We start from the raw sequence: 72,089 nt of genomic DNA on the forward strand, positions 1-72,089 counted from the left end.
AGTTTCAAAGTTCATTAGGCTTGAATCTATATGTGATTCGTGTTTTTAGTATTGTTGGAAGTGATTTGAAGGCTCGACTAAGTCCGTATTATATTTTAGGACTTGTTGGTATATTTGGTTGAGGTCCTGAGGGGCTCAGGTGAGTTTCGGATGCCTTACGAATCAATTTTAGACTTAGCTTGATAGGTGAAGTTCTGGTTTCTGCAGGTTCTGGTATCCTTCTACACGATCACGTGAGAAGGTATGCTATCGCGTAGGGTTAATTGAGGGATGCTGAGTTTTGTGCTTCGCGATCGCATGAAGCGAGATGCGATCGCGTAGCTTTGATATTTTGTGACTCGCGAAAGCATAAAGAAGGTCGCGTTCGCGTAGAGTAATGAAGCAGAAGTGGAGGTCATGCATTTGCTCTATGCGATCGCGTGTAGAGGGCTGCGATCGCGTAGAGCTGGGAACTCTGTGCTTTGCGATCATGTGGGGATATCCGCGATCGTGTAGAGTTAATTCTCGGCAACCTTATTTTGTTCTTCGCGATCGCGTGCCTTTGGCCGCGATCGCATAGAAGAAAAGCCTGGGTAGAATGTTTAAGTTCTGAAAATGAGACTTCGTCCCATTTTCCATTTTTAATGATTTGGAGCTCAGATTGAGGCGATATTTGGGAGATTTTCAGAGAAAACATCGGGGTAAGTGTTCTTAACTTAATCTTGTTTAGATTACTCGAATCAATCACTGTTTTTATCAGTTAATTGGTGATTTATGTTGGAAAATTTTGAAAACCCTCCTGGATAGATTTGAGGGTCGAATTGTTATTGGAATTTAGTCATTTTGGTATGGTTACACTCGTGGTTGAACGTGCGTTCATATTTCGTAACTTTCGTCGGATTCCGAGATGTGGGCCCCATGGGCAAATTTTGAGTTAATTTCGGATTTTATTTAAAAATGTAGTATTTTCTTATGGAATTGATTCTACAATTTTTGTTGACTGTATCGAATTAATTATTACTAGATACGAGTCGATCGGAGTCGAAAAATCGAGGAAAGGGCATACTACTTGGTTAAATTGGAGCAAGTCGAGGTAAGTGACTTGTCTAACCTTGTGTGGTGGAAATTTTCTCTAGGATTGGTATTGAGGTGATAAATTGAAATATGTTGAAAGTCGTGTACACGAGGTGACGAGTGTGTACACGGGCTAAATGTGAAAGATTATGTCTTTAAATTGTGTAGATCGCTGTTGTATATTAATTAAATAATTTTACCTTGTTATATTCTTCATCATTGATTTAAATGTTTATACTTTAAATTTGCTTGACCTTTTCCTGCTAATTGTTTTACCTGTTTAGTTGAAACTTGGTTTCTTTTATTCTGTGCATTATTTGAATGGTGATTTTCTTAAAGTTGAAAAGAATTCTGTTTTTCTTCCACGAGGTATTAATTGCCATTATTTGGTGTAATTAAATGGTGACATACTACTTGATTCATTTCCATTGTCATTTTATCTTATTATATTGTTAAATATTTTACCATGTTATTATTTATTTTCCCGTAGGGCCTGACCTGACCTCGTCACTACTCTACCGAGGTTAGGCTTGACACTTACTGGGTACCGCTGCACATCTTTTTGTGCAGATCCAGGTACATCTTATCAGATCAGGCATCAGTAAACTAGCTGTACGAGGAGACTTCGAGGTATATCTATCAGCATCCGCAGACTCCGGAGTCCCCTTCTATCTTACTATGTTGTCTTCCTTATTTGCTTTAGACTCTGATGTATAGAGACATAGAGAATAAATTCTTAGAAGCTTGTGACTTATTTCTCCCGGGTTTTGGGAGTTGGAATTGTTTGAATTGTAGTTTATTTATTTCAGATATCTATTATTATTCCGCATTGATAGGCTTACCTAGTCTTAGAGACTAGGTGCCATCACGACCTCCTACAGAGGAAATTTGGGGTCGTGACAGTATATTACACAACTCGCCCGCTCGTAGCACCATTCCTGATCACAGTAACTACTCCAAACCAACCAAGTACTAGTATAAAACCTCGCAGTCAACAGAACCTCGTTCCACAACCTTCGTACACTGCCAATGATAAAAGAAACAATCAAAAACTCATAACCACTCATCAGATCAACTAGCCATGGAGCTCCCTCACCCCAACCAAAACCATAACCCTCTTGAATATACCATACTCAAGCCTGATAGTACCCATTCTAGGTCCAATGACCTTATATTATTCAACACAACTATCCCCCATACACGCCACATCAATATAACTCCAGCCACCACTGCGAAATCTGTGTGCCCAAATATGGGAGATGTCTCGAGGGAGAGAACCATATTGCAAGTTCAACAAGCACCACCACAACCTCAATGTTACAACCAACTCCTCAATTTCGTGAAGAGAATAACCGTAGGCGTATGTACACAATTCCCTAAATACGCTGCTCATGTAATTTTTATCATAGAGGAAGGAAAGCAATGAAATCCGATAAATTATCAAAGAAATAAAATTCCCACACACGGCACAGACAACTCACGTGCCCATAGTATGAATCGCTTGGCATGGTCACAGGCCTCCAGTCCCATCATATCATACATGAGCAATTAAAAAAGTACACTTGTATATGATAATGAAATAAGATTCTCATGCTCCTGGACTGGTATAAATAGCACGCCATAGTGTAAGCATGTGCAAAGTCTGATATCACACTTCAAATCGACAATTTTACGCAGAATTAGTAACTACCCCGTTTATTTAGGAAATCATCTTCTTTGTAACCTCAAGTATAGCCCAGATAGTTCTCAATAAAGGTACGAATACGGAAAACATTATAACTTCACACTTAACAGTCAACTCTAGGTATATTATAGCCTAAGCATTCTTTCGAGTATGAATACTTGCTCTGATGCCTGCACAATGGCTCAAACCTCACATATATGCACACTCATAGCGCATAGCTATCACAAATAATTCACGCAAATAGTGCCTCCACCGTGTTTTAAATAAAATAGTCACCTCAAATAGGTCGCAACCCCGAAACAATATACTTCTGAGAACTCCCAGTCTCCAAATTCATCGAACACATAAATCACCGTGACTGATCCCAACTCCAGTACTAGAATGGCTAACACATCTTCCATTCACGATCTTCCCATACGGAATACTTTCATAATTCTTCCGTTCCATATAAAAATAAATTAAATATCAGGAGTCTATCAACCAGGTAAGTACTGCAATACCAATGAACATCTGTCAAAACACAATGCGCCTTTTGAAATGCGCACCCTTCTCAAGGATTACCGAGCAGTTATAACATTCATCTAATTATCTGAAATTGACCATTCTGTCCAAAATTCGTGATCTTCCTTTCAAGAATGAACTGCCACCTTGTACATGTAAATCTTAATCCCGCGCAACACACCACATCTATCTTGTGAAAGGCACAAGAATCTCATTATAAACTCTAAGTCACCAGCAAATTACAAACCTTATTAGTTGGAAACCTCTCTCTTGCTTTTTTCCATGAGGGAATCACAATACACAACACGTTCCATACACCGGTAGAAAATATCCAGTTCAAACCATGGTAGAAACCATCATGAACACTTTGAAATTCATTTGCACATAACCAAGCTATCAGAACTGAATTCTTCTAACTCCACCAAGTCACACAGGTTGCCAAATTCGAGAGTATTGCCACAAAACACCCGTAAAGTCCCACCTCATCGTAAGAACCAAAAGAACCGAGCATACTATTACCATACTGATCCATCATGTTACCCATTTGTCCTATTTTCTCTGAGTTTCTTCTGAATTACCCTCAAGTTGACATTTCTCCTTGTCAGAACACTTCTATCCTTACCCAAAGCTCACTACAAGATATCCTAACATAAAATCACATTGCCCTAAGACCCATAAGCCAATGTATTCTTCTTAAGCACCTCCATAAATACCCCAACCATAACACTCACTCTGAAAATACCTTATGCGAATTTAAAATTGTTCATCTTTCCTTTCTTATACTAAAATGTAGAATCCATAGTCAAACAGAATTAGCGCACGTCCTGATACCATCCAATGTAAGTAACTGATTCTAGTGGTATACAAATTCAAAAAAAATTCAATTTCCACATATACATTTTGAATCCATTAGAACCCTCTCGAGAGTCATCCACTCTGCTCAAATCTAATTTACTCCGCCCCAAGCGGGCCGAAAGACATGTGCTCCTTTAGCACAATCAACGCTCAAATAAGTAACCCTGCCTTATCACGACCAATCAAATTTATACTTCGTGTGCACTACATCCTTAAAAATAACAACTTAATCATTCCATAATTTTCATGTTTTCATAAAGTGCAATGTAATCCGTATCTAGAAATTTACTTACCCGAGTCATCCTCGATCTCCTCCTCTATAAGTCATAACTAAACCACAAGTATGCCTCAGACCAAAACTAAACTTTAACACATAACCATGAAATCAAATAGTTAATAGCAGGCTCCCCCACTTAGCCTTAAGAAGCAATTATATAAAAATAAGAACCCGCAAGGATTTCTCCTTCTCAATTACCAAGATCTAGCACCGTTAACCCGCCAAATTTCTCGAAGTCTTTTGTTAAGATTTTCATGAACATTCTGAATCACCAGCCACAGTCACACACTTGACCTCTTACTAGGTAGCAAGTAATATTCCTCAGAGAAGCTTTATCAACATCACGCCACTGCTAACTTCTCACAAGAGATAACCCACCTGTGGAATTCCTTACCAATATCTTCCAACGACGCTGCACTGGGTGCAACGACCACGTAATTAGTAAATTCTCCTGAGCTCATGCTCTCCCACCATTTGTATAAGTTTGCACTTTCCCCATTGACATTAACTTAAAGTTCAACAATACTTTCCGAACTCACGTCATGTTGCGCTTGAAACGATAATCAGATCTTTACATCCCTCTTCATTTCAAACAAACTCCTTTCTTCCAGATGCAATCTTTCTTCGTACAGTAACCATCACTCCAAATAAAGTCCATAGGCCAAATCACATTCTATCATGATTCCAAACTGTTCTACACTTTCTCAAGGCGCGCGACTACCCTACCACAGAATCCATATGCTAATCTGCCACTGTTACTTCGGTTAAACCATCTCCTTTAAGCAACTTCTTAACCTCTACTTCTCCTACTTGACCTGCTAGTACTTCAACCACCGCGAAACACTTCCCGTCATGTCTTCCCTCACACTTTGCTTCCCAACTGTTGCATCAAATCAAAATGCATCTCTTAGGCACCTGAACCAATAAAATGTTACCGACTCTAAGCCTCTTCAAAGATTATCTTTATTGAGCTATCAACATTAGAAATACCCATTCGCAACCACAATTACTAGACAATCATTTACTCTCCTTGAGTCCAAACTCATTGCCAATACATGAGAATTTAATTTGTCCCACAATTTAACAACGTGAAAGATCCTTCAATACACTCACAACTCGAGACTATGCGTCGAATCAAGACAGAAATCAAGTACCCAATAGCAAACTCTTGAGTCATAAGCAAACTTTATTCGTCACATTCCACCCCTATGAACACATCTTATAGTCACATCATACTTATTATCATAATTTAATCACTCATCGAGACACAAATTTCACTCGTAGGGACCTTACCGGACATATGAGTCCAAATGTACAGGTTACAACTGAAGCTACCGAGCCTAAGCTGCGGTCTAAACCTGGCCTCAAGTCCTCCAGACTATCCCATCACCAAAACACAGAATACACATCTTGAACCTCGTTCATAGAATCACAAGCCGGCGATGCACAATTGATACCGAGCGCTCATATGCGCATACGAAATGCGTGGAAGGAATTCAAAGAGTTATGTTTCAAGTTGAATCAATTCCGCACGATAGAATACAAAAAAGTGAAATTTTCCTAAGGGTTCTGTAGCCTCTCGAAGATAAGTACAGACGTCTCCGTACCGATCCGCAAGACTCTACTAAACCTGCTCATAAATCGTGAGACCTATGTAACCTAGGGCTCTGATACCAACTTGTCACGACCCAAAATCCCAACCTGTCATGATGGCACCTATCTCAATACTAGGAAAGCCGATAATATCAATAAACCATATTTTCTTTTAAGTTTGAAAATATAATATATTTGAGTTTAATAAAAGGCCTCCCAATTTCCGATACAAACACTCCCAAAACCTAGTGTCACTGAATACATGAGCATCTAATATGAATACAAGTCTGGAAAAGAAATACTGTCTATAATAGTCTAAGACCAAAATACGGTAAACAAGGAGATAGGGGAGGAGAGACAAGGTCTGCGAAATACGACAGCTACCTCTAAATCTCCGAAAGATCAACTGTACGAGAGAATCAACACCCACTATTGTTTAACCAAAGAATTGGATTCTCAGTTAAAGCCTATTTTTAGTAGTACTCGGGTTACTGATAATCAAGAAATTCAATATTCTCTCAGAAATAAGAAAGGAAATTAGTATAAGAAATGACAAAATAATCAATTGAAAGCACAAGAAAATAATTATATTCCAATAATAATCAAAATGTGTCCTTACAAGTGAAATTCCCCTCCCTTATATAGGAATTTACAAATATAACGTTTCTTCCCTTTTATGACCGAATCATTATGAGCATTAATGACATTAATGAAACGTTATAATTGGCAACCGTAACTGTTCATGAAGATTCTGTAACGGTTCCGATTCTTCTTCCACATTAATTAGAGGTTCATGAATCTTACCTCTTTACTGTCTTGATTCATTTTGCCTATGTCTCTTCACTAAGTAATTTAGGCTCGAGTGACCGTACCCTTTCGTCTCGTGAGTGATTTGCTCGTACCTGTTGTATATCGTGAATATTTTAATGCGACACTCCAATTGTCATCTTCTTAGTAATCCACGTATCTTTCCCTATCATCCTCATATAATTTCACGTGTAATATTTATTTTTTACTAATACAGATAGTCCCCCCACTTGCCAAATATTCAGCAGTTGAATATTTGGGAAGTGGTACACATTTATGGCGGGAATGTTTTGCCGTCGTTTCCTATGTATCATTATGTCTTTTTTTAGAACAAACGCGTCGTATGTCACTTCTATTTAATGCATGTGCCACATGGCATTTATCGATTGGGTCTGCGACTCTTTAGCAATTTTTAGGGCTTTTCTGCGGCCGCGTCAGTCATGAAGTAACTGTTTCATTATGACGTTTCAATCATGACTCCCTTTACATGACGACTGCTTATTCTTATAAATACCTCTTGTGCCTTTGATTTCATGAAAACCTTCAATCTACAGTATTCTTCTTCCATAATCGTTCTTATACATCATCACGTATTATTTTACAGTACAACCATGTCTTCATCGAACCCTGATCCTCGCAGAGTAGTAATTGTAGATGAACTTCCCCCTTTAACTGCTCCTGTTAGGAGTAGAAGAGGCGGTAGGTTGTGTAGCGTAGGATCTTTATCTGTTCGTGGTTCTTCTTCTCAACCCAATGTTACTACCCCTTATTCTTCTAGAACTAGGGCTTCTTCAACTCATAGTTCTTCTGCCAGAAATAGGGATTCGAGTACCTATTCGAGAACCAACTGTTGATGAAATTATTCCTGCAAAATTTTCTTTCTCCGCTGATCGTGAATCAATTAGAAATCAAGTACTTCTATGACTTCCCATGATCGTGCCGATGTTTATCATTCCCAGATTACTGAGGGTTTGATTTCTCTTGTGCGGAGAGAATGCCATTGGAAATTTAACTTTCCAATTTTAGTTCTTGGTCCAAACCAAAGGATTACTTCATTCCAAGATGGTTACTCTTTCGTTTACACATATCCTTTTACGTTGGGTTTTAGACCACCTATTGACCCAGCCATCATAGAATTTTGCCGTTTCTTTAACGTTTGCTTAGGACAGATTGGTCCTATTGTATGGAGAGTTGTTGCATGTTTAAGATACCTGGATAATTCGGCCTCTTTACCCTTCACCTTTCAACACTTGCTTCATCTTTATTCCCCTAAGTTGTTTCCTTCAAGGGTGTTTACTCTCGTGGCTAGGATTAAAAGGGTTTTGGTTAGCCCTTAAGATGATAAAGATCGTGGCTGGTATGCCCATTTTGTTGCTGCTCCCACAAGTGATTTAGTGGGTGAAGAGAGCATGCCTTTTCCAGAAAAATGGAACTTTGCTCGTAAGCTTTTTTTTAGATATCTTTCTTCTCTTTTATGAAGGAAGAAGAAACTTACAATCCCGTGGCTGTTTTGTTTTCTTTTTAGCAACCATGGAAGTTGTTGAAGAAATACCAGACTTTCATGCTTGGGTAGAAAAAATGTTATCGGTTGCTCCTATGGAAGGAATGTCTTGGAAATACCTTTCTCATAGGTTTGGTTGGAAAGTTAAAACTCATGGTATGCTTCCCTTTAACTGTCTACCTTTCTTTCATATTTATTTGGAGATTTACTAACTTCTTCTTCTGCTAGTGTTTCCCATTCAGGGTGTTAGTGCCGCGTTCATTGCTTCATCAAGACTTTCTTTGTCCATGGCTCAAGAGATGATTTTGAATTCTTCATCAAAGAGAAAAGCAGAGAGAGCTCATGGTTCTGAGGGTGAAGAGGAATGAGAGGAGGGCTCTTTAGTGCATAAGCCTCGGGCTAGGAGACGTGTTGTTTCGGATGATGAAGCCTCTCCTCCTCCGAATTCAGTTCCTGTGAATGAGCCTGAAAGTGCCACTTTGGTGAGCTCTAATGAAGAGATGATTGCTGCACCTCGTGACTCTACAGAACAGTTGTTTTCTCGTGGGTTTGATAGAGAAGACTTTGGCTTAGTTTCTGATGAAGCACCCCTTGTGTCCTTTCCAGTATCTGCTCCTATTGGTTCTGAGTTTCCCGCGCCTGTTGTTGCTGCCACTGCTCCTCCCGTGGCTATTTTTACTTCCTCAACTGTCCCTATTGCTACCACTTCTCATGTTGAAGTTGGTTCTTCCTTTAGCAGTAAGATGATGAAAAATATTACCATTGAAGTCCCCGAGGATGGTAATCTTTTAAAAACGTCTGGCCAAGCTGATGTATGGCTGAAACTGCTGATTGGCCCAGTTGAGAAGTCTAAATTGGAAAACCACAGCTCTTTGACATGGATAAATGACATTGTCCATTCATCTATGAAGGTATAAGCCTTAGTTTTTTTTTTTACTTTCCTTGTGATTTCTTTATCTTTGTTTGATAATCACTTTTTCCCTTTCTTTTGTAGATCAACCTGATAGGCACAGAGCTGATGAAGAGAATTGTCCATACTGAGCAGTTAGTCAACAACTATCAATACGGAAGCGGACAACTAGAAAGAACAATTTAAAGGCCTTCAGTTAGAAAAAGAAGCTTTAGATGAGGAAAAATGTGCTTTGGAACAACAAGTGAAAGTGATGGCAGCAGAATTGGCGATTGAAAAAGTCTCTTCCAGTCAAGTGGGAAAAGATAAAGACCTCCTTGAGTCTTCATTTGTCGAGCAGCTTTCTAAAGCTACTGAGGAAATTAGGGGTCTAAAAGAACTGCTTAATCAGAAGGAAATCTTTGCCGGGGAGCTTGTTCAAACGCTCACTCAAGCTCAAGAAGACCTCTGTGCATCTTCTAGCAAGGTCCAGTTCTTAGAGAGACCACTCGCTCCTTTACAAACTTCTTATGATGCTGCTTTGATTGAAAAAGAAGAGTTGGAGGCTGAAATTGAGCAATGGGAGAGGGATTACGAGGCCCTTGAGGATATATCAACTCTTGATGTAAGCTGGGCTTTCTTGAACACGCGCCTCGAGACTTTGATGGAGGCTAACCAGGAAGGTTTGGACTTGACTGCTGAGATTGCAAAAACTAAGGAAACCATTGAAAAAACTCAGCAGAGTCAAAACTTTTCTTTACCTGAGGTTGGCATTCTCGAGGGTGATGAACTTACTCCTGGTGAAGTTAGTGTTCAAATCTCTTCTGCTCAAGTCAAACCTTCTACTGCTGTTAATGATGCCATCTTGACTTCTCCCGCTGCTGATAGTACTACTTTAGAATCTGCCCCATAGTGAACTTGTGTTTGGAAAGTTTATTGTGTTTTTTTTTATTTGTGGAATGGTTGGCAAGTTTTACCCCTAATCCGTTTTGGGGTTCAATATCAAATACTTTGGTTTGAACTAAGTTTACACTTAGTTTTAACCGGGTTTATATAATATTTCATTTTGAGTTTCTGTTCTACTCTTATAATAAATGCTTCAATACTTCGTGAAGACTCCGTGACTTTTTGAACATGCACGAATTATAAAAGAGGGCCCTTTTATAAACGACACTTAATGAAGAAGACGTCTCAACTTCATTATGGTGTAAACATACGAAAGAAGAAATAGGAACACACACGTTTCTTTGAATAACTTTGAGGAAGTTTTGTATCATTTGAACTTTCAAATTGTATAACACTTTACATGTATTCAAGTATCATCTATAACTTTTTCGTAATTATTTTCTTTACAACAGATTTTACAAAATTCAAGGGTATATCTTGCAACCCATGACTAAATATTGCCTTCAACCTAAACATTCGTAAGATTTTGAAATTTACATCCACGAGTGTATTCTTCATAGGTTTTTGAATCAGGCTTGCGTTTTTGGCTCTTGACTTTGCTCTTAACTTTCGATTTGTTGGGTAGACCATAGGCTTGACTTGAATTCTGACTTTTCCAGTCTTCTTTGTACGGTGTTCCTTGTAAAATTTACACCGATTATCAGAGTTTGCAGCATCTGTTTAAGCAGAAAGATCTTAACTTACGTCAGCGGAGGTGGTTGGAGCTACTTAAGGATTATGATATCACTATTTTGTACCACCCTGGGAAGGCCAATATGGTGGCCGATGCTTTGAGTCGCCGGGCAGAGAGTTTGGGAAGTTTAGCACATCTATCAGCAGGAGAGAGGCCATTGGCATTGGATGTTCAGGCCTTAGCTAGCTAGTTTGTGAGATTGGATATTTCTGAGAGGAATCGAGTAGTGACTTATGTGGTCTCTCGGTCTTCTCTTTATGATCGGATCAGGGAGCGTCAGTATGATGACCCCAATCTGCTTGTCCTTAAGGACACGGTCCAGCACGGTGATGCTAAGGAGGTCACTATTGGAGATAATGGGGCATTGAGGATGTAGGGCAGGCTATGTGTGCCCAATGTGGATGGTTTGCGTGAGTTGATTCGCCAGGAGGCTCACAGTTCGCGGTACTCTATTCATCCGAGTGTTGCAAAGATGTATCAGGACTTGAAATGGCATTACTGGTGGAGAAGAATGAAGAATAACATAGTAGAGTATGTGGCTCGATGTCTGAATTTCCAGCAGGTAAAATATGAGCATCAACGACAAGGTAGATTGCTTCAGAAGTTAGAGATTCCGGAATAGAAATGGGAGCGGATCACTGTGGATTTCGTTGTTGGACTCCCACAGCCTCAGCGGAGGTTTGATGCAGTTTGGGTGATTGTGGATAGGTTGACCAAGTTGGCTCATTTCATTCTTGTGATGACTACCTATTCTTTCGAGCAGCTAGCTCGAATCTACATCCGTGAGATCGTCAGGCTTCATGGAGTACCGGTATCTATTATCTCTGACCGGGGTACGTAGTTTACATCACGGTTCTGGAGAGTTGTACATCATGAGTTGGGTACTAGGGTTGAGTTGAGCATAACATTTCACCCTCAGACGGACGGGCAGTCCGAGCGCACTATTCAGATATTAGAGGATATGCTCTGTGCGTTGTGATAGATTTTGGGGATGCTTGGGACTAGTTCTTGCCACTTGCAGAGTTTGCTTACAATAACAGTTATCAGTCCAGCATTCAGATGGCACCGTATGAGGCTCTGTACGGTAGACGATGTCGGTCCCCAGTGGGTTGGTTCGAACCCGGTGAGGCTAGATTATTGGGTACAGACTTGGTTCAGGACGCCTTAGAAAAAGTGAAGGCGATTCAGGATAGACTTCGCACAGCCCATTCCAGACAGAAGAGTTATGCGGACCGGAAGCTTCGTGATGTGGCATTCATGGTTGGAGAGCGAGTCTTGCTCCGAGTTTTGCCTATGAAGGGTGTTATGATGTTTGGAAATAAGGGCAAGCTGAGCCCAAGGTTCATTGGTCCATTTGAGGTGCTGCGTCGAGTTGGGGAGGTTGCTCATGAGCTTTCCTTGCCTCCCAGTCTAGCAGGAGTTCATCCGGTATTCCATGTTTCTATGCTCCAAAAGTATCACGGCGATCCGTCCCATGTGTTGGATTTTAGCTCAGTTCAATTGGACAAGGATCTATCCTATGTTGAGGAGCCAGTGGCTATTTTAGACAGACAGGTCAGAAGGCTAAGGTCAAAGAACATTTCTTCCGTGAAGGTTCAATGGAGGGGACAACTGGTCGAGGAGGCAACTTTGGAGGCCGAGCAGGATATGCGCCACCAGTACCCTCATGTTTTCACAGTTTTAGGTATGTCTTTATACTCGTTCGAGGACGAACGATTGTTTTAAGAGGGGGAGGATGTAACGACCCGGCCGGTCGTTTTGAGAATTTGAGCCCCGATCCCCTAATATCTGCTTTCCCCACATTTGTTTCTACTTTTGAGAATTTTTGGAGTGATTGGTTATGGAATTCGGGGTGTTTTTGGGACACTTAGTCCCTAGTTGTGAGTTTAAGCCTTAAAAATTGGACCGTAGTCGGAACTGTGTGAAGACAGATTCGGAATGGAATTCCGTCGACTCTGTTAGCTCCGTTGAGTGATTTTGAGCTAAGGAGCGCATCCGGAATGTGTTTTGGAGGTCTGTAGTAAATTTAGGCTTGAATTGGTAAAAGTTAGATTTTTTGACGATTTCGGCCGATAGTGGAAATTTTGATATCGAGCTCGAAATGGATTTCCGAAAGTGGCTGTAGGTTCGTAGTGTCGTTTGTGACATATGTGTAAAATTTGATGTAATTCGGACTAGATTTGACGTGGTGCGGCGTCATTTGTAGAATTTGGAAAATTCTAAGTTCTTAGGCTTGAATCCGTGCTTAATTCATGATTTTTGGTGTTGTTCGATGTGGTTTGAACGCTCGACTAAGTTCGTATGGTGTTATAGTATTGGTTGGTAGGAAAATCTGGTGCTTTTGCTGGTTCTGCTGTAATCGCACATGCGCAAGGCTGCCCGCAGGTGCGAGCAAATTGGCGCAGAAGCGGGAAAATGGAGAAGTGCCAGGGGTCGCAGGTGCGAGGTATTTTCCGCATCTGCGATGCTCGCAGATGCGTTAGGGGTCTTCGCAGGTGCGCAAGGTCCGCAGAAGCGGAAGGGAATTCAACAGGCGCGCACGCGCAGATGCGGCCCTTTCATCGCAGGTGCGAAGGCAGAGAGGGTAAGTGATTTTCATAGATGCGTACATTTTGCCGCACAAGCACACACGCAGGTGCGAGCCCAGGCTCCGCAGGTGCGGAAATACCTGGGCAGTGGTTAAAACTGAAGGGCTTCGCGATTTTTGTCATTTTTGACTTTGCAAACTCGGTTTGGGGCGATATTTGAGAGCATTTTCGAGGCATTTCTTGAGGTAAGTCCCTTGTGCTTTTTTTTGATCAATAATCTTGCTTTGCCATGTATTTTCCCACCTAGTTAGTGTGTACTTAAGGTGGAAATTGGAAGTTGGAGGCTAGGGATTTGGAAGTTTGATTTGTGGATTTGGAGGACCATTTGATATCGGAATTTAGTAATTTTGGTATGGTTAGTCTCGTGGTGGAATGGGTGTTCCTATTTTGTAACCTTTACCCGATTCCGAGACATGGGCCCCACAGGCAATATTTGAGTTAATTTCAGGATTTTTGTTAAAGTGTTGATTTCATTAATTAGATGAGCCTATTATTGTTGTATTTATGATATGTAATTGCTTTTGGCTAGATTTGGGCCATTCGGAGCCGGATATTCGTGGGAAAGGCATTGTGACCGATTGATTGAGCTTGGTTCGAGGTAAGTGGCTTGCCTAAATTTGTGTGGGGGAAATCCCCTTAAGATTTGGAACTATTGTGATATGTGAGCGCCGTGTACGTGAGGTGACGAGTACGTACACATGCTAGTTGGGGTTAAACACGATTTTCTTACTGAGCAGCAACATGTTTTCCTATTATTTTGAGTTATACCATTTTAATGAGTACTAATCTATTCTCATTCTTAATTGAGTTATTCCAATATGTGTAGCTATCATGTTTAGTCTAATACAATATGTCTACGTGTCTTAATTGTTTATGTGAATTATGTGCAACATGCTTAGTGAATTTCCTGCTTCTTCCCTGACTGGTACTTAGTCTAAATTGTAAGAACTCGTGATGTAGTTTTATTTCTATCATTTGCGATGCATATTTACTTTGGGACTACGGAACGGCATTCCGGGAGATCCCCCTGTACTGCATATTTACTTTGGGACTACGGAACGGTATTCCGGGAGATCCCCCTGCCACATTTACTTTGGAACTACGGAACGGTATTCCGGGAGATCCCCCTGCACATTTACGTTTGGGATTACGAGACGGTATCTCTGGAGATCCCCTGTTGTGTTTTTGTGTACTAAGCTGTTACCTTTTATGATTTCATTGTTGTTAAATTTCAGCCTTTATTTTATTGCGGTACTACACTCTATATTATTTTATTATATATTTACCAGTAGGGCCTTGACCTGACCTCGTCACTACTCGACCGAGGTTAGGCTGGCACTTACTGGGTACCGATTGTGGTGTACTCATGCTACTCTCTGCACATGTTTTTCGTGTGCAGATCCAGGTGTACCTTATCAGCCGCACTATCAGTGAGCCGGGACAGCTTTGGAGAATTCAAGGTATATCTGCCGCGTCCGCATACCTCAGAGTCCCCTTCTATGCTTTCTCATGTCTATTATCTTCTTTATTTTTCTTTTGTTAGACTCTGATGTATATAGACACTAGACTTTCCTTTTGTAGTTTTTGATTCACGATGTTCCGGGTTTTGGGATTTGTTGTGTATTTTTGAATAGTTGGTTAAATTTATATTTTTATTTCATTATTCCGCAAAAAAAATGTTAGGCTTACCTAGTTGTAGAGACTAAGTGCCGTCACGACGTCACACGGAGGGGAAATTGGGTCGTGACAGCTGAGTACGTGAATGATGCTCTCCAAGCTTTCGTGAGGGGACTACCAGCTGTGTTACCCACACCTCCACCAAACAATACTGCAACTGTGGAAATTCCACGGTCAGGGTTGGTTAATTCTTGAAGCGGAGGAACTCCCAACGAGTCACGTGATGGGAGACCAGGTACGCCTAATAATTCTGATTTACAAACTTCAATACTAACCTTGCAGAAACAGGTGAAAGAACAAAATGACCATATTGAGAAAATACCCGGCGTACCACCTGTGATCAAAGGAGTTGATTTTGACAAATATTCACAACAACCATGGAAACTAAGCGCAGCTCCATTACCAATTCCCAAAAAATTCAAAATGCCAGACATCCCAAAATACGATGGAACGACCGATCCACGTGACCACGTTACTGCATTCACCACGGGAGTAAAAGGCAATGATTTAACCAAGCAGGAGATTGAATTTGTGCTGGTCAAAAAGTTTGGGGAAATAATTACTAAAGGAGCGTTAACATGGTACTCTCTTTTACCTGAAAATTCTATTGACTCTTTTGCTGAGCTTGCAGATCTATTTATAAAATCACACTCAGGTGCACAAAAAGTTGAAAAGAGAATGAAGGATATATTCAAAGTAAAGCAAGGAGATATAGAATTGCTTCTAGAATTCGTAGACAGATTCCAACTTGAAAGAATGTTCTACCAAGAGTACCTGATAATTGGGCAGCCATGGCATTTGCAAGCGATTTAAACGAGAAAAGTTCAGAAGCTACGAGGAGGCTTAAAGAGAGCCTACGAGAATTCCCTGCCACGACATGAAATGATGTCTATAATAGTTACAGTACCAAATTACGGATAAAAGAAGATATCGTAGCTCAGTCAAGGGTTGAAGAAAAAACAGGTTCGAGGCGGTCAGAATCTGAGAAGAGGTCCGGTAAGAATAGGTACGAACCTTATATGGGACCTTCGAGGTGAGAAGCTCATTCCAAATTCAAAAACGTGCGGGCTGATCACAGGTTCGCAAATAGGGATTCAGGTTCGTCATTGTCGAGATTCAGAAAAGATCGAGGTGAACGCAACATAGATGCTAATACAAACGCAAGGATTGGGGACTACAATTTTAACGTGAGTACCTCCGAGTTGGTCGCTGTTTTAAGAAGCATGGAGGATAAGGTACGATAGCCTAAAGAGATTAGATCAAATCCAAATAGAAGAAACCCAGACTTTTGGTGCGAGTTCCATAATGACCACGGCCATAGAACATTAGACTGCAAATTATTACAAGGTGAGGTGGAACATTTATTGAAGCAGGGCTATCTGACGGAATTGTTCAGCGAGAAAGGCAAACAAGCTTACATGAAAAATAGGCAAGAGCCCCTAAAACCTCTGTCTCCAAAGAGAACAGTAAATGTGATAAACGGCGGAGAAGAAGTCAACGACATAACCTATACAGTTGCGAGGAAAACAACAAAGTTCACAATAACTCACGGGAAGCGAACTCACCAAACTCTGGAAGACGGAAACATAACCTTTGATGATGCAGATGCCGATTGATTAATGATTCCTTACAATGATGCACTGGTAATATCTTTACTTATATATGATACTAATGTAAAACAAGTTTTGATTGACCCAGGTAGCTCCGTGAACATCATTCTATTACGAGTGGTGAACGAAATGCTGATGGGTGATCATGTAGTTCCAAAAGCACGTTCCTTATTTGGGTTTGATAACTAAACCGTTGTTACAAAGGGCGAGATTTAACTAAGCACATACGCAGAAGGGGTCATCAAAGAAACAAAATTTCAAGTGATAAACACGGATATGGCCTATAATGTGATTCTTGGGAGGTCGTGCATTCATAATATGGATGTTGTGCCATCCACATTACATCAGGTTACCAAATTCCCTTCAAAATGGGGAATTCAACAAATTTGAGGAGATCAACAAACTTCAAGGACCATCAATTCGGTGATACAACCAAGTCAAAAAGATACGAACGCAAGTCAAAAAGATACGAGTGCAAGTCAAAAAGATGCGGGTGCAAGTGAGAAAGATACGGTAAATCAAATTTCAACAGAAATTGTATCAAAACAAACAGACGTGGACTCCAGACCAGATGTAATTCATGATCCAGAGGAGAACAAAAACATTAAAACAACGATTGAGGAGCTTGAAGCTGTTCCACTATTCGAACAATGGCCAGATCGAAGAATTCATATCGGAGCAAGGATAAATCCAGATAGGAGAGGTAAGTTAATTAAATATTTAAAAGCTAACGCAGATTGTTTCACATGGTCCCATTTAGATATGACAGGTATACCTCCGAAGGTGATGACTCATAAATTAAATGAAGATCCATCATTCATACCTGTCAAATAAATGAAGAGGAAGCAAGGATCATTCTAAAATCAAGTGATCGATGAAGAGGTACAGAAACTCTTAAAGATCGATTCAATACGCGAGGTAAAATATCCTAACTGGTTAGCTAATACTGTGATAGTTCCAAAAAAGAACGGTAAATGGAGAGTTTGTGTGGATTATACTAACTTAAATAAAGCATGCACGAAGGATTCATTCCCTTTACCGCATATAGATCAATTGATTGATGCTACCGTAGGCCACAAATTATTTAGTTTTCTAGATGCGTATTCTGGTTACAATCAAATAAAAATGGACCCCTAAGACGAAGAAAAAACTTTATTTATTACAAACAGAGGAACTTATTATTACAAAGTCATGCCTTTTGGCTTGAAAAATGCTGGAGCCACGTATCAGAGGTTGGTGACCAATATGTTCCAAGAACACCTGGGGAAGACGATGAAAGTTTACATTGATGATATGTTGGTCAAATCTACACAAGCGGAAGATCATTTTCAACATCTTTCAACTACCTTCGAGATCCTTCGCAGATATAATATGAAACTGAACCCAGAAAAGTGCGATTTTGGCATAGCTTCAGGTAAGTTTCTAGGCTTTCTCATATCTAATAGAGGAATTGAAGTAGATCATGCACAAATTAAAGCTATTGAAGAAATACCTGATATACTCACAAGCAAAAAAGAGGTATAAAGATTGACAGGTAGGATTGCAGCTCTGGGAAGATTCATTTCAAGATCTTCATAGAAAAGCTTTAAATTCTTTTCAACATTGAAGAAGCAAAATCAATTTGAATGGACTGAGGAATGCCGACAAGACCTCAAAGATTTGAAGGCATACTTAACAAATCCTCCCCTACTGTCTAAACCAAGGAATGGAGAAAGACTATTTGTATATCTTGCAGTTGCAGAAGTAGCTATAAGTGTAGTTTTAGTAAGGGAGGACAAAGGTAAACAATCTCCTATTTATTATGTTAGTAAATCTTTATTAGATTCTAAAACTAGATATCCTCATCTAGAGAAACTAGCTTTAGCATTAATCATGGCAGCTAGGAAATTGAGACCATATTTTTAATGCCATCCTATCTCCGTAGTAACTGCATATCCATTAAGGAATATTTTGCATAAACAAGAATTGTCAGGCAGACTAGCCAAGTGGGAAATAGAACTAAGTGAATATGACATTATTTATCAACCTAGAACTGCAATAAAATCTCAAGTTTTAGCAGATTTCGTCACAGATTTTAATACAAAAATAATTCCTGAAGTAGAAAAGGAATTACAATTTTTTACTGGAGCTAATCCAGGTACGTGGACTTTATTTACTGATGGCTCTTCAAATGTCAAAGGAGCCGGTTTAGGTATTGTCTTAATCCCACCCTCAGGTGAAAGTATAAGACAAGCAATTAAATGTTACCCTATTACTAACAATGAAGCAGAGTATGAAGCTATAATTGTAGGTTTGGAACTAGCACGAGAACTCTCCATAGAGCAAATCATGATTAAAAGTGACTCTCAACTGGTAGTCAATCAGATACAGGGGACTTACATTGCTAAAGAGGCATGAATGCAACAATACTTGGAAAAGGCACGAGAACTGGTCAAGCAATTTCAATCATGGAAGGTCGTGAAAATACCCAAGGAAGAAAATGCAGAAGCAGACGCGTTGGCTAACCTTGCTTCAGTTGCAGAAGTAACAAGTGAACAAAATGCTATTGTAATACATTTATTTCATTCAACACTTGACCAGGATAAACATGAGGTAAGCTTTAATAATTAAACCTAGGATTGGGGAAACGAGATTGTTAATTTTTTGCAGTACCGGATCGTACCTGAAGGCAAGAAAGAATCTCAAGTGCTTCGACGAAAAGCTGCTCGTTACTGCCTAATTTGAGATAATTTATATCGAAAAATGTTTGGCGGTCCTTTAGCAAGGTGCCTTGGACCCAATCAAATGGAGTACATGATGAGGGAAGTACGTGAAGGACACTGCGGAAAACACGCAGGTGGAAAATCTTTAGTTAAAACACTAATCAAGGCAGGATACTACTAGCCTAAAATGGAAGAAGATGCGGAAAATGTTGTAGCCAGATGTGATAAATGTCAACGATATGCCAACAATATGCATCGACCTGCTGAGTTATTACATACAGTTATTTCCCCAAGGCCATTTATGAAGTGGGAAATGGATATAGTAGGGCCTTTACCACAAGATAAAGAAAAGGTACAGTTCTTATTAGTGTTAAGAGATTACTTTTCAAAATGGGTAGAGGCAGGAGCTTTAAAACAGGTACGAGAGAAGGAGGTGAAAGACTTCATTTGGCAAAACATTATATGCCGGTTTGGAGTCCCAAAATAAATCTTATGTGATAATGGCCCACAATTTATAGGATCAAAAATCACGGAGTTCTTTCAAAGTTGGTAAATCAAATGAATAACCTCTTCACCTTACCATCCCGTGGCAAATGGACAAACTGAGTTAACGAATAATATTATCATCAATAATTTGAAGAAGAGACTAGGAAAATCGAAAGGTAATTGGCCTGAAGAATTACCAGGAGTGTTATGGGCTTATAGAACCACAGCAAAAACAGCCACGGGAGAAACTCCATTTTCGCTTGTGTACGGTTCAGAAGCTTTAATCCCGGTTGAAATAGGAGAACCAAGCACGAGATTCACATTGGCAACGGAAGAGTCGAACGATGAGGAATTAAGAACAAACTTGGACTTACTCGAACAAAGAAGAGAAGCATCTTTAATACGGATGGAAGCACAAAAGCAAATCATAGAACGATACTACAATAGAAAGGCTCACCTCAGGTACTTCAAAATTGGGGACTTCATTCGTAAAAAGGTTTTCCAATCAACGAAAACAACCGGAGCAGGAAAGTTAAATCCAAATTGGGAAGGACCCTATAAAGTTCGAGGTATCATTGGAAAAGGTGCCTACGAGTTAGAAACCATGGATGACAAGGTTTTACCCTCGAGTTGGAATGTTGTTCATTTAAAGAAATACCCACGGTTAGGTATCGTTCAATTATGATTTTTGTTTTATATAGTTAAAATTATACTAACAATTTTAGATGATAGACAAAAAGCTAGCCCACACCAAATGATGATATTAGACCTGAAGGACACGCGGAAGCAACATTATTCCCGGTCTAGGGTTGCAACCTTTCTGATGAAAATATAAAGGGTTAAGCAGTCATCATCTAATTATATATACCTCCGAGTCCTGTATGTTTTTCCTTTTCAGGAAATGGACCATATGGAAGGAATAATCAAGTGCTCGAGATTTCATACTTCAAAGCTCAAACACTTGGGGGACTATATATATATATATATATATAAGGAAGGCAAAAAAGACTGGAAAAGTCAGAATTAAACAGATGCTGCAAACTCCGATGATCTATGTAAATCTCACAAGGAACACCATACAAATATTGCCACTATATCTTGAAGGCATGAACAATAGCTGCTAACTCAAGTCGTGGAAAGGATAGTTCTTTTCGTGCACCTTCAGCTATCTGGACGCGTAGGCAATCACCCTACCGTCCTGCATCAACACCGCGTCGAGACCAATCCGCGATGCATCACAATATACAGTAAAAGACCCTGAACCTGTAGGTAATACCAATACTGGGGCTGTAGTCAAAGCTGTCTTGAGCTTCTGAAAGATCTCCTCACATTCCTCTGTCCACCTGAACGGAGCATCCTTCTGGGTCAGCCTGGTCATAGGTGCTGCAATAGATGAGAATCCCTCTACAAAGCGACGGTAATACCCCGCCAAACTAAGAAAACTCCAAAACTCTGTAGCTGAGGACAGTCTGGGCCAACTCTGCACTGCTTCAATCTTCTTTGGATCCACCTGGATCCCCTCACTCGATATTATATGACCCAAGAATGCCATTGAGTCTATCCAAAACTCACACTTTGAAAATTTTGCATATAACTTCTTTTCTCTCAAGGTCCGAAGTGCAGTCTTTAGGTGTTGCTCATGATCCTCCAGACTCCGGGAGTATACCAGAATGTCGTCAATAAACACAATGGCGAATGAGTCAAGATAGGGCCGGAACACACTTTGCATCAAGTGCATAAAATCTGTTGGGGCATTGGTCAGCCCAAAAGACATCACAAGAAACTCATAGTGACCATATCTGGTCCTGAAAGCAGTCTTCAGGATATCCGACTCCCGAATCTTAAACCGATGATAACCTGAACGTAAGTCAATCTTGGAAAACACTCTGGCACCCTGTTACTGATCAAATAAGTCATCAATACGAGGCAATGGATACATGTTCTTCACTGTGACTTTGTTCAACTGACGGTAATCAATACACATTCGCATAGAACCATCCTTCTTCATCACAAATAAGACAGGAGCACCCCAAGGTGACACACTGGGCCGAATGAAGCCTTTATCAAGCAATTCGTGTAACTGCTCTTTCAACTCCTTCAATTCATGAGAAGCCATACGATATGGAGGAATAGAGATGGGCTGAGTGCCCGATAACAAATCAATGCCAAAATCAATATCTCTGTCGGGGCGGCATGCCCGGAAGATCATCTAGAAACACATCTGGAAAGTCCCTCACTGCTGGAACTGACTCAACTATAGGGGTATCAATACTAACATCTCTCACATAAGCTAGATACGCGTCACACCCCTTCTCAACCATTCGTTGAGCTTTAAGAAAAGAAATAACTCTGCTGGGAGTATACTCTAAGGTACCTCTCCACTCTAATCGCGGTAAACCTGGCATAGCCAGCATCACGGGTTTAGCATGACAATCAAGAATAGCATAATGGGGCGACAATCAGTCCATGCCCAAAATAATATCAAAGTCCACCAGGGCGTGGCTGTTGTGATTGGCTCGGGCCAGGTCTGCTGGACTGGCTGCTAGAAACACCCCGTGTAGGAGGCACACTAGATACTGGCGGTGCATAATAAGGATCCTGGGGTCTAGAAGGAGGTGGAACACCGCTGGAGGCTGGAAGAGTTGAATGAACGGGGCGGCTCACATAACTCCTACCATGGCGAGTTGTTGAGGCACGAGCTCCAGAATAATAACCAGCCTCTTGAGACCTCTTGGCCTCCCTCTCCTCTCTATCCTGGGCAAACATGCCCTCGAATCTCCTGGCAATACCTATAATTTGCTGATAAGAAATATCCATCTCCAATTCCCTGGACATACTACTCTGGATGCTAGGATGGAGACCCTCAATAAACCGTCGAACCCTTTCTCGAACTGTGGCAACTAAGGGCGGTGCATGTCGGGCCAAATCACTGAAGCAAACTACATACTTTGACACAATCATAGCACCCTGGCGCAGCTGCTCAAACTCTATGCGCCATGAATCTCTGAGGCTCTGAGTGACATACTCTCTCAAAAACATGTCTGAGAACTGAGTCCATGTAAGTGAAGCTGCCTCAGCAGCCGGACTACTCAACTCATAAGCACGCCACCACTGATAGGCTGCTCCTCTAAGCTAGAATGTGGTAAAAGAAACCCCGCTCGTCTATGCTAAGCCTATAGTACGGAGAATATGATGACACTCCTCCAGAAAACCCTGAGCATCATATGTAGCCAATCTACTGAAAGTAGGTGGGTGGTACTTCTTGTACCTCTCAAGTCTGAGCTGCTCCGCCTTAGAAGCTGATGCCCTAACCTCGGGCTGAGCTGGAGCTACCAGCTGCATTGGTACAATCTCTGGAACCTGGTCGACCTGAACCCGCTGCTCTGGAGTACCGGCGATGGGAGTCTATGCTCTTCCCCCGGCCTGAGATGTGGCAAGAGCAAGTGGAATCAATCCAGCCTGAGCTAAGGTGCTGAACATGCTCAGAAATAAGGCTAGAGTCTCCTAGAGGGCTGGTGCAGCAACAGGTATCTCAGGTGTCTGCCCTCCAGCTTGAGCTACTAAGGGTTCCTCTGTAGCGGCTCGTGCGGGTGCTCTGACTCCACCACGTGGACGTCCTAGGCCTCTCGCGGCTCTAGCAGGGGGCGCGGATGCCTGTTCATCAGATCTGCTTGTATGTGTCCTCACCATCTGTGAGAGAATAGAATACAAAAATTTAGAATCTCTGAAGTCAACAATTTTTGCACGACAAGGAATCAAAGTAGTGAAATTTTCCTAACAGTTTCAGAGCCTCCCAAAGATAAGTACAGACATCTCCATACCAATCCGCGAGACTCTAATAAATCGGTTTGTGACTCACGACACCTATGAACCTAGAGCTCTGATACCAACTTGTGACGGCACCTAGTATCTACAACTAGGTAAGCCTAACATTATTTTGCGGAATAATGAAATAAAAATATAAATTTAACCAACTATTCAAAAATACACAACAAATCCCAAAACCCGGAACATCATGAATCACAAACTACAGAAGGAAAGTCTAGTGTCTCTATACATCAGAGTCTAACAAAAGAAAAATACAGAAGATAATGGACATGGGAAATTGCAGAAGGGGACTCCGAGGTCTGCGAACGCGGAAGATATACCTTGAAGTCTCCAAAGCTGTCCCGGCTCACTGATAGTGCGGCTGATAAGGAATACATAGATCTGCACACGAAAAACATGTGCAGAGAGTAGTATGAGTACACCACAATCGGTACCCAGTAAGTGCCAAGCCTAACCTCGGTCGAGTAGTGACGAGGTCAGGTCAAGGCCCTACTGGTAAATATATAATAAAATAATATAGAGTGTAATACCGCAATAAAATAAAGGCTAAAATTTAACAACAATGAAATCATAGAAGGTAACAGCTTAGTACACAGAAACACAATAGGGGGTCTCCCGAGATACCGTCTCGTAGTCCCAAACGTAAATGTACAGGGGGATCTTCCAGAATACCATTCCGTAGTCCCAAAGCAAATGTGTAGGGGGATCTCTCAGAATACCGTTCTGTAGTCCCAAAGTAAATATGCAGGGGGATTTCCCGGAATACCGTTCCGTAGTCCCAAAGTAAATGTGCAGGGAGATATCCCAGAATACCATTTCGTAGTCCCAAAGTAAATATGCAGTACAGGGGGATCTCCCGGAATACCGTTCCGTAGTCCCAAAGTAAATATGCAGCGCGAATGATAGAAATACAACTACATCACGAAGTTCTTACAATTTAGACTAAGTACCAATCAGGGAAGAAGTAGGAAATTCACTAAGCATGCTGCACATAATTCATATAAACAATTAAGACACGTAAACATGTTGTATTAGACTAAACATGATAGCTATACATATTGGAATAACTCAATTAAGAATGAGAATAGATTAGTACTCATTAAAATGGTATAACTCAAAATAACAGGAAAACATGTTGCTGCTCAGTAAGAAAATCGGGTTTTACACAAACTAGCCCGTGTACGTACTCGTCACCTCACGTACACGGCGCTCACATATCACAATAGTTACAAATCTTAAGGGGATTTCTCCCACACAAAGTTAGGCAAGCCACTTACCTCGAACCAAGCTCAATCAATCGATCACAATGCATTTCCCATGAATATCCGGCTCCGAATGGCCCAAATCTAGCCAAAAGAAATTACATATCATAAATACAACAATAATAGACCCATCTAATTAATGAAATCAACACTTTAACAAAAATCCCGAAATTAACTCAAACATTGCCCGTGGGGCCCATGTCTCGGAATTAGGTAAAAGTTACAAAATAGGAACGCTCATTCCACCACGAGTATAATCATACCAAAATTACTAAATTCTGATACCAAATGGTCCTCCAAATCCACAAATCAAACTTCCAAATCCTTAGCCTCCAACTTCCAATTTCCACCATAAGTACACACTAACTAGGTGAGAAAATACATGGCAAAGCAAGATTATTATAAAAAATAAGCACAAGGGAGTACCTCAAGAAATGCCTCGAAAATGCTCTCAAAAATCGCCCTAAACCGAGTTTGCAAAGTCAAAAATGACAAAAATCGTGAAGCCCTTCGGTTTTAACCACTGCCCAGGTATTTCCGTACCTGCGGAGCCTGGGCTCACACGTACGTGTGCACTTGTGCGGCAAAATGTGCGCATCTGTGCAAATCATTTACCCCCTCTGCCTTCGCACCTGCGATGAAAGGGCCGCATCTGCGCGTGCGCGCATGCGGAATTCCCTTCCGCTTCTGCGGACCTTGCGCACCTGCGAAGACCCCTAACGCATCTGCGAGCATCGCAGATGCGGAAAACACCTCGCACCTATGACCCCTGGCACTCCTCCATTTTCCCGCTTCTGCGCCAAATTGCTCGCACCTGCGGGCAGCCTTGCGCAGGTGCTATTACAGCAGAACCAGCAAAAGCACCAGATTTTCCTAAGTCTAATTTCATTCCGTTAAGCATCCGAAACACACCCGAGGCCCCCGGGACCTCAACCAAACCTACCAACCAATCCTATAACACCATACGAACTTAGTCGAGCCTTCAAACCACATCGAACAACACCAAAAATCATGAATTAAGCACGGATTAAAGCCTAAGAACTTAGAATTTTCCAATTTCTACAAACGACGCCGAACCACATCAAATCTAGTCCGAATTACCTCAAATTTTACACACAGGTCACAAATTATACTACGAACCTACAGCCACTTTCGGAAATCCATTCCGAGCTGGATATCAAAATTTTCACTATCGGCCGAAATCGCCGAAAAATCTAACTTTCGCCAATTCAAGCCTAAATTTACTACAGACCTCCAAAACATATTCCGGATGCGCTCCTAAGCTCAAAATCACTCAACGGAGCTAACGGAGTCAACGAAATTCCATTCCGAATTCATCTTCACACAGTTCTGACTACGATCCAATTTCTAAGGCTTAAACTCACAACTAGGGACTAAGTGTCCCAAAACTCCCTGAATTCCATAACCAATCACTCCAGAAATTCCCAAAAGTAGAAAAGAAATTGTGCTTAAACCAGATATTAGGGGATCGGGGCTCAAATTCTCAATACGACCGGCCCGGTCCTTACATCAGCGATTAACTTCTTCACAGCATCCTGCTCGACAGTTTGTTCATTTTCATGTTATTCATTGTTATGAGTAGTGGATATTTCTGGTGATGCTTCTCTTGAATTGCGTGGGGTTCCTTGAGGTGACGGAACTGGAGTTCCTTCCACCTGTTGGTTGTTGTCATTGACATTCGACATGATTCAGTTGAGAGAGAGTGATTTGGAAAGTAAGAGAAGATTATAAGATTCCCGGTAACGGAACCAATTTGTTTAACCAAAGAATTGGATTCTCAGTTAAAGCCTATTTTTAGAAGTACTCGGGTTACTGATAATCAAGAAATTCAATATTCTCTCAGAAATAAGAAAGGGAATTAGAATAAGAAATGACAAAATAATCAATTGAAAGCACAAGAAAATAATTATATTCCAATAATAATCAGAACGTGTCCTTACAAGTAAAATTCCCTTCCCTTATATAGGAATTTACAAATATAACGTTTCTTCCCTTTTATGACCGAATCATTATGAGCATTAATGACATTAATGAAACGTTATAATTGGCAATCGTAACTGTTCATGAAGATTCTGTAACGGTTCCGATTCTTCTTCCACATTAATTAGAGGTTCATGAATCTTCCTTCTTTACTGTCTTGATTCATCCTGCCTATGTCTCTTCACTGAGTAATTTAGGCTCGAGCAACCGTACCCTTTCATCTCGTGAGTGATTTTCTCGTACCTGTTGTAAATAGTGAATCTTTTAATACGACACTCCAGTTGTCATCTTCTTAGTGATCCACGCATCTTGCCCTGTCATCCTCATATAATTTCACGTGTAATATTTATTTTTTACTAATACAGCTATGTCCAGAAGCACCTAGATCTACACACGAAGTGCAAGGTGTAGTATGAGTACAACCAACTCAGCAAGTAACAATAATAACTAAGGAATTGAAGATAGTGACGAGCTACACAGTTATAGTTCACTTTCGGTAATTCCAGCAAAGAATAGACAAACTTTAAAATCTAGCAGTTTAAGTCAAATCAATTCTATACAGTTCAAGTTCATGTAATCCGGATATAAAAATCTTTAAGAGAATTTCACAACAATGACAAATAGAAACTAAGTGCAACAACAAATGAAAAGCAAGTACAACCTCTCAGGGCAACAGTCACTCCACTCGTCACAACAACTCAACCACTCGGCTCTCAGCCCCCTGCACTCACACTCAATGGATACCCGCGCTCACAGGGGGTGTACAGACTCCGAAGGGGCTCCTACAGCCCAGGCGCTATAATCAATAGAGCCTGATCCGCACGGATAACTCACGTGCCATAGTATCAATATCTGGATCCGCATGGACAACTCACGTGCTGCAGTATCAATATCTAGATCCGCACGGCCAACTCACGTGTTGTGCGGATAACTCACGTGCTATAGTATCAACATCTCACAATCAGGCCCCCGGCCTCACTCAGTCATATATCTCTCCAGTCTCTCGGGCTCTCAATAATCATAAAATCAGCCCAAACAATAAGGATATGATGCATCAATAATGAACAATAGATACTGAAATAAAATAAACAAGTAAACTGTGACTGAGTACAAAACAACAATTAAGCAATTAGTTCAACATGTGCACGACCTATATGGGTCCCAACCGTACCAACATATAGCCTAAACATGGTTTCTAACGTGACTTACAGTCAAATTTTCACAACACATAGAGAGCACATAGCTAACAACAAGTTATTCAACTTTACAGTTTCCACTGGACGGACCAAGTCACAATCCCCTCGGTGCACGCCCACACGCCAGTCACCTAGCATGTGCGTCACCTCCAAAGTAATCACATTATACCCAAATACGGGGTTTCATATCCTCAGTACCAGATTTATAACTGTTAATTACCTCAAAACGAGAAATTCCTTACTCTGTTATGCCTTTGTCTCGCAAATCGACCTCTGAATGCCTCGAATCCAGTCACAAATAATTCATTTCAGTCAATAAAATTTATTGGAATTAATTCCATAAGAAAATACTAATTTTCCATAAAAATTCGAAATTTAACTCAAAACATTGCCTGTGGGGCCCACGTCTCGGAACCCGATAAAAGTTACAAAATCCAAAAGCCCATTCCACCACGAGTCTACCCATACTAATTTTACCAAAATCCGACCTCAACTTGACCTCCAAATCATCAAATCTTATTTCTAAATCTCTAAGTTCAAATCTTCAATTTACACCTCAAAAACATGTAATCTAGTCGGAATATTCGATGATAATTCAATATTATGGAGTAGAAATGATCACAAGGGACTTACCTCATGTTTTCCCGTGCAAACCTTGCTCAAAAATTGCCCAAACCGAGCTTGAAATGCCCAAAAATGGCAGAAGCTCGGAACCCCTCTGTTTTTGTACTGCCTAGGGGCTTTCGCACTTGCAGCAACTTGGCCGCTTATGCGCCAACCGCATGTGCTGAAAAAGCCCTCGCATCTGCGCCTTTTCCCGCATCTGCGTGCCTTTGAGCACTTCTGCGCGTGAAGGGCCGCATCTGCGGCTCCTGACCCAAGCATCCCTGGCCGCTTCTGCGGCCCCCTTTCTCGCTTTTGCGGCTTCGCACCTGCGGTTCCCACTCCGCTGGTGCGATTACACCAGCAACAACAAAACTTCAACTACTTCTTTAACTTAATTCCAAGTCCGTTAACCACCTGAATTCAACCTGAGGCCCCCGGGACCTCAACCAAACATACCAACCAATCCTAAATCATGATACAAACTTAGTCGAGGCTTCAAATCACCTCAAACAACGCTAAAATCATGAATCATACCCCAATTCAAGCCTAATGAACTTTGAAATTTCTAATTTCTACAAACGACTTCGGAACCCATCAAATCAAGTCCGATTGACCTCAATTTTTGCACACAAGTCATAAATGACATAACAGACCTATTAAAATTTTCAAAATCGGATTTCGACCCCGATATCAAAAAGTCAACCCCCCGGTCAAACTTTCCAAAAGTTCAACTTTTGGCATTTCAAGCCAAACTCCACTACGGACCTCCGAATAATTTTTCGAACATGCTCCTAAGTCCAAAATCACCATACGGAGCTGTTGGAATCATAAAAATTTAAATCCGAGGTCGTTTACACATAAATCCACATCCGGTCAACTTTTCTAACTTAAAATTTTAAATTATGAGACTAAGTGTCTCATTTCACTCCGAATTCCTTCCGGACCCGAACCAACTAACCCGATAAGTCATAAATTAACTGTAAGGCATAAATTGAGCAGTGAATGGGGGAACGGGACTGTAATACTCAAAACGACTGGCCGGGTCGTTACACTGAAGCTTCCAGCTTCTGCTGCAACCGCACCTGCGCAGTTGTGAGCCGCAGGTGCGTGAAAAGCACCGCAGAAGCGGATTGGGCGCAGATGCGCAAGTACAACAGCAGAAGCACGTCGCAGATACAATGTACAAGCCGCAGAAGCGGTCGGGCCAGCTTAGGAGGAAGCCACATCTGCGATGCATTTTACGCAGATGCGGAGCCGCAGAAGCGGTTTGCGAGCAGTAGAAGCGAAAGGCATGTTTGGCAGAACGCTTTAAGAATGGGAAAACAACTATTTTTTGCCTATTTCTCTCTATTCTTGGGCGATTTTGGAGCTTTTTGAGAGGGGATTTCAACTAGCAACTTGAAGGTAAGTTAATTCTACATATTTTGAGTTAAATACATAGATTATGGATAGATTATAACCTATAAATTTAGGAAATCAAGGGTTTAGATGAAAAACCTTGATTTTTATTTTAACAAATGAGATTTTAACCACGAAAATGGTTATGGAATTGGATGGAAATTATATATTTGAGTTTTTGAGATTATGGGTAACGATTTCCTCTGAAAATTTCCGGAATCCGGGCATGTGGGCCCGGGGTGAATTTTAGAAATTTACCATTTTGGATAGGGTAATTAATTTAATAGTCTAATTTCGAATTATTGAGCATGTATTAATTATTTTATATAACTTTTGGATAGTTTCGGATTTTTCGGCACCGAATTGGGATTTTTACACGACATTGTGATCGGGAAGTGGGCTTTGAGACAAGGTAAGTCTCTTGCCTAACCTTGTAAGAGGGAATTTACCCCATAGGTGATTCATATTAATAATTGATGCTAATTGTGGGGGCTACGTACGTACGAGGTGACGAGAGTCCGTGCGTAACTACTAATTATGTTAATGTCCGGGTAGTTTAGAACTCAAATCATGAATTACTTGTGATAATTGCATCTTTTATTTGATTAAATTACTGGAATTATATTATAAATTATTTGAGGAATTAGTAAAAGATTGAAACTTCGTATACTCAAATTTTGTGTAAATTATTGAATTGTTAATAAAGATTGAACATCCTACGCGTTAAATATTATAATAACTTCTCATTCCGGAGGTTCATAAGAAAATGTCCTCATTTTTTGTGGAGCGGGCCGAACGCCTCGGCAGTATAGATGCACCTATGGATCGCGTCGTACGTTCCTCGGTAGTATACACGACACTCTGGATCGGGCCATACGACCTCGGCAGAAATCGTGCCTAATAATAATAATTACACGATACCTTAATATTTTAATTGCAGCTTATGAAGCTAAATTGATAAATTAAAAATCATTGAAATTTAAGGAATTTATTTATTTCTGCTTGTTTAGAAAATTATCGTTGTTCACCTAAAAATCATGTTTAATTAAATATTTCTATTGTAATAATATTGAGCCATAGTGAGTGTCAAAGTCGACCTCTCGTCACTACTTCTTCGAGATTAGGCTTGATACTTACTGGGTACACGTTGTTTACGTACTCATGCTACGCTTGCTGCACTTTTTGTGCAGGATCCGAGACAGGTACTATCAGAGGACCTATCGGAGCGCACCCACGTTATCTAGAGGCTTAGTAGTGAACTGCCTTTCTGAGTCGTTCTGCAGCAACTAGTACCTTTTCTTGCATTTGTATTCCGTCTATTTTATTTTATACAGTATTTAGAATTTTATATAATCTACTAGATGCTCATACACTTATGACATCAGGTCTTGGCACACACACTAATAGAATTTTTGGATTTAATTATTTTACTTGGGTTTTTAATTTATCTTATTTTCTCATATCTTCTTAATTTTTGAAATTTCGAGGAGTTTTATTACTCGGATAATTTTTATAGAAATGAATATATGTTTAAATCATTAGTTGACTTGCCTAGCTGGGATGTTAGGCGCCATCACGACCTATAGGTGAATTTGGGTCGTGACAATCTCTTAGCATCATTAATTACTCGAGAAATTAACCATGTTCCTCTGTTTTTTCTAGTCCCACATAAAATTTACCTTTAGACTTGTCAAAAATATAGTAAAGTCGGTCACATGCTCTATGGTTAATAGTATACAATCTCTAACTCCTATGATCTAACGTTGTAGGAAAAAGAAAGAAAGGAACATGATTGGATGGAAAACGAAGCAAATTAGTTAGATGGTGATATAGAAGCATGAGATTTGAGCCATTAATTGTAACTCTTTAGATAAAATCCGAAGATCAATTTATGATGGTTAAGTATTTCTTTTACAATAGCAATAAAGATAAAGAGGTTCAAAAATTATTTTAAGTCACAAGTTCGAATTTTAGTGTGACATGATAGGACTATAGATTTTTTTTATAGGACTATAGATATAGATATATATGTTCTTTTTTTTTTTGATTTAATCAATTAAATTCTAAATCTTCGGCTTATAATAAAGCATTTTACCCGTTGCATATATACATTATACTCCACAGCGTATGAAAATGGGTTTTGGTTAAAAAAAGAAAAGAAGAATTGAAACGTTTTAAATATTCTTGCTATTTAAAACCCATAATGCTCATTGTCGAAAGTCTCCAAACTGCAAAAGTTGAAAACTCTCGAATCGCCCTGCGTTTTGAGTCTTCAAATACTAGTCGGTTATATACAAACAGAGCATGAAAGCTGGAAAATGAAGTTGAGATGTTGTTCAATACTGGTACTAGTACGTAGATTTCATTGTCAAGAATTACCTAAGAACACCCTCCTCTCTTCGTGCAAAGACCTCTCCTCTCTTCTCCAACTTCACGCTCATCTAATCACCTCTGGTTTTACTTTCAACACTTCCACCACTACCCTTCTTATCAATTTGTACTCTTCCTTCCAAAAATGCTCCTTTTCTCGCTCCCTCTTCGATTCTTCACCCAACCCACCTGTCATTCTGTGGAATTCAATGATCAGAACTTACGTCAGAGTCAATCAGCACGAAGAAGCTCTCAAACTGTACGTTTCAATGTTGGAAAAGTCTATTCAGCCGGATAAGTATACCTTCACTTTTGTGCTGAAAGCTTGCACTGCTATGTCTGATTTTAAACGCAGTATCTTGATTCATGAAGAGGTAGTTCGTAGGAATCTGGAAAGTGATGTCTTCATTGGGACCGGGCTTATAGATATGTATAGTAAAATGGGTGATTTCGAGAGCGCAAGGATGGTGTTTGATCAAATGCCTGACAAGGACATTGTAGCTTGGAATGCAATGATTTCTGGGCTTGCACAGTGTGCAGAGCCGGTTAAGGCTGTTGACCTTTTCAAGGACATGCAATTTATTTTTCGGATTAATCCTAATTCAGTGACATTATTAAATTTGCTTCCAGCAGTTTGTAAATTAATGGATATGAGGGCATGTAGGTGTATACATGCTTATGTATATAGGAGAGTGTTTCCAGTTTCGGTTCATAATGCTTTGATTGACACATACTCAAAATGTAATCATCCCAATGTTGCTCACCGAATTTTTCTTGAGTTAACGGGGAAAGATGATGTTTCATGGGGTACAATGATGGCAGGTTTTGCATATAATGGGAACTTTCATGAGGTTTTGGAAATGTTTGATTCCATAAAGAGAACGGGCTTTAAGATGAGCAAAGTCTCAGCTGTAAGTGCATTGCTTGGGGCTGGTGAAATTGGCGATTTACGGAGAGGGAAAGAAATTCATGAATATGCAATTCAAGAAATGATTGATTCCGACATTATGGTTGCTACTTCATTGATGACAATGTATGCAAAGTGTGGATTGCTAGACAAGGCTAGAGATCTGTTTTGGGGAATTAAGGGAAGAGATTTGGTTGCTTGGTCAGCAGCAATAGCTGCTTTCTCACAATCAGGATATCCTCAAGAGGCACTCTCTCTGTTTCGAGATATGCAGAATGAGTATTCACAACCAAATAATGTTACTCTGGTGAGCGTTATCCCAGCCTGTGCAGAGTTAAGGGCAGTGAGATTAGGAAAGAGTGTCCACTGCCATGCTGTCAAAGCCAGTATCGATTCTGATATTTCAACGGGAACTGCCTTGGTTTCCATGTATGCTAAGTGCAATCTATTCAGTTTTGCGCTTCATTTGTTCAATAAGATGCCACTGGTTGAGGTAGTAACATGGAATGCTCTGATAAATGGGTATGCGCAGATTGGCGACTGTTATAATGCATTAAAGATGTTTTCTCGATTAAGGTTAGCTGGATTACACCCAGACCCAGGGACAATGGTTGGTGTGCTTCCAGCTTGTGCCCTCCTAGGTGATGTACGCTTGGGAACATGCCTTCATTGTCAAATTATCAGATACGGGTTTGAGTCAGACTGTCATGTGAAGAATGCTCTAATTGACTTGTATGCCAAATGTGGAAGTTTGTCTTTGGCTGAATTCCTGTTCAACAAAAATGACTTCTCTAAGGATGAGGTCTCCTGGAACACAATGATTGCAGGATACATGCACAATGGACTTGCCAAGATAGCTCTTTCCGCATTCCATTCCATGAAATTCGAATCATTTCGGCCCAATGTGGTCACAATTGTGAGCATCCTGCCTGCGGTGTCACATTTGACATATTTGAGAGAGGGCATGACTATACATTCCTACATAATTAAGAGTGGCTTTCGGTCCCATAAGCTTGTAGGGAACAGTCTTATCGATATGTATGCTAAATGTGGTCAACTTGACCTTTCGGAGCGTATATTTGAGGAGATGAAGAACACTGACACTGTTTCTTGGAATGCTTTACTTACAGCATGTTCTATGCATGGGGAAGGTGATCGTGCTCTTTCTGTTTTCTCTCTAATGGAAAATAGGGACATCGAAGTTGATGCTATATCCTTGCTTAGTGTCTTGTCTGCCTGCAGACATGCAGGCTTGGTTGAAGAAGGAAGGAAAATATTTCACTGCATGCGTGGCAAATACCATATCGAACCAGATGTGGAACACTATGCCTGTATGGTAGATTTGTTAGGCCGTGCTGGCTTGTTTAATGAAATTATGGATCTGCTTAAGACAATGCCTATGGAACCAGATGGTGGAGTTTGGGGAGCCTTGTTGGATGCATCTAGAATGCATTCTAATATCGAGTTAGCAGAGGTTGCTTTGAAGCATCTTGTCAAGCTTGAGCAAGGAAACCCAGCTCATTATGTGGTATTATCAAGCTTGTATTCTCAATCTGGTAGGTGGAATGATGCAGGTCATACTAGAGTAAAGATGAATCAAACTGGACTGAGAAAGACTCCAGGCTGTAGTTGGGTTGAGGTGAAGAAGGGGATATGAATTTTATGTAGGTGCAATAGAGAGAGCCATTGGTGTTTCTCTTCGGTGAACTAGTCTAAGGGTGGCAATCCAACTGCTGAAAAATCTCCAAGATTTTGCTGGGTACTTAGTGCCACACATCTTCAAGGTTGATCTCCAATATCTGCAAAATTTAGCCAGCTTCAAGCTCCACCTATAAATTCTAGGATCTACAACTGATATTAAGGCCCCATGATGTTGGCGGGAAACAGAACATGGTTCACAAAATTCATGTTCTTAGATGAAAATGTAAAAGGTGAAACATCAACTGATATTTAATCTTATATCAGACCTTAAGGTTCCAATGTCGGAAGGGATCAACACGTGGTTTGCTCACTGAAACATGACCAGAACAACAACAACAACAACAACAACAACAAACCCAGTGTAATCCCACATAGTGGGGTCTAGGAAGAGTGGTGTGTAGGCAGACCTTACCCCTATCTCGCGTAGATAGAGAGATTGTTTCAACTGAAACATGACCAGAAGCAAGACGAAATCTGCAAATGGTGGGATATACAGCATCTTGATGTGTTCTCAGGTTCTGCGGCTTCCCATACAGTCTTTATAGGTGTTTTGGTCTCTTTTCCAATGTTAGGTGGTTCATTTTGCACTAAATAAGAAGGCTAGAACTGTATTTAAAGGGTGATGGGAAAATATTGGAAGTGCATAATCCAGTGAATCTTTTATTAACCTAAGACCAAATCCTTTACTTTCTCCTAAAGGAAAACATTAAATAATATTTTATAATCTTGTTCGGAGGTTTTGTTCCTAAAGTATTCAAGTCTCAAAAGCACTTGATGTTTGAGTTTCAACTTTTCTCTTAATACTCTTGCAGGTTGTTCAGGTACTTATATCTGTTAGCAGGAAGAACTCTTGGGAAGAAATAGTTCACAGCAAGCTTATTGGAATTCTAACAAACATGTTTTATGAAACGGTCTAAGAATACCCCTTGCTTTCGAAAATGGTCTAACAATACCCCTCATTATACTATTGGGTTATCTATACCTCTATAGTCATACTTTGGGTTCAAATATACCCCTCATTTAAACGGAGGGACACGTGTTATCGTCCTGTTGACCAATTCTAAATATCTCGTAATTAATTAAAAAATAATTTTCTAAAGCAATTTTTTTTGTAAAAACTGAAAAAAACTGAAATTGTTTTTACTAAAAACTGAAAAAAAAACGAAAATATTTTTTTTCCACTTTTTACAAAAAACCTGCTTTAAAAAAACTGAAAAATATTTTCTAAAACAGTGTTTTTGTAAAAACTGAAAACCAATTTTCTAAAGCAATTAAAAACTGAAAAAAAACTGATTTTTTTAAACTAAAAAAAGAAAAAAAATTGTTTTTTCAGTTTTTACAAAAACATTGTTTTAGAAAATTATTTTTCAGTTTTTTTTTAGTTTTTACAAAAACATTGCTTTAAAAATTATTTTTCAGTTTTTTTTAAAGAAATATTTTTCAAAAAACTGGAAAAAACTATTTTTGATTTTTTCAGTTTTTAGTAAAAAAACATTCATTTTTTCCAGTTTTTACAAAAAATTGATTTAGAAAATTGTTTTCCAGTTTTTACAACAACATTGTTTTAGAAAATATTTTTCAGTTTTTTTAAAGCAGTTTTTTTGTAAAAACTGAAAAAAAAATATTTTCGTTTTTTTCAGTTTTTAGTAAAAACAATTTCAGTTTTTTTCAGTTTTTACATTAAAAAAAAATTGCTTTAGAAAATTATTTTTTAATTAATTAGGAGATATTTAGAATTGGCCAACAGGACGATAACACGTGTCCCTCAGTTTAAATAAGGGGTATATTTGAACCCAAGGTATGACTGCAGGGGTATAGATAACCCAATAGTATAACGAGGGGTATTCTTAGACCATTTTCGAAAGTACAGGGGTATATTTGGCCCTTTGCCGTTTATGAAATCCCTAAGTTGACTAATAGAGCTCTTTCAGCTACCCCTTTATTTCTTATTCATCGGATTGATCTGATTAAAGAATGTGAACTCATATTTGCTAGGGAGTCTTGTGTATTCAAATGTTAGGGAGTCTTATGTCAATGCTAATTTGCTTTTCCAGTTGGGAATGCTGTATTCCTATTGGTTGGTTGATGTTTCTGCTGATAAAGTTACAGAATCAGGTCTACTAGCAATCTCATTTTTGATTGTTTGTATGTCGTACAAAGAGATAGGTTTTGCTTAAAGGTGAGTTTATTTGTTGTATTCCTATTGGTCTGACATTATCGCAATCTCATTACATTAAAACAGTACTTGAAAAATTTAAGTACTTAGATTTTAAAGTTGCAAAGACTGCAATTGACGTGAATCTTGCACTTGCAAAGGACAAAGGCCAAAGCATATCACAATTGGATTATGCTCGTGTGTTGGAATGTTTAATGTATATCATGAATTGTACTCGACCAGATATAGCTTGTGCTATAAGTAAATTGAGTCGATACGCGAGTAATCCAGGTCAATCTCATTTGATGGAGATGAAACGAGTTTTGGGATATTTAAAACATACCCAAGACTTTGCTTTGCACTATAGTAATTATCCTGCGGTGATTGAGGGATACTGTGATGCAAATTGGATAACCGGTTCAACTAATTCTAAGTCCACAAGTGGATATGTATTCACTATTGGTGGAGGAGCAGTATCTTGGAAGTCGTCCAAACAAACGTGTATTGCCCGCTCTACAATGGAGGCTGAATTTATAGCCTTAGATAAATCTGGTGAAGAAGCTGAATGGCTCCGGAATTTCTTGGAAGATATTCCATTTTGGCCCAAACCGTTGGCACCAATATTCATACATTGCGATAGTCAAGCGGCAATTGGAAGGGCTGGGAGCGTTATGTATAACGGTAAATCTCGTCATATACGACGAAGACATAAAACAGTTATGCAGCTACTCTCTAGGGGGGGTCATCACAATTAACTACGTAAAGTCAATCGACAATGTGTCGGATCCACTTACAAAAGGCCTAACTAGAGAGGTAGTTGAAAGATCATCAAGGGAAATGGGACTATGGCCGATGACAAGTCATTGTGGCGGTAACTCTACCTTGAGATCCCAAGATCTAGGTTCAAGGAGATCAAACAAAGTCATTAACGACGGGTTCAACATTGTCAACTAAATTTTTTGGTCCATTCTCGTGATGAGACAATGTTCAGTACCAAGGATAAATGTCATGACTCAATTCTCCCTCCGTAGGACATCGTGACGGCACCTAGTCTCTACGACTAGGTAAGCCTAAACAAAATTCTGAAATAATAAAATGGAAGTAAAACTTAACAACTAACTGCAACAGATAACTAAATAATTGGTAACAATATCGCTCGGCTCGTGGAGCCCATGTTACGGAACCCGATAAAAGTTATAAAATCCGAAAGCTCATTCAACCACGAGTCTAATCATACTAATTTTACCAAAATCTGACATCAACTCAACCTCAAAATCATCAAATCTTATTTTCAAATCCCTAAGTTTGAATCTCCGATTTACACCTCAAAAACATGTAATCTAGTCGTGTTATTCGATGATAATTCAATATTATGGAGTAGAAATGATCACAAGTGACTTACCTCAAGTTTTCCTTGAATTCTCTCTCAAAATCGCCCCAAACACCGTGCTTGAAGGTCCAAAATTGGCAAAACTCGGAACCCCTTCGAAATGTATATTGTCCAGGGGTTCCGCACCTGCGACTCACTTAGCCGCTTCTGCGGTCTCGTAGGTGCGAGAATTCAACCGCTTCTGCGGTTTCGCCCATCCTCCACTGGAGCCGCTTCTGCGAGCTAGGAGTCGCTTCTGCAGGCTCGCATTTGCGAGGCTAGCTTCGCTTCTACGGAATGCTCGCTTCTGCGATAGCTGGTGCGCACATGCGGCTTCGCACCTGCGATCAAACCTCCGCAGGTGCGAAAATACCAGAAGCAAAAATTCCAGCAGTGGTTTTAAGTCCGAATTCGATCCGCTAACCATCTGAAACTCACTCGAAGCCCCCGGGACCTCAACCAAACATACCAGCAAGTCCTAAAACATCATACAAACTTAGTCGAGTCTTCAAATCACATCCAACAACACTAAAAACACGAATCACACATAGATTCAAGCCTAATGAACTTTTAAACTTCCAATTTCTACAAAACGACGTTGGAACCTATCAAATCACGCCCGATTGACCTCAAATTTTGCACACAAGTCATAAACGACATAACGGAGTTATAAAAATTTTCAGAACTGGATTCCGACCCCGATATCAAAAAGTCAACCCCCCGGTCAAACATCCCATAAATTTAACTTTCGCCATTTCAAGCCTAATTCCACTACGGACCTCCAAATAATTTTCCGGACACACTCCTAAGTCCAAAATCACCATACGGAGCTACTGGAATCATCAGAATTCAAATCCGAGGTCGTTTATACATAAGTCAACATCCGGTCGACTTTTTTAACTTAAGCTTTAAGCCTTAGAACTAAGTGTTCTAATTCATTCCAAAACCTCACCGGACCCGAACCAATTAACCCGGTAAGTCATAAAATAACTGTAAAGCATAAATTGAGTAGTAAATGAGGAAACGGGGTTGTAATACTCAAAACGACCGGCCAGGTCGTTACATTCTCCCCCACTTAATCATACATTCGTCCTCGAACGTGCCAAGAGTTGTTTCCAAGCCATCACATCACTATTCCATCTACCACGCACATACCCGAGGGTGATCCCATGTCACCCTATTCTGTGTAAATTGTATAGGCCTGACAACACAGCATAATTGAAAATTATTACTTCAATCTTAGCCCATAAACCTTGGAATTCAATTTCCAACATTCAGAATTTCTTTTCAAGACTTGAATCTCACATCTACATGTTGTATGAGTTTGAACAAGCTATATCAAGCCATAACCATAACCCCAGATATAATCACCTAACATACTACACAACTCGCATGCTCGCAGCACCAGTTTCGATCATATTGACTACTCCAAAGTAACCCGGTAATAGAATTAAACCCCATATCAAACAAAACCTTGTTCTAAAACCTTCGTACACTGTTGATAATGAAAGAAACATGCAAAATCTCATAACACCTTATCAGATCGACAAGTCATGGAGTTCTCCGCCCCAACCAGAACCATAGTCACTTTCTAAGCCGACCTTCAATATTATCCTCCCTATATACCGTAATCAAATCTGATAGTATCCATTCTAGGTCCAATGACCTTATATTATTAAACACAACTATCCCATTGACATGCCACACCAATACAACTCAATCCACAACTGCAACCTTGTACCCAAAATGGAAGATGTCTCAAAGTAGAGAACCGCATTGTAAGTTCAACAAGCACCACCACAACTGTAATGCTATAAGCTCATTATATATAGTAGAACCAAGACACACAAATTTAATAACAGTAACCAGCTCTTCTAGAGCTCACATTAACATCACTCGCACAGACAACTCACGTGCTATAGTATCAATATCTGAACCCGCACGGACAACTCACGTGCCAATAATATCAATAATTTGAATATCAACAGTCTATCAACCAGGAGAGTACCGTAATACCAATGAACATCCGTAAATCAAAACACAATGCCCCTTTCAACTGTACACCCTTCTCAGGGATTACCGAGCAACTATAACATTCATCTAAATATATAACACTAACCATTTCGTTCAGAATTCGTGATCTTCCTTTCAAGAATGAACTGCCACCTCGTACATATAAATCTAAATCCCGCACAACACACCACATTTATCACGTGAAAAGCACGAGAATCTCATTATAAACTCTGAGTCACCAGCAAATTATATACCCTATTAGTTGGAAACTTTTCTCTTGCTTCTTTCCAGGAGAAAATCACAATGCACAACCCGTTCCCCATACCGGTAGAAAATATCCGGTTCAAACCATGGTAGGAACCATTAATAACATTTTGAAATCCATTTTCACCTAATCAAGCTATCAAAACTAAATTCCTCTAACTCGACCAAGCCACACAGGTTGACAAATCCGAAAGTATTGCCACAAAAATCCTATAAAGACCCACCTTATCATAAGAACCAAAAGAACCGAGCATACCAGTACCATATTTATCCAACATGTTACCCATTTGTCCTATTTTCTCCGAGTTTCTTCTGAATTAGCCTCAAGTTGACAATTCTCCTTGTCAGAACACAACGATCCTTACCCAAAGCTCACTACAAGACATCCTAACATAATACCACATCGCCCTAAGGCCCATAAGCCACTGTATTGTTCTTAAGCACCTCCATAAATACCAAAATCGTAACACTCACTTTGAAAATACCTTATGTGAATTTAAAAATTTTCTTCTTACCTTTCTTATACTGAAATGTAGAATCCATAGTCGTATAGAATTACCTCAAGTCCCGACACCATCCAATGTAAATAACCGATTCTAGCGATATACGAATCCGAAATTTTTTCAATTGCCACTCATACGTTTTTCAATCCATTAGCACCTTCTCGAGAGTCACCTATTTTGTTTAAATCTAAATTGCACCGCCCACATGGGCTGAAAGACACGTGCCCCATTAGCACAGTACCACTCAAAGAAGTAACCCTGCCTTAATACCACCGATCAAATTCATACTCTGTGCGCGCTACATCTTTTAGAAATAAGAGCTCACTCATCCCATGATTTTCCTATATTCCTAAAGTGCCATAACTCGTATCCAGAAATTTCCTTACTCAAGTTATTCTCGAACTCCACCTTTGCAAGCCATCACTGATTCCCAAGTATACTTCTGACCAAACAAAAATTTGATACATAACCATGAATTGAATTGTCATTAGCAAACTCCCCACTTGGCTCAAAGCCATAAATTTAAACACTCGATAACTCACGATATCCATACTCTATTACTGTCGTAATACCGCAGCGAGATTTAACTAAATCCTTCATGTGCTCCTATAACGCAAACCATCTAATACTTCAAATTATCTGCAAATCTCGCATTCACCCTTGTGACAGTTAGGTCAACTATTACAACCGATCCCAACTCAAATCGCACAAATATAACCCACTGATGGATAAGAAATCCTCCACACAATATCATAAAAATCACACATTCGTAGATCACCTCGCGGGTTATACCCACCTGCTTAGCCTCAACTGATATCTCCTTATACCCTTTTTCACAACCACAACTACTATGCAATCACTTAATCTTCCCGAGTCTGAACTTACCAACAAGGCATGAGAATTTAATTTGTCCCAAAATTTAATAACGTGAAAGATCCTCCAAAACATTAATTCTCGAGGTTATACGTCATATCAAAACGAAAATCAAGCACCCAATGGCCTTCCTTTACATTTCAAGGAAACACTTCTCGTCACATTCAAATCATCTTAACACATCCCGCAGTTTCATCATACTCATCACAAAGACATTCCACCGCTCATCGAGCCACAAATTCTCCTCGTAGGGACATTACCGGACATATGAGTACAAATGTACAAGTTACAACTGAAGCTACCGAGCTTAAGTTGCGGTCTACCCATGGCCTCAAGTCCTCCAGACTGGCCCATCACCAAAACACATAATACATATCTCGAACCTCGTTCATACAATCATAAGCCGGTGATGCAAAGCTAATACTGAGCGCTCACGTGCGCATACGAATACGTGGAAGGAATTCAAAGAGTTATGTATCAAGCTGAATAAATTTTGCACGATAAGGAAAGAAAGATGGGAAGTATATATCCTAAATGCCCTGTAGCCTCTCGAAGATAAGTATGGACGTCATCATACCGATCCGCAAGACTCTACTAGACACTTGCTCATGACTCGTGAGACCTATGTAACCTAGGCTCTGATACCAACTTGTCACGACCCAAAATCTCACCAGTCGTGATGGCGCTTATCTCAATATTAGGCAAGCCCACAATCTTAATAAACCACCATTCTTTTTAATTTGAAAACAAAATAATTAAATTCAACGAAAGAAATCTCACAAATACAAATATAACACTCCCAAAACCTGGTGTCACTGAGTACATGAGCATCTAATATGAATACAATGTCTGACTGATAAAAAACACTGTCTGAAAGTATTAAACAGTACAATAGCTGAAGGAAAGAGAGACAAGGTCAGCGGACGCCACGCAGCTACCATGATAGTCTCCAACTGGTAACACACTGAGGTCTAACAGTCGTCGTGTCCGGAAGCACCTGGATCTGCACATAAGGTGCAGAGTGTAGTATGAGTACAACCAACTCAATAAGTAACAAGACTAACCTCTGGGCTGAAAGTAGTGACGAGCTCCGCAGGTACAGTCCAGTATAAATAATATTACAAAAATGTAGTCATGCTTTCAAGTTCAATAGTTAAACTCACTACAAGTGAAATAGTTCAATACTGCATGATATGAGGAATATGGCATCCCAGTAGAAAAACCTCATGTAAATACTGGTCACAAATTATTCGGTCACTCGGTACAGTTATGGCCAATCCAGCCCAGGGGTGATCATTTGGTCACTCGGTACTGTTTATGGCTAATCCAGCCTGGGGATATTCCATCCCGTATATATATACACATCGACTGACAGTCAGTCACTCAGTACCGTATAAGGCCAATCCAGCCCTGGGGTAATTTATCCCCAAATGTAACTGATACGGACAAGATCCATGTCCAGGTAATCCACCCCTGGGGTAATTTATCCCAAAATGTAAATGATACGAACAACACAAATAAGTAAGGCACGTCCATGCCTTGGGAAATATCCATCCTGAATATATATATAATCAGTAAGTAAGGCAAGTCCATGCCCTAGGAAGTCCATCCTGAATATATATAATCATCTACGCTCACTAGGGGTGTGTACAGACTGCGGAGGGGCTCCTTCAGCCCAAGCGTAATACAAAGCCAATGTGGCCTACTGCAGGCGGGCAGTCCCGATCCGTATAATAACAAAGCATATAAGGCCTTCTGTAGGCGGGCAACCCCGATCCATATAATAATAATGTATAAAGCCATTATGGCCTGCTGCAGGCGGGCAACCCTGATCCAAAACAATAATAATATATATAAAGCCATTATAGCCTGCTGCGGCGCGTAGCTCGATCCCATAAATATCCTCACAATGGATGAATATGATTGAGTGTGAAATGTATATTTTTTTTTAAACAATTATTTCAACAGCAACACTACCCCATGGGTCCAAAAATATCGGCGCATAGCCTAAATATGATCTTTAATAAGAGTCTCAGCTTAATTTCCAAACACGAGGAGAATATTCGGATAATAACATGATTCTTTATATTTTACAACTTCACAGAATTTATTAAGTCACAATTTCTATGGTGCACGCCCACACGCTCATCACCTAGCATGTGCGCCACCTTCAATAATTGATATAACCAAATTCGGGGATTCATACCCTCAGAACCAAGTATAGAAATGTTATTTAACTCAAACCGTGTAATTCTTTACTCCGCTATGCCTTTGCCTCGTGAATTGGCCTCCACACGCCTCGAATCTAGCCACAATTAATTCGATACAGTCAATAAAATTTATTGGAATTAATTCCATAAGAAAATACTAATTTTCCAACAAAATCTGAAATTTAGCTCAAAAATCGCACGTGGAGCCCAAGTTACGGAACCCGATAAAAGTTACAAAATCCGAAAGCTCATTCAACCACGAGTCTAATCATACCAATTTTACCAAAATCTGACATCAACTCGACCTCCAAATCATCAAATCTTATTTCCAAATCCCTAAGTTCGAATCTTCGATTTACACCTCAAAAACATGTAATCTAGTCGTATTATTCGATGATAATTCAATATTATGGAGTAGAAATGATCACAAGTGACTTACCTCAAGTTTTCCTTGAATTCTCTCTCAAAATCGCCCCAAACACCGTGCTTGAAGGTCCAAAATTGGCAAAACTCGGAACCCCTTCGAAATGTATATTGTCCAGGGTTCCGCACCTGCGACTCACTTAGCCGCTTCTGCGGTCTCGTAGGTGCGAGAATTCAACCGCTTCTTCGGTTTCGCTCATCCTCCACTGGAGCCGCTTCTGCGAGCTAGGAGCCGCTTCTGTAGACTCGCATTTGTGAGGCTAGCTCCGCTTCTGCGGAATGCTCGCTTCTGCGATAGCTAGTGCGCATATTCGGCTTCGCACCTGCGATCAAACCTCCGCGGGTGCGAAAATACCAGAAGCAAAAATTCCAGCAGTGGTTTTAAGTCCGAATTTGATCCGTTAACCATTCGAAACTCACTCGAAGCCCCCGGGACCTCAACCAAACATACCAGCAAGTCCTAAAACATCATACAAACTTAGTCGAGTCTTCATATCACATCCAACAACACTAAAAACACGAATCACAAATAGATTCAAGCCTAATGAACTTTTAAACTTCTAATTTCTACAAAACGACGCTGGAACCTATCAAATCACGCCCGATTGACCTCAAATTTTGCACACAAGTCATAAACGACATAACGAAGTTATAAAAATTTTCAGAATTGGATTCCAACCCCGATATCAAAAAGTCAACCCCCCGGTCAAACATCCTATAAATTTAACTTTCGCCATTTCAAGCCTAATTCCACTACGGACCTCCAAATAATTTTTCGGACACACTCCTAAGTCCAAAATCACCATACGGAGCTACTGGAATCATCAGAATTCAAATCCGAGGTCATTTACACATAAGTCAATATCCGGTCAACTTTTTCAACTTAAGCTTTAAGCCTTGGAACTAAGTGTTCTAATTCATTACAAAACCTCACTGGACCCAAACCAATTAACTCGGTAAGTCATAAAACAACTGTAAAGAAAAAATTGAGTAGTAAATGGGAAAACGGGGTTGTAATACTCAAAACGATCTATATGAATACAATGTCTGACTGATAAAAATCACTGTCCGAAAGTATAGAACAGTACAATAACTGAAGGAAAGAGAGACAAGGTCAGCGGACGCCAGGCAGCTACCCTGATAGTCTCCAACTGGTAACACATTGAGGTTTAACAGCCGTCGTGTCCGGAAGCACCTGGATCTGCACACAAGGTGCAGAGTGTAGTATGAGTACAACCAACTCAATAAGTAACAAGACTAACCTCTGGGCTGAAAGTAGTGACGAGCTCCGCAGGTACAGTCCAGTATAAATAATATTACAAAAATATAGTCATGCTTTCAAGTTCAACAGTTAAACTCACTACAAGTGAAATAGTTCAATATTGCATGATATGAGGAATATGACATCCCAGTAGAAAAACCTCATGTAAATACTGGTCACAAATTATTCGGCCACTCGGTACAGTTTATGGCCAATCCAACCCAGGGGTGTTCCCACTCATATATATATATATACACATTGACTGACAGTCAGTCACTCAGTACCGTATAAGGCCAATCCATCCCTGGGGTAATTTATCCCCAAATGTAAATGATACGGACAAGATCCATGTCCAGGTAAATTCATTATAATATAAATAAGTAAGGCAAGTCCATGCCTTGGGAAAATCCATCCCGAATATATATATATAATCATCGTAAGTAAGGCAAGTCCATGCCCTGGGAAGTCCATCCCGAATATATATAATCATCTACGCTCACTGGGGGTGTGTACAGACTCCGAAGGGGATCCTTCAGCCCAAGCGTGGTATAAAGCCTATAAGGCCTGCTGCAGGCGGGCAGCCCCGATCCATAAAATAGTAAAGCCTATTAGGCTTGCTGTAGGTGGGTAGCCCCGATCCAAATGATAGTAAAGCCTATAAGGCCTTCTGCAGGCGGGCAGCCCCGATCCATATAATAATAATGTATAAATCCATTATGGCTTGCTGCAGGGGGGCAGCCCCAATTCAGAACAATAATAATATATATAAAGCCAATATGGCCTGCTGCGGCGCGTAGCTCGATCCCATAAATATCCTCATAATTGATGAATATTACTGAGTGTGAAATGTATATTTTTTTAAAATGATTATTTCAATAGCAACACGACCCCATGGGTCCAAAAATATCAGCACATAGCCTAAACATGATCTTTAATAAGAGTCTCACCTCAATTTCCTAACACGGGGAGAATATTCGGATAATAACATGATTCTTTATATTTTATAACTCCATAGAATTTATTAATCACAATTTCTATGGTGCACGCCCACACGCTCGTCACCTAGCATGTGCTCCACCTTCAACAATTGATATTTCCAAATTCGGGGATTCATACCCTCAGAACCAAGTTTAGAAGTGTTACTTACCTCAAACCGTGTAATTCTTTACTCCGCTATGTCTTTGCCTCGTGAATTGGCCTCCACACGCCTCGAATCTAGCCAGAATTAATTCGATTCAGTCAATAAAATTTATTGGAATTAATTCCATAAGAAAATACTAATTTTCCATCAAAATTCGAAACTTATCTCAAAAATCACCCGTAGAGACCACGTCACGGAACCCGACAAAAGTTACAAAATCCGAAAGCTCATTCAACCACTAGTCTAACCATACTAATTTTACAAAAATCCGACATCAACTCGACCTCCAAATCATCAAATCATATTTCCAAATTCCTAAGTTCGAATCTCCGATTTACACCTCAAAAACATGTAATTTAGTCGAGTTATTCGATGATAATTCAATATTATGGAGTAGAAATGATCACAAGTGACTTACCTCAAGTTTTCCTTGAATTATCTCTCAAAATCGCCCCAAACACCGTGCTTGAAGGTCCAAAATTGGCAAAACTCGGAACCCCTTCGAAATGTATACTGTCTAGGGGTTCCGCACCTGCGACTCACTTAGCCGGTTCTGCGGTCTCGCAGGTGCGAGAATTCAACCGCTTCTGCGGTTTCGCCCAGCCACCATTGGAGCCACTTCTGCGAGATAGGAGCCGCTTCTGCAGGCTCGCATTTGCGAGGCTAGCTCCGCTTCTGTGGAAAGCTCACTTCTGCGATGACTGGGGCGCACATGCTTCGCACCTGCGATCAAACCTCCACAGGTGCAAAAATACCAGAAGCAAAAATTTCAGTAGTGGTTTTAAGTCCGAATTTGATCCGTTAACCATCCAAAACTCACCTGAGGCCCCAGGGACCTCAACCAAACATACCAACAAGTCCTAAAATATTATACGAACTTAATCGAGTCTTAAAATCACATCCAACAACACTAAAAACACGAATCACACATAAATTCAAGCCTAATGAACTTTGAAACTTTCAATTTCTACAAACGACGCTGGAACCTATCAAATCACGTCTGATTGACCTCAAATTTTGCACACAAGTCATAAATAACATAACGGAGTTATAATAATTTTTAGAAGTGGATTCCGACCCCGCCATCAAAAAGTCAACCCCCCGGTCAAACATCCCAAAAATTTAACTTTCGTCATTTCAAGCCTAATTCCACTACGGACCTCCAAATAATTTTCTGGATACGCTCCTAAGTCTAAAATCACCATACGGAGCTACTGGAATTATCAGAATTCAAATCCGAGGTCGTTTACACATAAGTCAACATCCGGTCGACTTTTCCAACTTAAGCTTTAAGCATTGGAACTAAGTGTTCCAAATCATTTCAAAACCTCAGCGGACCCGAACTAATTAACCCGGTAAGTCATAAAACAACTGTAAAGCAAAAATTGAGCAGTAAATGGGGAAACGGGGTTGTAATACTCAAAATAACTGGTAGGGTCGTTACAGATGTGTTCGTTTTATCACGCACCATGGAGGTTCTAGTCAGAAGTTCCAACTCACGTTAGGGACATAATGTTTGCTGAATATAGGGTAAAATTAATATTTTACTTTAGTTTTCAACTCTTTTTATTTATTCTAACATGTTTTACTTACAAAAGAAGTGTGCATGGTCACACGATTCTGAGGCTGAGGTACGAGCCGTTTTCTTTAAGAAATGTTCTGATAGGTTGTGTGATATGCTTCGGACTGCCCAAGAAAGTAAAAAGAGGCCAAGTTGGACTCTTGATGATATACGGGTTAAAGTTCTTGAGTATTGAAACTCTCCGAAATTTGAGAAAAAAGAGCAACCAGGGAAGGGAAGCCCGTTTGTCCGACAAGGGTGGCTCGGTGCACACGGGCGGTTCAATCAGTATGGCGGCTCAAAGAAGAAGATTGGTAATATCTTTATTATATTTTTCTTGATTTATAACTACTTTGGTTACCATTTTTTAAGATATTATTTATTTTTCAGGAAAAGGCTAAAGAAATACTAGTTACTCATGATGAGGTATTTGAGGAAACCCACATGAAAAAGTTGAAGGATGGAACAAAAATGACTTGGGTCGAGCCGCACGCCGAGACAACCCATGTAAGATTAATGAGCTTTATTTTAAACTAGCTTATTTGTTGGTAACACTCACTTGTTATCAACTGTAATAAGTCATCTAACTGCTAAATTGTTTAAGTATGAGTAATACTCAGTTCCTCCCATCGTTTGTCTCACTAGCTTTGGAAGCAAACAAACTAGGAACTTCTTTAATTGGGTAGTTAGGAGTAACTCTAATCTACCTTTTGGACAATCTGGTACCTCTGTTAGTATCACTTTTTGTAATGATCATAACAGGCCATTTGATTTAAAAGATACATTAAGCTTCAAAGCTGAAGGAAAATTATGTTTCTTTTTCACTGACTTTTATTTATAACATCACACTTAGTTACAAAGGCTTTCAAGTGCCAGTTGATTAAATTACATGAATCATGTTTTATTTATAACATCGCACTTAGTCTTTTCCTTCTGATCTCCTTTTTTTCCTAATATAAGAATTATTAGTCAAAAAATTAATATTTCTTAGCATTTTCTCTTTTTTCCCCTTAATTTTCTTTAATAAAGTTTACTTTTATAATAATTGTAATTTTTTTACAGGATGCTTTCAAACGAAGCTTGGAGGAGTTCATTCAAAGTCAGTCGATTGATGATCAAGGTAGGCTAATCAAACCATCCCAAGAGGAGATCATGGACGTGTGGATTAAGGCAGCTGGTGGCGTGCATAAGGGGAGAGTCTACGACTTTGGATCAGAGTTTAGTCTCGGTCGTCGTACTTATGGAGTGTCTGGTTCTTATTCTTCCTCACATTGCTCGATTGACTTGGATGAGTTTGAGGAATTGAATAGGAAGGTAGCGAAGATTACTGAGTTGTATCTTCAAGAAAGGGATACAAGGGAAGAAGAGGCAAAGCGGAGGGAGGAAGAAGATAGGCGAAGAGAGGAAGAGGAAAGGCAAAGGGAGGAAGAAATGAGGCAAAAGGACGATTATTAAGACTTGTCACTAGTGATGTTAAAAGTCTCAAGTCTCAGATAAACTCCCTCTTAGCATCTGGTGCATTTCCTGTGCCCCGTTCTCCAACATCTGATGATAACTAATAAGTAGTTTCTTTTATTAGCTTGTCTTGGATGGTACCTGGATGTCGAATGTCGAATGTTGAATGTTGGATTTTTTGAGTTTTTGTTCTACTTTCTAATTAGTTGGATATTGATTATGAAATGGATTGATTAGTTGTTGTTTATTAAATGAATTAGATTGCATGTTGAATTTGGTATTTGAATGCTTAATTGTATTTAGTCTTGTATTGTTGGTTGTACTTTCTGTTTGGCAGGTGGTGTAGTTCTAAAAACATATTTGGCCATGAAAATATTTTCCAGACTTCCCACGGATTTCCCACCGACTCCGTGGGAATTTTGTGCATATTGTTTTCCAGAATTTCAATATTTTCCACTGATATTCGTGAGAATGTTCATATGTTTATTTCCATGCCATGAATATTTCCCATTGCTTTCATGGGTAAAAAAAATATCTAAATTATTTTTAATAATTCTCACGTATTCGGTGGGAAACATAAGAAAATCAAATTATTATATTTTCTTGACATTCGTAAGAAATTACACTAGTGACCCCACCAAGTTCTCGTCAAACCCTCAATGGTAAACTCCCTGGGAATTACCCATGAATCTCACGAGAAACTATTTTCCCACAATTCATTTTCCCACTGAGCGTCTCCCCTGGGAATGTCGTGGGAATATTGAAATTTCACACAGATTTCCCACCGATTCTTCTGTGGGAAAAGTCTGTATTTCTAGTTGTGGGAAGATCAGCTGGAAACACATCTGAAAAATCTCTCACTACTGGGACTGACTCAACTGTAGGGGTATCAATACTGACATCTCTCACATAAGCTAGATACGCGTCACAACCCTTCTCAACCATTCGTTGAGCTTTAAGAAATGAAATAACTTTGCTGGGAGTATACTCTAAGGTACCTCTCCACTCTAATCGCGGTAATCCTGGCATAGCCAGCGTCATAGTCTTAGCGTAACAATCAAGAATAGCATAATGGGGCGACAACCAGGTCGTGCCCAAAATAACATCAAAGTCTACCATACTGAGCAATAATAAATCGGCTCTAGTCTCAAAACAACTAAGAACAACCAAACAGGACCGATACACACGATCAACAACAATAGAATCTCTCACATGTGTAGACACATAAACAAGAGAACTCAAAGAATCACGAGATACGCCCAAATACGGGGCAAAATAAGAGGACAGATAGGAATAGGTGGAGCCTGGATCAAATAAAACCGGCACATCTCTATGACAGACTGGAACAATACCTGTAATAATAGAGTCAGAAGCAACTGCCTCTGTACGAGCGGGAAGAGCATAATATCTGGCCTAGCCTCCCCCTCTAGGGAACATACTCCCTTAAGAACATGTCCGAGAACTGAGTCCATGTAAGTAAAGCTGCCTCAGCCGGACTACCCAACTCATCAGCACGCCACCACTCATAGGCTGCTCCTCTAAGCTGGAATGTAGTAAAAGAAACCCCACTCGACTCCGCTACGCCCATAGTACGGAGAATACGGTGACACTCTTCCAGAAAACTCTAGGCATCCTCTGATGCTAATCCACTGAAGGTAGGAGGGTGGTATTTCTTGTACCTCTCAAGTTTGAGCTGCTCCACCTCAGAAACTGTCGCCCTAATCTCAGGCTGAGTTGGACCTACCGGCTACATCGGTATAATCTCTGGAACCTGGTCGACCTGAACCCGTTGCTCTAGAGTACTGGCGATGGGAGTCTGTGCTCCTCCCCCGGCCTGAGATGTGGCAGGAGCAAGTGGAATCAATCCTGCCTGAGCCAAGGTGTTGTACATGCTCAGAAACTGGGCTAGAGACTCTTGGAGGGCGGGTGCAGCAACAGGGATCTCAGGTGTCTGCCCTTCATCTGGAGCTACTGGGGGCTCCTCTGTAGCAGCTCGTGCGGGTGCTCTGGCTGCACCGCGTGGATGTTCTCGGCCTCTACCCGACCCCGGCCCTGGCCATTCGCGGCTCTATCAGGGGGCGCGCATGCCTGGTCATCAGATCCGCCTATACGTATCCTCACCATCTGTGAGAGAATAGAATACAGAAGTTTAGAATTTTGAAGTAAACAATTTTTGCATGACAAAGAATCAAAGAAGTGTAGAATTTCCTAACAGTTCCATATCCTCCCGAAGATAAGTACAAACGTCTCTGTACCGATCCGCGAGACTCTAATAAACCGGCTTGTGACTCACGATACCTATGAACCTAGAGCTCTGACACCAACTTGTCACGACCCAATTCTCCCTCCGTAGGACGTCGTGATGGCACCTAGTCTCTACGACTAGGTAAGCCTAACAAAAATACGGAAATAACAAAAAGAAAGTAAAACTTAACAACTAACTGCAACAGATAACTAAATAACTAGTAATAATGCCTTTTCCACGAATATCCGACTCCGAATGGCCCAAATCTAGCCAAAATCAATTACATACCATAAATATAGCTATAAGAAGCTAATCTAATTAATGAAATCAAAGCTAAAGCAAGAAATTAGAAAATCACCCCAAAAGTCGATTTGGGCCCACGTCTAAGAATCGGGTAAAAGTCACAAAATATAAATACCCATTCACTCACGAGTTCACTCGTACAAAAATTATCCAAATCCGATGTCAAAATGCCAATCAAAACCCAAAATCATAGTTAAAGAACTTCTCCAATTTTTCTCAAAATTTTCACCCCAAATTCGAAATTAAAGGATGGAATTAATGATAGATTAGTAAGATATAACCAAAATCAAGTGTAGAATCATTACCCAATCGATGCCTCTCAAAATCTCTCAAAATATCATCCAAATCCGAGCTGTCTACTTTAAGTTTTGATAAAAATGGCCAAACCCTCGATTTTGAAATGTTATATTCTGCCCAGGCATTCCTTCTTCGCGAACGCGGCCACACCCTCATGTTCGCGAAGCACAAATTTACTTCGGCCCAAAATCCTCCATCGCGAATGCAATGCCCTTGTCGCGAACGCGAAGACCACTCAGCTCGACCCTACGCGAATGCGGGACCAACGTCGCGAACACGTAGGCAAAAAGGGCCTGGGGACCCAGTTGGCCAATACCTCTACGCGAATGCGGGACCTCCATCGCGAACGCGTAGACCAAGTACCTAAGAGCTTCGCGAACGCATAGACCAAGTACCTCAGAGCTTCGCGAACGCGAAGCACAAAATCTCGTCTGCCTCCAGTTCCTCTTCGTGAATGCGAGACTCCCCTCGCGAACGCAAAGAAGGAAACCAGAACTGAAGAACACCAGAAATCTGCAATCTCTCCTAAGTCCAAAATGATCTGTTAACCACCCGAAATCAACCCGAGGCCCCCGGGATCTCAACCAAACATACTTACAAGTCCTAAAATAACATACGAACTTGGTCGAGCCCTCAAAACACATCAAACAACAACAAAAACGTGAATCACCCTCCAATCCAAACTTAATGAACTTGAAGCTTCAAATTTTCTACAACCGATGCCGAAACCTATCAAACCACGTCCGATTGACCTCAAATTTTGCACACAAGTCATATTCAACATTACGGACCTATTTCAAATTACAGAATTATAATCCGACCCCAATATCAAAAAGTCCACTTTCGGCCAAAACCTCCAAAAAAATTCGACTTTCGCTATTTTAAGCCTAAATCAACTACACACCTCCAATTCACAGTCCGAACACGCTCCTAAATCCAAAATCACCCAACTGAGCTAACAGAACCGACGAAACTCCATTACGGAGTCGTCTTCACACAGTTCTAATTATGGTAAAAATCCTAATACTTAAGCTTCCGTTTTAGGGACTAAGTGCCCCTAATCAATCCAAAACCACAAACAGAACCTCCCGGCAAGTCACATAAGCAGAAAAAGATACGGAAAAAGTAGTAAATAGGGGATCGGGACTAATACACTCAAAACGACTGGTCGGGTCGTTACAATAAAGCATTAAGAATTTTTAATAGTTTCTAAATTTGATACGGGGTATATCAAAATTGTATCTACGGGATGACACGTTTAGGAATCATCTATGTAAGTGAGAAGTGTTAGCCGCTTCAAGGAGAATTTTGCAAGGCCATGTTCTCTACGCACTTATGAAACCAGGCGGTGTTCATGGCTGAAACGAACACAACAATGAGAACCAAAGATGGTTAAGGGTTGGTTGTGTGACTTATGATTGTCTAGGTATACACCAAAGTTCGACGGTTCAAAGATATGAAATCTACCGATTGATCGAGTATATCCGACATAAGTTCACTACGGAAAGTTCAAAGGGAAACCTACTTATCCAGATGCGATTAATCCTTGCTTGTAAATCACAAAGTTTTTCATGCATATTTCAGTGATATAGTCATTCCCCATTCATGTGGGGGATTGTTGGGTTTAAGATTCTTAGAGCTTAATATTAAGATTAACGTAATATTATTTTAATCCAAATTAGCCGTTCTTTTTCCTCCGCGTTTTGATTTTCCATTTTATTTTGTGTAAATAACCATTTACATAATGGCCTTTTTACGTGAACAGTCATAACAGACATTCTGAAGAGTTGCACCTCTTCGTTTAAACTCAACATATTGGCTATAAATAGCATACTATTCCCTCAGATTTTCCTTACGAAAATTCTGATTTCTCCTTCTTCTTTCTGCATTGTTTTAACAGAAAAGAAAGCAGTAAGTGTGATTTACTATTGTTCTTTGAGTTCGTTGGTCACTGGGGTTTGAAGTACCGCTACACCAGTGAGGTTATCCATTCTATCCTGGGAGAAAATAATCTTAAACCTCGGGTACTAGGAGGGGATTAAATTCCTTAAGAAACACTGTGAATTCAGTGGGCTCGGATTAATTCTGTTCTTCTACATTTCTGGTTTTACATTGTTTCAATTTTTTGAATATATTTTCGAATACAAAACACTAATAGCTTTGCATATAGCCGTAAAGCTTGGATGGAAGGCATCTAGGAGCTTCTGCAACGCCCAATATCCAGTGCATTGTCCAAATCTCCAAATTCTGAGCTTCTATGGTAATGTTCACTTCGTTCTTGCTAACTTTTATTAGCCGTCAAACATGATAGAGTCGTTTTTGCCGTGGGAAAGCTTTATCCAGTCGTGCTTCTTTGTGATGAATTGTAAAAAGATTGATGCTTCTCATTGTATGCTGTGTTAATGAGAAGTAACTTGATTGTACTTCTGGGTGATTAATCAACATAGTTAATAGCCAAAAGATGCAATGGGAAAATTGCATATCAGCGAGTAAATCTCTATATGGTCCAAGTAGGTTTTCTCCGTTGGTTCCCTTTCTTTTTGGTTTTCGGTGGAGATTGTGGGGTTGTTAAGTCTCTTCGAAGGGTGTATGATAAAGAGTAAACTATCTTCATATTCCATTACCTGTTTTAATTCTCTCTGTGCACTCCAATCTTTATTTCCATGCATCCAATATCTCCCCCCTCCGAAGCCAGGGCGATTATACGTTATAGATAAAGATTCCATATTACAAGAAAAGAAATTACATGGTAGCTAATGAAATTCTTTTTCTTGAAGTGATAAGTTATGCGATTATGGTTTTGATGATTTATCAAACTTTATGGAAGAACTAGATAGGAATCTCATACAATCATTTCCCTTGTGCTTATTGTAACATACTCAATTGTCTGGTTTAATTCTCAAGGAAACCAGATAAGGGAACCGCAAAGGGAACAAATAGTATCATGTCCTCAGGTCGTCGCGCAAGTCAACTTTATAATTGTTAAAGTTGTTGCACTGTACTTGCACCAGTATAGCAGCACAGCTACAGTTTGCTTGAAACCGAAAATGCTCTTATATCTTCTCTCATGATATCACATATATATATACAACATGATACAAGGTGCTTACTAACACTTGCAAATCCAAAAATCATATCCTTAGGTTTGTTGAGTCTTTGTTATTTTGTTCTTCACTTGTAATCCTACACTACTTTCAAGAAGTGTCTTTATAGGATAAATTTCAACCATCGTTTGGTTTGGTTTCTTGACTAGAGTTAGTCAAGGTTGTTGCTTTGTAATAAAGTTATTGCAAAGGGCTTAGAATAGAGTTATTGTAAGGGATGAGGGATTAATAGTTCAATTCCTAGATTATAATAGGTTGTAATATGAAGTTGGCTCGGTTTAGTGGAGTTGAAATCCTACTAGGGTAGGTCGTGATTTTTAATCCCTCGAGCAAGGAGTTTTTCACATAAATATCGTGTGTCTTTTATTTACTGCATGTTTACTATGGGAACAGATCGATAGAGAATCTGGTTTCCTAAACTGTTTGGTTTTACTTTTCGCTTATTTACTCTGGGAACAGATAGAGAACCTGATTTCTATATTGTTTGGTGGACTCCTAGTTTCTATCATGAAGTTGTGACACGATTTTGAAAAGTCTAATTTTTGTTATACAAAATAGAGTAACCAAAAAATTGTTATGGTACAAAAACAAACGCAGAAGCAGACTCTTCGCATCCACTACTAGAAATTCGGCAAAAACCGACCAAGGTCGACCGACCAACTTTGATCGGTCAAAAAACCGGCCAAAAAACCGACCAAAGTTGGTTGGTTTTTCAAAATATTTTATTTTTTAATTATTTTTTACGAAACTTTGGCGCAAAAATGCGAAAAACTATTTTTGAGTCCCGCGAAATTTATTTTTCAAGAAACCGACCAACTTTGGTCGGTTTTTCAATTAAAATAAATAAAAATTAATATTAAAAAAACCGACCAAAATTGATCGGTTAATTCGGCCGGTCATTTTAAAAAACCGACCATCTTTGATTGGTAATTTTATTTTTTAATAAAACCGACCAACTTTGGTCGGTTATTTTCGTGTAAAAATATAATTAAAAAGTATAAATCAAATAAAAGACAGTCTTAAAACAAAATGCACCAATGGTCTAGTGGTAGAATAGTATCCTGCCACAGCATAGACCCTGGTTCGATTCCAAATGGTGAATCTTTTGATTACATAATTAAAAAACCGACCAACTTTGGTCGGTTGTATTTGCAATTTTTTTTTTTTTTGAATTTAACTGACCTACCAACGTTGGTCGGTAATTTCCGACCAACTTTGGTCGGTATGCCTTTTCGACCATCAAAATACCGTCTACGCATAAATGGTCACGTTTTGATCGGTAATTAGCCATAACCGACCAATTTTGGTCGGTTTTTTTTGTCGGTGTTTAGCGGATTTCTTGTAGTGATATCATTGACACCCATAACTAATACCCGAATTTTTTTCTTCCGTAATTAGTCTTCTTGATTACTGTTATCACTATTTCTCTTAGCATCACACAAAAGATGTAAGATACGTATTGATACAGATATACATTAGATAATATACATCATCAACTCAGGAAAATCATGGGACCCTAATTACCTAATAATCGAAGCCATTAATTCATGAATATAAAAAAGAAAAAGAAATAAAAACGATAACTTACAAGCTATAAAGTAGTAAGAGACAATAATGTCCTCGGTTCATATATATATATATACCTTTTGATCATAGTTAAATACTAGCATTGGATTTAGCATATCATAGCAAGTTAGTTTGTATTGATCTTTCATGTTACCGATTAATGCTTATGATAGAGATTTACTAGTAATCACATGCTAATCAAAAGATCTCCTTATCCTTTCCAACAATAATTTCTGCACAAGCATGCCCTATCTGCCACAGCCAGACATTAATTCTACGATGGGATAAGAACAACGTCAAGTTTCAGCACTTAATTGGTCAAAACCCCTACATTCCAAACCATGGCTTTCCAGATTACCGCACATAGATAAAATTACACCAAACAAAGAAAGTCATATATATGCCTATACATTAATCAACACTGCAGATTTTTATTAATAAGATTTATTAGAATAATAAAGATGAAAAAGAACACTAACCCACGCCATAGAAGAAAAGTTAAAAGGCATGACATGCTACGCGTTTGGTAAAGTTAAAAGTGTTTACAAGTCAAGTACTTATAAGTCAAAAATAAGTCAAAAGTCATAAGCTGGTCATCTCCATCTTATAAATTTTTAGCTTATAAGCACTTTAAATTTGACCAAAATTTTTATTATTTTATCCTTAAAATATTCTTTTTTAAAACAAAACTCTTACATCGATACTTAGTGTCTCAAGTACTATTTCAACCTACCCCGCCTCCTCAAGTCTGCAATGCTCATTGACTATTTAAGATAAGCAAATTCTCTATTCCTTTGCATATTTATATCTATGTGATTGTGTATTAATCTTTGAACTGTATGTAATAAATGAGGACATATCAAATTTATGATATGTTGCTTTCTAAGTGTTGTGGTGATAAAGACGGTGTTTGTTTCTCTTCAAATATTTTTTCCTATTTAGGTTTATTTTTTACTGAGAAACTTTTATCAATTTATTAATTATTATAACTTATGAGTTATGATTATATGCTTATCATAAAATAAATTATATTTATCATAAAAGTTATCTTATCTAAGCACAATTGTATTTAAAATAAAATGACAAATAGAATATTTTGTATTTGGATTGATTTGGAATCTAAAATTTTGAAGAAATTACGCCCTTATAAGTGAAAACACTTCTAAGGTTATTTAAATCATTTTAACAGAAAAAGAGCTTATCAGCATTTTTTTATCAAATACTGCACTAGCTTATTATCAATTTCAGCACTTGTATCCAAATACGTAACTGCTTATTTATTAAATCAGTTTCAGCACTTAAAATACTTTTCAGCACCTAATACTAATTTGAGTATAAAATATGATGAAAAATACTACCTAGTGCTATTTGATTTCATATATATACCACTCCTATATTTCCTATATCCAACGTCTACTTATTTAAAATGGAGAAAAACCTAAGTTGATCGTTGCTAGTTTCCTCAGAAACCATGATTATGACCACCGCCACACAAACCGCCGCCTCCGATATGGTGACCGCCACCCCAATCGCTGCCTCCGTGATGATGACCGACACTCAAACCGCCGCTTCCGTGATGGTGACCGCCACCAGTATGGTGGTGGCCACCGGCAGTAGGGTAAGAAGAAGTAGCCAGAGTTGTTAAATTAAGCAGATCATAATCTGTGCGATTCCGTGAGCTAGTACCTTTTGTAGCTGATGAATAATCATATTTCTTCTGGCCTTCTTTTGCAGTTGCAGCTGATGAATAAACATATTCCTTATGCCCTTTCTTTATGTCGAGCTCTTTCTTTCTGCTGGTAGACTTTTTGCTAAGACACAATCCCATGGCTATATGTGTATATAATTGAAGAAACTAGAAGAATCAAGAATGTTAGTAAATAAGAACGAAGAAGAGAAACTGAGGAAGACGGATGAAAGGGGATGATGGTTCAAGCTAAGGGGGTAATCTTTCAGCTTTGTTTCTTTGCGTAGATATAAACTAAAAAAACTTATAGAATGACAGTTTTATATAGAAAAGGTCGTCCTCCTCCAACCGAAATTTCCACTCGCTATTATTATCTCAGTTTGTATTGTCTTGGATTTGAATTCTTACGTACTAAAGTCTAAGTATAATACTAATAGGTCTTATTTTAGAATATATTACATGCTATGATTTCGATTTAATTTAATTAGTAGACGAGCTTTTTCGAAGTATGAGACATGCAAGGTGTGTTAGGTATTTTTTTCCCCCTTCCTTTTTCTTGAGAAAAAGGTACAATATATTTCTCAAAATTAGTTTTTCATTTTACAAAGGAAAGTATAATTTTTTTTGTATATTTGGCAAATCCTTTTTCTAAGAGAAAAAGATTTTGACCTCCTAAATTGATGAGGTTTCTTCCTTTTTATAACTTGACATATCCGCAATATATTTGATACATGTACGAAATCATAAGAGTCTTTGTTTGAAAAGCTATAATTTTCAATTAGCTTAGATTCCCTTATATAATCAAATCTTTGGAATTAAATTCTTACCAAATTAATAGTAGTAACTAACGGTCTTATTTAGAATATTATTTAGTACTCTTCCTAATTGCTGTTATCAATGTATCTCTTAGCAATTACACGAAAGATAAAAGACACTGATACAGTTATACATCATCAACTAAGAAAAACCATGGGATAATAATAATAATAAGAAGACCTAAAAATCGAAGCCATTAATTGAACAATAAAAAGAAAAAATAAACAAAAAGCAATAACTAACAAGCCTAAAAGTGAAAGACAAAAAATGTAGCGCTTCATATATAACTTTTGAATTTAAGTTATACATAATCAAATATAATTTTCACTATCAACTAGTATATATATTTAACTTGTTATAATAAATTACTAATGACTTTAGAAAGATCTTTTTTTAATTACCTTATAAGTGATATGATAATATAATTATTTGTACATTGTGAGCCAAAAGGGGCGTTTCATTACTTTTGTGAATGTATATATGTTTTTCTCTTTATCTTTTCACCCTCCTCCAGCTCCTCCTCCACTCGCCTCACCATATCGCCGGAAGGATTAATATTGGATTTACCTCTTTATATTTGTGTACTGTAAAATCGGGGGTAATGTCTATCCCAATTTTCCGATGAGAAAACGAAGGGAGAGCACGGATGCACGAGATCGTAATCGAGGTTAGAGACCCTTCGTATCAAGATTCAGGAAGAGTGAACGATGTGCCCGTCATCGGGTATGGTAAAGCGATGCACCTCGGGCCAAAAATAAGTTCTAAGATCTCAAGAGACACGGTGAATGGTTATGCATGACGGGTAGAAGGCAGCGATACTCGCCTTCAACCGGATATCACAGCGCGAATGTCGCTCGATGTCGATTATGAATCAGTAATTAGGAAAGGAAGATTTTTACCCTTTTTAGATTTATACTAGGGATGAAACTCTCCTATTATATAAAGGGGAAGTTTTTCTTCTGTAACATATATTGTTGTTTACCGAAAAAATCAGATAACGTTAGATTTGTGGATGGTTCTAAGGATATGCGATACAATTTGATATAAATCGCGTAGAGAAATGGAAATATGTGTATTGTTGACTGTAAGAACGAAAATAATAAGCAAAAAGAATGAATAAGTTAAACAAGCACAAGGGGATTACTCAATATCTAGAGGAAGTCCTCTTTTTTTCTATTTTTTTCCCTTTTATAGAAGAGGGTCATTACCAAAAAAATAATAAAATAAAATATATAGTGGAAGACCCATGATGACTTGTCTCTTCCTTGATTCCCGCCAAGATTCTCTTTGTTGGTGTGGTTGCAACGGCTCTTGTCTGTGAGCTCGATACTAGCTCGAACTCGTTACTGGGTCGGGCCCTTCGGTCTTGGATCGAGTTCGACCTTCGAGATGGGTGTCGCGCATTTCCGACCTCGAAGCAGTGCCTTGCGGATCGATTTGGTCACGGGCTCAACAGGATTATCGAGTCGCCTCCTCGAGCGACCTTCGGGCTCGAGGTTTCGTTAATACCGACCTTAGACCTCACTACCAAAATCTCATTCCGACTTCTTAACACTCGAACTCGATCGAACGTAGGAAGGCCGAAATCTATTTCGACCGTATACAGATAGTCCCATCGTTTTTCGAAAAAGAATGTGGCGAGAAACGATATGATTTTCCAGCAGCTCGATCAGATATACACGGATGTTTTTATCTGATGATTTCCCAGCAGCTCGATTAGATATACACTGATATTTTTATCGATCCCGACCATGACGTATGTAATGCTCGATCATCTTATGTGTCTTTATAGTCCCCGACTTTATCGAGGATACCCGAATTTTTTCTTCCCCGGTGGGAATTGCGAGTTACCTTCGGTCTTTGGTGACCGGAGAAGATCAATCAGTGATGAATGAGGAGGGGCTTCCTGTCTTTTCAACGAGACCCAACATGCTTTGAATCGGATAACTTCTGATGGCGTTTTCGCCGCTTCTGTACAAAAATTTTGTAAATACAAATCTTTCTTCTTCTTTTTTTGAAGAGAAATGGCCTTTCAAACTAAATAGACAGTTTGAATTTAAATCTCTGTTGCCTTCGGGCCTCGTGGGTAGTCCCCTTTGCTTTATCGGGCTCGAGCCTCCTTCAGCTTAAATAGTCAAGTGTTTGTTTTAATTCGAAGAAATGAGTAGTTTTGCTCGAAATAATATAGCCTGTAGGCGTAATAGTCGAGCGAGTGATGGCTCGAACTCAAAACAAAGGTAGCCCGTAGGCTTAGCAGTCGAGTGAATGATTCAAACTTGATGCAATGTAGCCCGCAGGCGTAATAGTTAAAGTAGCCCATAGGCTTAATGGTCGAGTGAGTGATTGCTCGAACTCAAAATAAAGGTGGCCCGTAGGCTTGGCAATCGAGCGAATGATTCGAACTCGATGCAATGTAGCCCGTAGGCGTAATAGTTAAAGTAGCCTGTAGGCTTAATGATCGAGTGAGTGATTGCTCGAACTCGAAATAAAGGTAGCCCGAAGGCTTGGCAATCGAGCGAATGATTCGAACTCGATGCAATGTAGCCCGTAGGCGTAATAGTTAAAGTAGCCCGTAGGCTTAATGGTCGAGTGAGTGATTGCTCGAACTCGAAATAAAGGTAGCCTGTAGGCTTGGAAATCGAGTGAATGATTTGAACTCGATGCAATGTAGCCCGTAGGCGTAATAGTCAAAGTAGCTCGTAGGCTTAATGGCCGAGTGAGTGATTGCTCGAACTCGAAATAAAGGTAGCCCGTAGGCTTGGCAACCGAGTGAATGATTCGAACTCGATGCAATATAGCCCGCGGGCGTAATAGTTAAAGTAGCTCGTAGGCTTAATGGTCGAGTGAGTGATTGCTCGAACTCGAAATAAAGGTAGCCCGTAGGCTTGGCAATCGAGTGAATGATTCGAACTCGATCCTGTTTGCATAATAAATCTTGAACATAGAATATCGGTAAGGAGGAGAGCTTTCTTTGCAGGTCATTATACATGGGTTCATGTTTTGCGTCGGGGCTCGGGCCAACTATATAAGCATGGTTCGTTTTGACCGTTTGGCCCTTACAACGCTTCCCGTTGAGACACTATTTGTCATGAAATAACGAAGTAACTTCCTTTGCACCAAACTTGATAATCATCACAGATGCGTTCAATGATAAAGCCTCCCTGTGTACGAGGTTGATTTTAAAGAGGCCTCGGATACTCAGCAGTAGTATCGTTTCTGCTATATGGCTGGTATCGATCTCTGGTCGACTTTTGCTTTTTCGTAATGGTCCTAGAAGTCAACTGGTCATCTTCGACTCTTATTTTGGATTGATATCGATTGTGCACATCGGTCCAAGTAATAGCTGGGTACTCGATCAGATTTTGCCTCAGCCGCCGCGAAGCCCTCGAGCTCCGCTCATTTAGACCTTGAGTGAAAGCTTGAACAACCCAATCGTCTGTGACTGGTGGCAGATCCATTCGTTTCATTTGAAAACGAGCTACGAACTCCCTTAGCATCTCATTATCCTTTTGCATTACCTTGAACAGGTCCGACTTTCTGGTTTCGACCTTTATGGCTCCGGCATGAGCTTTTACGAAGCAATCTGCAAGCATAGCAAAAGAATCAATGGAGTTAGATGGTAAATTATGATACCATATCATTACCCCTTTTGACAGGGTTTCACCGAATTTTTTTAATAATACAGATTCGATTTCATCATCTTCCAAATCGTTGCTCTTGATGGCACACGTGTAAGAAGTGATGTGCTCGTTGGGGTCGGTCGTTCCGTTATATTTGGGTATTTCGGGCATACAGAATTTTTGGGGATTGGTTTTGGGGCTGCACTCGAGGGAAAAGGCTTTTGAATGAATTGTTTCGAATCTAGCCCTTTTATCATTGGTGGAGCCCCCGGGATCTGGTCGACCCTGGAATTATATGTTTCTACTTTTTTATCATTGGCTTCGACTCGTTTTGTGAGTTCCTCGAGCAATTTAGTAATTTCGGGAGTAGTCCCCGATTCTTGCTCATTTGGCTTCTCTATGGCTGGTTCCGTTCTGTGGGTGACTTCTCGAAGCGGATTGGGCTCCGGCCTGCTTAGTACCTGAGTTTGGCTCTGCAACTGAGCTATCACTATTTGCTGGGCTTGTAACATCTCGAAGATCATCCGTAAGCTGATTTCGATCTCCTCCACGTTATGGGTGTCTCGAGCTACGGATCGAGTACCACCCTGAATGCTCCTTTCCGGTTCGGAATGTTGATTCGCCTCTAGAGCTATTTGTGAATTGACATCCAATGATACTTCAGCTCGAATTTCGGGTGCTTTGATTCGAGCCTTAGCGCCTTCATCGAGTGGCCTTCCGGCCCCGGGTGCCAAGTTGTTGGTTTCATCTTGAAGGCCGGCTTCGTGGTCGATAGGTGAAGCCATTGCTGATTTGAAGTTGCAAACTGGCGTGTACTTTAGGTTTATATTAAACGATCACTATTACCCTTAGCCCCACGGTGGGCGCCAAACTGTTTACCGGAAAAATCAGATAATGTTAGATTTGTGGATGGTTCTAAGGATATGCGATACAATTTGATATAAATCGCGTAGAGAAATGGAAATATGTGTATTGTTGACTGTAAGAACGAAAATAATAAGCAAAAAGAATGAATACGTAAAACAAGCACAAGGGGATTACTCAATATCTAGAGGAAGTCCTCTTTTTTCTGTTTTTCCCCCTTTTATAGAAGAGGGTCATTACCAAAAAATAAAAAAATAAAACATGTAGTGGAAGACCCATGATGACTTGTCTCTTCCTTGATTCCCGCTAAGATTCTCTTTGTTGGTGTGGTTGCAACGGCTCTTGTCTGTGAGCTCGATACTAGCTCGAACTCGTTATTGGGTCGGGCCCTTCTCTTTGTTGGTGTGGTTGCAACGGCTCTTGTCTGTGAGCTCGATACTAGCTCGAACTCGTTATTGGGTCGGGCCCTTCGGTCTTGGATCGAGTTTTTCCTTTCTATATGGGTGTCGCGCATTTCCGACCTCGAATCAGTGCCTTGCGGATCGATTCGGTCACAGGCTCGACAGGACTATCGAGCCGCCTCCTCGAGCGACATTCGGGCTCGAGGTTTCGTTAGTACCGATCTCAGAGCTCACTCCCAAAATCTCATTCCGACTTCTTAACACTCGAACTCGATCGAACGTAGGAAGACCGAAATCTATTTCGACCGTATACAATTGTAACACACAAATCAAAGCAATAAAAATTTATTTTCTACCTTTTAGCTACTGTTGAGAACCTTGTTCACTTATTCAGTTCTTCATTCACGACTAGCTCGAACCGATGGTCCGATCGAGGATGAGGTCGTTGTTCAATCTAAATTCAGGCTTGGTCATAACATCACAATTGGTTTGATCGTTTATTTTGTCTCTAATTCTCTTATCTAATATTCTTAATTATTTGTATTGAATTAAATTATGTATCCTTAAAATCGCGTATAAATTTAATTGTTATTCAATTTTGGGATAGACAATATTTATGTGGCAATGTCCCTTTAATATAGGAGTATTTCCTAAACTATTACTCTGTAAAATAGTTGATTCGACCGCTTCATAGCTTTACATACTGTATAGATTATTCCCAAAAAAATGAGAAAAACCTTTCATTGTTATAAAATAAATACTATAAAGTAGATAAACTGAAGACAAGTATAGAGAGAAACTGATATATTATTCAATTTCAAATTCATGTACATAATAAACTGAAAACTCCTCTATTTATAGAAGAAATGAAGCATCTGCGAGGCTTTTCAGAAAGCAGCTGCAAGGCTTTTCTTTAGCTGCTTGTAAGCTGTCTGCATGAGCTGCTTGCAACCTGCCTGTTTAATAAGAAGCTGCTGTAAATCATTTCATTGAGCTGCTTGCAACGTGCCTGCATCAGCTGCGTGTAGATAAACTTCAACAGAGTACTAAATGGATAATCTTCTTCAGGAAGATTATCTATAGCGGAGTAATAAATGAACATCCACAATATAATTATTTTCATAACACTCCCCCTTGGATATTCATTAAAAGATAATATGCCTCATTAAAACTTTACTAGGAAAAAACCCTGTGGGAAAAAATCCTAGTGAAGGAAAAAGAGTACACATATTTAGTAATACGCATTGCTAGCTGCCTCATTAAAAACCTTATAAGGAAAACCCTGTGGGAAAAAACTTTAGTAAGGAAAAAAGAGTACATCGCATATTTTACTCCCCCCGATGAAAACCTTGTTTCAAATATTTAAGTTTCCGCATTCCAATCTTGTATACCATCTTCTCAAAAATTGAAGTTGGTAAAGATTTAGTGAATAAATCTGTTGGATTGTCACTTGAACGGATTTGTTGCACATCAATGTCACCATTTTTCGGAAGATCGTGTGTATAGAATAATTTTGGTGAAATGTGCTTCGTTCTATCTCCTTTTATAAATCCTCCCTTCAATTGGGCTATGCATGCAGCATTGTCTTCGTATAAAATTGTGGGTCTTTTATCACATTCCAACCCATATTTTTCTCAAATAAAATGAATCATTGATCTCAACCATATGCATTCCCTACTTGCTTCATGAATAACTATTATCTCAGCATGATTTGAAGAAGTAGCAGCAATAGATTGCTTTGTGAAGCGCCATGATATGACAATACCTCCACATGTAAACACATATCCGATTTGAGATCGAACTTTATGGGGATCGGATAAATAACCTGCATCTGCATAACCAACAAGATCTGCACTACCTTTGTTGGCATAAAACAAACTCATATCAAGAGTTCCCTCTAAATATCGCAATATATGCTTAATCCCATTCCAATGTCTCCGTGTAGGAGAAGAACTATATCTTGCTAGTAAATTAACAGAAAATGCTATGTCAGACCTTGTAACATTAACAAGATACATAAGTGCATCAATTGCACTGAGATAGAGTATTTCATGACCAAGGAGTTCCTCATCCTCTTCTGGAGGCCAGAACGGATCCTTATTCACTTCAAGTGATCGAACATCCAATTTGTGTACTTAATGGGTGTGCTTTGTCCATGTAAAAGAATTTTTAAGATATTTTTTGTATAGACAGATTGATGGATAAAGATACCGTCTGCTAAATATTCAATTTGTAGACTAAGACAAAGTTTTTCCCTTTGGAGCTCTTCTGGAGTTCCTATGAGATTTATGTCATTAACATAAATAACACGTATAACAAACTCTAATGTTGTTTTCTTTGTAAAAATGCATGGAAAAATGCCATCATTTACATAACCTTCATGCATCAATTCAGTGAGGCGATTATATCACATGCGCCCAGATTGATTTAAACCGTACAAAGATCTTTGTACTCTGATTGAATGCATTTCACGATGCTTTGAACTATATGCTTCAGGCATTTTAAATCCTTCAGGGATCTTCATATAGACTTAATCAAATGAGTCATATAGGTTATGCCTTGCATTTAGATGGCATGACATCTTCAGGTGTCTGGACTACAGGTCCGATCCTCACAATCTTTTACAATATTGTGCACTATATTGTATCAAATATATCGTCGACGATCATTTTATATCGGTTCGCAAGTGACATAACTTGTTGAGATCTCATCACTTTCTTTATTTTCAGGTACCTGAACTTCTTCCGGAGTTTCATGAAATGTTATGTCATGGGCTCTTCCAGAGCTTATTTCCTCCTTATTATGATCATTTTGATCATTTGCTCCTATTCTTTTCAAGGATTGTTACCTTTGGAACCGATTGGTCTACCACGCTTTATGCGTACAGTAAACTCTATCCTTCAGGGACTTAATTTTAATAGGAGCATTTGCAGCTGAAATATGATATTTAATTTTGGATCATCAAATGCTTCTGGCATTTGACTTGAATTATCTTCTAAGCGAGGATCATATTAATGATAATTCGATTCATATAACATATTTTTTAGCTGTTTTATTCCATCTCCCAAATGTTAGAAAAACTAACTCATATCCTCAATCTTCTTTGGAAAACCTATCTTTGTGCATTGTGGTAGAGAAATTAATCATATATCACACATTAAAAGTTATTAGATAGTAAAAATATTTGGTTTCTGATCCTAAACCAATTATGTGGGGAGGACTTATCATATTTTGTTGGTCTGATACATACAAGTGCTATTGTATGCAATTTAAAAAATCTTAGACCAACACATGAGATTTTGTTCTCATAAGCAATAGTTTAGCCATTAATAGGAGGTATTCAATGCTAAACTAGCTTGGATATAAACCAGCATCATCAAGATGAACTATCTTGATTTCATAATCTGAAAATTATGTTCTTAATTGAGAAAGATAATTTCAAATGCCAAACTACAGGTTGACAATAAACATACATGTAACCATCTTATATATGCATTTATAAGTGGTTCACATGATAGGTGAATGGGCCCATATTCACATTTTATATATTCCAGAATTCGGGGATTTTAGTCCCAACTTTAGCTGGTATAATCAAGTTATTATGAGAACAAGCAACACAAGAGAATTCTTGAAGAATCTTCTAGTTCTTCAGTATATGCTTATCTAAATTCTCAAATAGCTCATTTAAAGATGGCAAATGAAAACTTCAAGTTTATCATAGCATGTGCTATCTCTAAGTAAACTTCTGGTTTACTATGGCATAATCTTTTGCATCAGTAAACTTCTGATTTACTGTGGCTATTTTTGTATCTGTAAATTTCTGATTTACTGTAGCTACTTTTGCCTCAGTAAAACTTCTGATTTACTGTGACTGCTTTTGCATTAGTAAACTAATATTTATATCATCTGTTATTCTAGCTCTTCCGGAGGTGAGTTATGGTATTTCTTCATTCACTACAGGGAATGAAAATGTGCTTCAAAAATAACTTTGAATAGCTCATTATTTTATTTACGCACAGAAAGACACAATTTCATAATATTTTCCTGCTTCGGGAGAAAATTTCAATTGTGTTACTTCTTCAGGAGCAAATTGAAATACGAAAAATTGAGTACATATTCTCTCAATCATATTACCTCTTCTGGAGGTGAATTGTAATATATTTACATCAAGAGCACGTTCATATTTACGACTTTATTAATATTATCATATTCACTTCAGGGAATGGATTAACATTTATTAGAAATTCTCATCCTTCAGGAAATCGAATATAATTATCTGAACGCGCATTAATCACATCAATTGTGATGCTTCAACCTCTTTTAAAATATTTACTACTTCAGGAGCAAATCGATGTGTGCATGTAATATAGAGAATATTTCTCTAGCTTATCTTTAATTGTAACCATAGAAAGCCTAAATTATCACTTATGGTGGTCATAGGCATATACCACTTCTAGTGGTTAACAAAATTTAGTTACAATGAGATATACGAAACATAACCACTTCTGGTGGTTGTATATTTCTTGCAAACTCTGCTGGAGTTTAAGTGGATCTAACAATGTTATCCACTTTGTAATCCTTTATTAAGATAATTAGGATGAAAACAAATATCAAAATAGGTACTATATACGTAACATATAACCAAGCAAGCGATGATAATGATATTAAAATATAAGCAAAAGGCTCAAATTAAATTATGCAAATTTGGCCATACCAGATGTAAGTGATATCTATATCACTACTGCCAAGAAGAAAAACTCACCACCTCAAGGATATAATCTGCCTTATGATGCTCGTTATGAACAAGATTTAACCACGGACATAAGAGTGTCGCCTTACATCGGAGACGAACATGATATAGAAATTAAATTCGAAGTAAGTGCTCAAAATGGCAGAGTCTCGTGCTGATAACGTGTTATAAAATAAATACTATAAAGTAGATAAACTGAAGACAAGTATAGAGAGAAACTGATATATTATTCAATTTCAAATTCATGTACATAATGAACTGAAAACTCCTCTATTTATAGAAGAAAGGAAGTAGCTGCGAGGCTTTTCAGAAAGCAGCTGCAAGGCTTTTCTTTAGCTGCTTGTAAGTTGTCTGCATGACCTGTTTGCAACCTGCCTGTTTAATAAGAAGTTGCTGCAAATCATTTCATTGAGCTGCTTGCAACCTGCCTGCATCAGCTGCTTGTAGATAAACTTCAACAGAGTACTAAATGGATAATCTTTTTCAGGAAGATTATCTATAGCGGAGTAATAAATAAACATCCACAATATAATTATTTTCATAACATTCTTTACTTTTTGTGCAGTTTATACACATAAGTACAACTCATTCAGGTTACAATTAAATAGATAATATACAATTTTGTAAAGTCGTACGCCTAAAAAAAATAGGCCAAGATTCAAGTTCAGTTCCAAATAGGTTCTCAAAATCCTTATTCAGTTTTTTTTTAATAAAAAGAAAATCAAGCTTCTAACCCTATCATTAAATTAGTAATTGTGACTAAAATATTAATTCAACAAATCAAATTCATTTGAACGGTGAAAATTAAATTTTTACTATAATCCATCATTGTTGACCAAGCTTAAATAAATAAGTTTAAATTAATTATTTTTACTATAATTCACCATTGTAATTTTAGTATATTTGTCTTTTCCCATCTTTTTACCCTCCTTCAACTCACTTTCCACACGTACCACCATATTCCGGGAGAATCAATAATGGATTTACCTATTTATATTTTTTATGGGCCACTAGTTTACTTGAATACAAAGCAACCATATGGTTTCTCTCCTTTCAGATATTTAAACACTGGTTTTACTCTACTTTACTTTACTATCAAATAAGAGGGAAAGCAAGGAGCTCTCCGTAAACATGTCTGCCTGGCGGAGGGGTATTTTTGAAATTACTGATTTTTTAGGCTGAATTCGTTATTTTCATTGGTTCATATACAATGTTACTGTAGCTATTTTGTTTTCTTTTATTGTGCAGACATTTTAGCCTTGAATATGTGGACCCCATATGAACTTTCATTCACATCTCATTATGCATTTGCTTTTCATAGTAGACACGTGGTGACATTGAGAGAACTATCTTCTCTTTAGGCTTCTTTTGCCTATTATAGCTACAAACAAATATTTACTATTTAATAAGAGGGGAAATCAAGGAGCTCTCCGTCAACATGCCAGGGGTAATTTTGAAATTACTGATTGTTTAGGCTGAATTCGTTATTTTCATTGGTCCATATACGGTGTTACTTGTAGCTATTTTACTTTCTTTTATTGTGCAGACATTTTAGCCCTGAATATGTGGACCCCATATAAACTTTCATTCACATCTCATTATGTATTTGCTTTTTATAGTGGACACGTGGTCACATTAAGAGAACTATCTTCTCTCTAGGCTTCTTTTGCCTATATAATAAAAAGTAATTATCGCAAGTACTTTATTAAAAATCAAACTCCAAATATTACCATTACTTTTATTACACCAATGTATACTCTTTCCGTTTCTAACTAATCTATTTACATGCTACTCTAATGTAATAAATACTAATGATTTTATATCTGAAATTGTTTTGAAAATAATTATATTGTGGATGTTTATTTATTACTCCGCTATAGATAATCTTCCTGAAGAAAATTATCCATTTAGTACTCTGTTGAAGTTTATCTACAAGCAGCTGATGCAGGCAGGTTGCAAGCAGCTCAATGAAATGATTTGCAGCAGCTTCTTATTAAACAGGCAGGTTGCAAGCAGCTCATGCAGACAGCTTACAAGCAGCTAAAGAAAAGCCTTGCAACTGCTTCCTGAAAAGCCT

General features: G+C 39.2%; 2 protein-coding genes across 2 annotated transcripts; both read left to right on the top strand.

The window, feature by feature from the left end:
- The first annotated feature begins 19,563 nt into the window (after positions 1–19,563).
- LOC142173615 (uncharacterized) lies at positions 19,564–20,547 on the top strand. Its single transcript, XM_075239238.1, has 2 exons — positions 19,564–19,728; positions 20,017–20,547. Exons 1-2 carry the CDS (start codon positions 19,564–19,566, stop codon positions 20,545–20,547), a joined length of 696 nt encoding a protein of 231 aa, XP_075095339.1.
- Positions 20,548–32,310: 11,763 nt separating this feature from the next.
- LOC107804631 (pentatricopeptide repeat-containing protein At2g39620-like) lies at positions 32,311–35,866 on the top strand. Its single transcript, XM_016628549.2, has one exon. The coding sequence runs from the start codon at positions 32,472–32,474 to the stop codon at positions 35,085–35,087; it is 2,616 nt and encodes an 871-aa protein (XP_016484035.2). The 5' UTR covers positions 32,311–32,471; the 3' UTR covers positions 35,088–35,866.
- The last annotated feature ends 36,223 nt before the right edge of the window (positions 35,867–72,089 follow it).

Source organism: Nicotiana tabacum, chromosome 19 (genome assembly GCF_000715075.1).
Source record: "Nicotiana tabacum cultivar K326 chromosome 19, ASM71507v2, whole genome shotgun sequence".
Lineage (NCBI taxonomy): Eukaryota > Viridiplantae > Streptophyta > Magnoliopsida > Solanales > Solanaceae > Nicotiana > Nicotiana tabacum.

What these genes read in the sequence shown, in the direction of transcription:
- LOC142173615 (XM_075239238.1), top strand. Translation starts at nt 19,564, where the DNA reads ATGGAAGAAGATGCGGAAAATGTTGTAGCCAGATGTGATAAATGTCAA. An exon ending in TACCACAAGATAAAGAAAAG is followed by an intron (nt 19,729 to 20,016) that starts GTACAGTTCTTA and finishes AATAATTTGAAG; the next exon opens with AAGAGACTAGGAAAATCGAA.
- LOC107804631 (XM_016628549.2), top strand. Translation starts at nt 32,472, where the DNA reads ATGAAGTTGAGATGTTGTTCAATACTGGTACTAGTACGTAGATTTCAT.